The 72,089-nt window shown below is 38.9% G+C and overlaps 3 protein-coding genes and 2 long non-coding RNA genes across 5 annotated transcripts in view; 4 read left to right on the forward strand and 1 right to left on the reverse strand.

Annotated features, from left to right (window-relative positions):
- Positions 1-471: 471 nt before the first annotated feature.
- On the reverse strand, positions 472-7,763 carry LOC140228308 (E3 ubiquitin-protein ligase RNF181-like). Its single transcript, XM_072308536.1, has 6 exons — positions 7,648-7,763; positions 5,409-5,450; positions 4,882-4,976; positions 3,549-3,655; positions 1,899-1,973; positions 472-853 (listed from the first exon to the last, which is right to left on the reverse strand). Exons 1-6 carry the CDS (start codon positions 7,728-7,730, stop codon positions 794-796), a joined length of 462 nt encoding a protein of 153 aa, XP_072164637.1. The 5' UTR covers positions 7,731-7,763; the 3' UTR covers positions 472-793.
- A 3,365-nt stretch (positions 7,764-11,128) lies between these two features.
- On the forward strand, positions 11,129-12,775 carry LOC140228309 (uncharacterized). The gene is made up of 3 exons (XR_011901228.1): positions 11,129-11,169; positions 11,880-11,941; positions 12,272-12,775. It is a non-coding gene; the product is annotated as an uncharacterized lncRNA (long non-coding RNA).
- A 6,010-nt stretch (positions 12,776-18,785) lies between these two features.
- LOC140228310 (uncharacterized) lies at positions 18,786-20,432 on the forward strand. Its single transcript, XR_011901229.1, has 3 exons — positions 18,786-18,826; positions 19,537-19,598; positions 19,929-20,432. It is a non-coding gene; the product is annotated as an uncharacterized lncRNA (long non-coding RNA).
- A 456-nt stretch (positions 20,433-20,888) lies between these two features.
- On the forward strand, positions 20,889-33,987 carry LOC140228311 (biogenesis of lysosome-related organelles complex 1 subunit 2-like). The gene is made up of 5 exons (XM_072308537.1): positions 20,889-21,043; positions 27,860-27,982; positions 28,445-28,564; positions 29,632-29,736; positions 31,714-33,987. The coding sequence occupies exons 1-5, from the start codon at positions 20,950-20,952 to the stop codon at positions 31,743-31,745; spliced, it is 474 nt and encodes a 157-aa protein (XP_072164638.1). The 5' UTR covers positions 20,889-20,949; the 3' UTR covers positions 31,746-33,987.
- Positions 33,988-49,525: 15,538 nt separating this feature from the next.
- LOC140228723 (stearoyl-CoA desaturase 5-like) overlaps positions 49,526-72,089 on the forward strand; it is a 27,943-nt gene continuing 5,379 nt past the window's right edge. Inside the window, exons 1-4 of the mRNA XM_072309003.1 lie at positions 49,526-49,835; positions 66,879-67,122; positions 70,148-70,278; positions 71,040-71,245. Coding sequence (XP_072165104.1) covers positions 66,897-67,122; positions 70,148-70,278; positions 71,040-71,245 — 563 coding nt within the window. The 5' untranslated portion in view covers positions 49,526-49,835; positions 66,879-66,896. The remainder of the gene's footprint in view (positions 49,836-66,878; positions 67,123-70,147; positions 70,279-71,039; positions 71,246-72,089) is intronic.

Consider the following 72,089-nt stretch of genomic DNA (forward strand, 5'->3'; position numbering starts at 1 on the left):
ATAACTGTACTTATCAATGTACCATAAGTTAAAGAATAATAGACAAATTCAGGAACAGGTTAAAGAGCGCTCCAACAATTGAGCTGTTTCATGACTTACACCAGCCATGTCTCATAGCAACTAAGTCTGTCTATGAGTGCGTGCTCTACGTGTTCAATTGTTGGTTTGCTTTGTTTTGATACCGTCATTGTCAAGACTCCTGAAGAGGGCGTAAGACGCCGAAAATTTGAGTCCAATAAACTCATGCTTTATTGGCCAAAAATGCATTACCAGTATGTTTCTTCATTTATGTACATATATATATATATATATATATATAGAGAGAGAGAGAGAGAGAGAGAGAGAGAGTGCAAGAAGGGGTCCTATATATATGTGTATATCATACTGAAAGAACACCTGTAAGTAGAAAGTGTCACCCCAGTGGTGCCCAAGCCCCCCCCCCCCCTCCCCCCCCCCAAAAAAAAAGCCTATGTGTGTGGCCTTTGATGCAAAGCAATGGATACTAGTAGCTACAGACTCGGCTGCCCATCCATTCTTGCAATCATCAACTTTCATGTACTCAAGTGGTTCAACCACTGACATGAAACATGCCTTGTGAAAGGAAATTGTAAAAAAGTACATCAACCACACTTGGGGGGAAAAATACCCAACTTGATCATTTTCAATACATTTGCTATTGCAATTGACATAATACCACATTAAATACAGGTATGATAAATATAAGCAATGTTAATACAGTAATGTGCACACATTATGGACACATTGACTATCTACATTACACCATTAGCACCGGTCAAGTGTACATCGAGTTGTGCAGGCTTTCAGTCTCAAATTCCCGCTGCTTGGCTCGTGCCTGTAAGTTTGAAAGAGTACATGATACAAAACTAGAGTAAGCAAATGCTTAAATCACTTGAAATTTGGCAGACTGATATTTGACAACAAAAATCTTGACTGCATGAATCACTGTTGGAATAAAAATTCAAAGTGAGTTTTTCCTACGCTTACAATAGAGATACTCCACCACAACAGAGTCAAATTGTGCATATGCCAATGTCGTCTCCATAGTTCAAATGAGTTTTATTGATTAAACTTGTACAACGTTAATATGGCCATGCCCTACACCTAAAGAACAATTCACGTTATGACCACCTTCTTTTCAGTTTGCTGTACCTCTACTTATTGCTTCACAGAAAGCGCAGGGCCCATGAAAAAGTCTACGAACAGGGGCTTTACTGCCCTTATAATCCCTTTTTCTTCCTTTCCTTTGAAAAGGAAATCAAAGCCCAAACATAAATGTGGATAGAGTGAAAGCAGCAATACTAATAGAACACATCAGTGAAATTTGGGGGAATATCAGACAAATTCAAATATTATGAATTTTAAAAGTTTTGGTGCCATCATTGCATGCTAAGACTACTACACATCATGACATTATAAGACAACAATATAAAGAAAAAAAATCAATATATTTCCACTTTTCTAGCTTTATAATGAAAGAGCTCTAGACTTACCCCTTTCAGAAAGTAGGTGTAATAACACTTGTGTTACCCTTAATGTCAGAAACAAGTCAATGGAATGTGTACTTTTCATGATAAGACTGTGTGGAATTCTCCTTTTCAAATTTTCTTCAAATCATTGTCCAAAATGATGTCATGAAGTGTAATACAGTCACCTTATCAGCAATGACGGCACCAAAGCTTTCAAAATTCAAAACTTTTCAATAGATCGTCTGATTTTTCTCAAACTTTCACTGATGTGTTCAACTAATATTGTTGCTTTCACTCAATCCACATCCATTTGGGCATTGCTTTCCTTTCATTCTGCCTAAATTGTTCAGAGCTTGAAAGACATAATAAACAGGTCAAGGCCTTCTCCATAAAAAAAAAGACTCGACTCACCTTTCGCTTCCTGTATGCTTCGTAATCCTCGTCATCTGTGGGCAGCTCATGTCTGCACAGCGGGCAAGAGTTGGTCTGCATGGGGAGAGTAATGATGAAACAACATTAAAGGGATTGTATAATATTGGTGGAGATGAGGAATGGGCTTTCAACCTTTCGCAAGATACCAAGAAACCACTTGTGAAACAATACAGAGCATACCATTCTAAGAGGAATTCAAAGTTTATTAGATGAAAATCTGTTTTGGAATGGCTGAGACATCCAAAAACAAAGTAAAACAAAACGATCCTCATAAAAGGTGGGTTCCACCTTTCATTAGGATGCTCTTCTTTGGATATCTCAGCTACATCAAAACCAATTTTCATCAAATAAACATTGAATCCCTCTTGGAATTACATGCTCTTTCATATTTCATAAAAGGTTTCTCATTATCTCACCCAACAAATGTTTGAAACTTCAAGTTAGGTCTCAACCAAAACTATATGATCCCTTTAAAGTAACAATTCCCTTTTGAATTAGATTTTTTTTTTCTAATTCAAGCAGGATTTGTTACTTGAAATAATAAAAAAAAAAAAATCCATATGCTGCCTCTCTACGATCTACCCACCACCCACCTTGCTTTCAATTAAGTTTTGCCAAACACTTTGTTGCTATTAGAAATTACTTTTACATAGATCTGGATAAAATCAGAGTGGAGACTGCAACAACTTTGACATGACAATGTTGCCATTCTTCCACTCATGCTGATAGAGAGAGTCACCAGCTTCAAGCTAAATTGAGTATGACATGGTGGTAGCAACTCTTTTTTTTCCAACAGATAAAAAAGAAGAAGAAGAGGTATAGTAGAAATTTGATTGGTTATGATGAGCACCTACACACAATACTGCTGAGTTGTAAAGGTAGTAATAATTTGTGCCACATTAATAAAATCCACCTCAGTTTCCCTTCAATGAATTCCAAAAGGACTGATCTTGTACAGAACTAATTATTTTGTGTGAAACGAACAGTCACAAAATTAATCACACTTAATCTTACCATGTGGGATTGATTCCGATATATGATTTTGATAACAAACAACAACTAGGATTTACACAGCTAAAATCCACTGAAACATGCAATGGCTGAAATGGCATCATTATCACTATTCATATAATGCCTAAATAGATTCTTGTCATTTGATTGGTTGTTTGACATTGATCATTCGTCCCATTTCACTATGACGTCATCATCCGTGCAATTGTGGCTCCATTTACCGTGCAATTTTGGATCCAAACAATTTGCTCCATTGCATGCACGCTGAGAGCCAGGCACACTTCATGTGTAGAATGCTTGCGATTGCATGCAGTGCATGTATGCGACAGTGCGCTAGCGTAAAGCGTTCAGTGAGCACTCTCTCGATCTCAGATCCTCTCTTGTTTCTAAATTAATAAAACATCACATGACAAGGATCTATTTTAGGCGTTACATAAAACAAATAAGAAATGTTTTTATTCATGCAATGAACAGAATATTTCATTCGCTGAAAGATGGAATGATCCATTCAACTCGGCTGCACCTCGTTGAACGGAGCATTTCATCTTTCATCTCATGAAATATTCTGTCATTGCACTCATAAACATTCATTATTTGTACAGTATGTAACTGACTCACCTTGGAGAGCCATGGCAAAATGCATCGCCGATGGAATTCATGGGAGCAGGGCAGAGTGCTTGTGACATCACCCTCCATGTACGGCACAAGACATATAGGACACTTTCCTGTAGGCGTTTGTAGGCAATGAAAGAAGAATTTGGAGTGAGACAGACAGACAGACAGACAGACAAGGATGTACAGTTAGGGTGATTGTTGGAACAAAAAGATGCAAAGAGGAATAAAGCAAAATCACGATGAACGTAACATTCCAACAAAGAGTGGTTGAATTCTCAGTTTGTAAATGAAGATGCATCAAAGGTTTGATTATCAAATTATTATTTTCCATTTCTGTTTAGTACAGATCCTCTACTCTTGATAGTGGCTTTGACCCAGAAATGCAAGAACTCAGATGCAAGAACTCAGAAGTAATGAACTTGGTCTTAAGTTTAAAATTAAATGTAAAGAGGTGATATTTCATTCCTTACTGTGCCTTTAGGAGAATGAAAAAAAAAAATCAAACTGCCGGTAATTTCACATCTAGATTATTAAAGACGTTATATGCAACAGAAGTGAACATCAGCTCCTCAAGTGGGCCTAGGGAGTCTGATAGTTTCTTCCTATGACCCAAGCCTACAAGTACAAACCTTAGAAGCTCACATCACTCTAGAATTCATATTCACAGATGCCCATGGACTACATGACGGTCTTGCAGCATTTGAATTAAAAGAACTTTGAGCCTTCTGATTCTCATACCAACATTCAGTGGTCACTTGGCTCCCCTCTTAAAGGGTGTGTACAGTTCTGGTTGAGGTGAGGATTTAGCTTTTATCATTTTGCGAGATATTCAGAAACCACTCTATGAGATGTCAAAGAGCATGCAATTCTAAGGAATATCAAAAGTTTATCTGTTGAAAATCGGTTTTGAAATGGCTGAGATATCTAAAAACAAGGCGAAACAAAGAGGTCCGAATAAAAGGCGTGGCCTGTCGCCTTTTATTTTTATTACTTTTTGGATAGCTAAGCCATTTGAAAACCAATTTTCATCAAATAAATGTTGAATCCTTCTGAAAATTACATGCTCTTTCATATTTCATAAGAGGTTTCTCACTATCTCACTCAGGAATGTTAAAAACATGAATCTCCACCTCAACCAGTATCTTCTGTGTTTCCCCTTAACATAAACCCATCTGATAGTGACTCTACTTCTGCTCATAATGTCCATGTAAGGTCCATCTCCCTTGCCATTTACCATGCTTGTTTGAAATTCTGAGTGCAGTCATGCCAAATCTGGCTAGTTGAAAGGTACCTTGTAGTGTGTATGTCACACTTTTACCATTCTTTAAGAACCTACCCAATCTGTCAGATGTTTTCCTTGTTAGCTTCAAATTGGCAACCACTTCTTTGGAGGCTGGAGGAGCCTTGCGGATATCTTCAGGAAGGGCCAAACTAGAGAAAATGAAGAGTAAGATCAAATTACAAACCAGTAATTGGTATAACATGCCAAACACAACATTAACTAAAACCATATGTAGCACAACTGAAAAGGGGGGGGGGGGGATCAAGTTGATATGTGTACGATTCCTCAAGAAACCATTTCTGTCAGAACATTCAAATTCTATGCTGGCTTTGTTCACAAAAAGTTGCCTTTTTAACTACCACAAAGCCTGACGGAGGCTTCCCTACCTCGCAACAATTGATGAATGCAAAAATGAATTCATGCCTAGAAAACTTTGGGGGGGGGGGGGGGGGGGATTCCGGGGAGTAGGTGAATAGAATGGCTTGTTACTATTTTACATAGTTGCAAGAAAAGAAACATTCATGAGCTTAATACTTTCATACAGAAACAATCTATTGGGTCAAAGCTTATATGACACTTACCCTTCTCTCTCTGCATAATCCCTGATATCATTGATGAGTATCCTACAGACAGTGATAAACACAGAGAAAAACAGAGATACCTCTGTTATTAAAAAGGTGCAGAGACCCGGTAGTTGCAGGGGGGCGCCGTTTAGCAGTGATACGAAGATTGCCGAAGTTCAGCTGTCATCAAGAGTATTATTAAAGCGCATAGGTGTCGCTTGGTAATGTTTGCCTTCATTGTCTTCTCTGCTTATCACGCAGTCTGTAGTCACTAGTGATGCCAGGGTACATGCTTCTTAGTATGACGTCACAGAAGAAGTTTGCTAAAGCTGTCATTATCAGCCAAATCATGAGCCAAACTGTTATCAGACCACTGACTACAGCGGATTGGGCTTAGAACTTCAGACTCCTGGAAATAGGTCAAAGCATCTATAAGCTAGTTCAGATTCTGAACTAAGCACTTCAAACGCTAAAGAGAAGTCGATAGCATAGGTGTCTGTAGGAAACTTGCGCCGTTTGCACGCGTACGCATTCGACTAAACCACTGGGTCTATGTGCCTTTAAATGCTGGCAAATGTAGTTTATGTGGCAATATGTGTGAACAATAGTATCGGTACAGTAGCTATTCAGGCAAATCTGACAGAAGCAACCATTCTATTACTAAAATATACTGTAAAACCATAAACATTTGCAGCATAAAACATTCATGCATTGGATATGATGGCCTTCTTTGCAGCATGAAACTTCTGGTTACTTTGGTGCATGGTGGCTGACATTCAATGCACTGGTAGAGAGGATCTAACGTTAGAAGTATAGAACACATTTAGATTCATAAGTGGGAAAAAGCACCAGGTGTGGTTGAAATTACAGTCACAGTTCCACAGACAGTCCTTCATGAATTTATAAATTCTCTTTATCTCAGGCTGCGGCTGTGAGTCAACAGAGAATGACCATCTAACAATCTAGGGTCTAGGCATCCATTCACTATGTTTTTTGATAACACTCAATGTTGCCATATCCAGTCCAGTAACCAGTATACAAATAATGACTGCTATGAGGGGCACAGTTAAAATTATGGTTTTCACACCACAGAGAGCCTACATAATTTTAACTGTGCCCCGAATATCAAGCTGTCATTATTTGTTTTATATACCGAAAATGTAGATTCCGAAATATAGATACACGCGTACCGAAAATATAGATTCTAGTCTCTTTTACAGCACTCGTAATCAAGGCTGATCGACAGCGCGGCGGTTGTATCATTGGTGCGTACATCAGAGTGATCTATGTGTACGGGGTTGCGACTGTCTCCAAACCTATTCACAGGGCACAGTTGATTCTATGCCCCGGGCACAGTAAATCACGATGTCATTTTGATCAAAAATGGGGCACAGTTATTTTCATGACTCCACTTTTAACCAATCAGATGAGAGGAATCTATATATGAGGTAGGCCTATATAATATTGAACAACATGTTAACCACAGTTGATAGAATAAGACAGTCTAACAGTTTGAGTTAGTTATTCTACTATTCTACATTGTTATTTTTTACTCACATTCTACGAATCGTTGTGCTAACGCAATGAAAGTAAGTTCTTTTAACATGCCAGTAGTCTATCTAGTAGGTGACAGATCTCACAAGATTATCTCTGGACTCTATCTTTTTTCTTTCTTTTTTCTTCTTCCAGTCTGATGTAAAATCTAGTGGTAGTCCATTGCTGGCATATTATCATACCTTATGCTTGTCATACACCACAGCCGTGCACCCTCCTTTATACTTTTGTTAAAAAACAAAAGAAATAAAAAGAGAAAAATGGGTAGGGGGAGTGCGCCCCCCTTTAATGAAAAGGCGCCCCTACCTCGATCTACCACACCAAACCATATTTTACGGAATTCCTGGATGGCTCCGCCCCTGTCAATTAATATCTAACGTTATAGGGCCTAGATACTCTATGTGCAGTTTTAAAAAAAAAAAGAAAAAAAGAAGTTCTTTCTGTAAGAGATTGACGTGAAAGAGGTGTGTGTAATCTATTATCAAGGAGCTTGTCACCCTCCGTCCTTGACCCATGCATGATCGTTGCTGGTGTAAAGTTACAGTCGACTGTCGACATACGAGTCCGGACTGCTCTTTCAACTGCACCCCGCAACTCTGGCGGAGAGTTGTATGGAGAAGCCGATTGAAATCGTGTGAAGCACTCAATACAGTTTAATATACCACAAACTCGCAAAAAGCAAACTAAGGACATTAAACAATACCTTGCCCATCTCAGCAATGTATTCAACTCAGGACCCTCTTCGCCAGTAGGTTCACAATTATGTTCGTCAAAGTACGAGGCCATTTTCAGCTCATAATGGTTTGGTGGTTCCTTCTTTTTCTGCACACCGAGTCCAGTACGTGTGTAACGTGTTTATGCGTGCGTGCAGCAGAAAAACGATAACACAGATTTAGCAAGTCATTACAGACATAAAGGTGAGTAGGTAGCGTACCTACGTCATACAGGGTGATGTAGTGAATATTCATGAGGGTCGCTTTCCAAGCAGCGTGTTGTATGCAGAAAAAAAAACACACACACACACACAAACAAACAAACAAACAAACATGTTGCCCCGTACACATAATACATCCATTAGCCTGAGCAAATTAATTAACATCTGAAAAGTTATGCAAATGAGATGTACAAATATGTAGGCCTAATTCAAATGTTATCTAAAAGCCGACCAAAAACTTTTTTTTTTTAAATTTTCTCTTGAATATAGCAAGACTTGGTGCATCTTTTAAATCATCACTTGGCTTCAAAAGCTTGGTCCTGTATATATAACAAACAGTATTTTGGGCAAGGATGGTGCAGAGTAAGGAACTAAAGGTAAATGAAATTCATCTTTACAAACACAAATCCATCGTAAAGCTTATCACTAAGTCCTCGAAGAAATTTATTTGTGAATTTAGTCCAATAGCACACCCTTTTATCTGAAGAATTATTGTTTGTATCCATTCACTTATTTCGACCAAAAGATCAGTCTGTCACACTGTATTTGATCGTCAGCGGCGACTATACATCTGGCTTTCCGGACCTGAGACGGATGTTTCTGTCTAAACTGGTTGTCCTTTAATGAGGTTTATAGATATTAATTTGTTTAGCACTTTGTTTATCTTCTCGTTATTTTTTTTCTTAACATTTGATGAAACTGATCTATTAAGGTCATGTTTGTCTTTTTTATTTTGTATGGGTAATATTCATTGGTGCGACCAAACGTTGTTGTTGTTGTTTGTTTTTGTATACGTATTGTGTGTGATTCTTTTTTTTTTCTTTGTTTGACTTTGTGCCATCGAATGCATCCATTGGATTTGAAAATTGGAAAAAAAAAAACCCACATGATCGGAACAAAGCCAGCATAAATGCCTAAATGAATTTTACACCAACGACTATCATTGAAAGCAATGATGGTGCTTATGTTATCCCGATGACCATGATAAATAGCAATGATAATTCCTGATGATCATGATCATAATACATGGTATTATTCTGTAAATTGGTTAATGATGTGTTTTAGGTTGATATATATGTAATTTTCTTCTTTTGTTTTTGTGTGTTCTTACACATGTATCTGTCTTTTCTCATTTCTAAAAGTGTTTAGAGACTTGAATGTAATTTGCGCTCTAAAAAATGGTGTATTATTATTATTATTATTATTATTATTGTTATTATTATTATTATCATTATTATTATGATTATGATTATGTGGTCTAGATAAATTTGGTACATGTGTTCAGAATAAATTTGAGTGATAATGTTCACAATAATAACACTTTCATGACGATGAGGGCAACAATACTTAATGCTAAGAGAACCTTAAACGAAAGCCATCTCAATATGTATCATGCTCTATTCAGTAAATTGCTTCTTCTTCCTTTTCTTATTCTTAATCTTCTTCTTCTTCTTCTTCTTCTTCTTCTTCTTCGACGTCGTCGTCGTCCTCGTCATCTTCCTCCTTCAATATCAGCTGCAAATTCTTGTCATGACAGGAGATATTATGCTGTGTATATCTATTTTGTATATATATGAATATCTGTACATTTCTTTTTTAATCTGAACATTCAAATAAGGCAATAAGAATATGTACCAACTCACATTATCTAGAACATACTGATCCATTATTCCTTAGACTAAAAGTTCTTAAAGTTGACGATATACACAAATTTCAAACAGCAATATTTATGTTCAAATACACGCAAAATCTACTCCCACTCTTCCACAACGCATTTTCCCTTAACAGGGATGTCCATGCTTACCCCACGCGCCATCGTAATGATTTCCATTTGAATAACCCTAAACTCCTATTAGCTCAAAAATCAATTCGGCATAACGGGCCTGATATTTGGAATTCACTCCCTCTCCACATAAAACAGTGCACTTCTCTCTATTCCTTTAAGGAAAATACAAAGAAATATTTCTTGGCACAATATCATACGGTACAGTAATCATTAAACATGTACCTCTTATACTCAACAACAAGGCAATATTTGGTCCACCCCCTTTTCCTTTTCTTTTACTTTGCTGCTTGACCCTTCGCCCATATTATAACATATCCAATCATTTTCTTAGAAGTGCTGACCATCAACACTTTCGCGCTTCATCACCTGCACACGCACTCACAGGCACCACTCCTGTTTAGCAAGTAATTGTATAAAACTGGATTTACGCGCACTTTAACATGGCCCATCTGTATTAGTGTTCAAGTACTACAATAAAAAATGGTAATTTAACTCCGGCTGTCCGTCTGTTCAAGCACGGCTTATAACGGCGGCCCTCTGCATCATATGTATATATTATATATTGTACTGTGAATTAAGTCATTATTGGCCATATAAACATTTTGAATGTTATTTAACGTTTCATTTGTCTTTACATACAAAATATGACTTACTATGTAATATGTCAATAATTTTCAGAATTGTATTTGTGTAATTGAACCTGCCTTTGTTATTTTTGTTATTCTGAAAGAAAATATGAAATGCAGAAAATAAAATCTTTTCAAACAAAATAGACTCAATTAAGTGTACTAAATTGACAGAGTATTGTTTTGTATATATATTCAATATGTATACTCAAACATTCAAGGAGAATGTATGGCAATGAATGAAATCGAAATGAAGCAAAAATTTGGAGGAAAAACGTTTGTGTTAACCTAATGTGGTAATGTGAATGTTTTTCACAAATCTTAACAAGATGATTTAATGAGTGGTTGATTGATTCTGTCATCCAGGAGCTCAAATAAAGACAGAATGACAAATTTGTTTTATCTCTCATTAAGGAGAAATGATGGTTATATCCTGGGGAAGATATAATTGTGAGTTGTATTCATGTTAGTGGAAGCATAGTGTGCTCTTCATTTCTACACCAATATCAGTTGATTACTGAATTTGTGTGATAATATGAAATGCATGAATATTCATCATCCTCATGAATATGCATGACTCCCAGGGTAGTAATTCAAGTGTGCACCTAAATGTTCATACATCACAAAAATTAAGTTCTTTGGTTGTGTGTTCATAAGTTTGTAGAATCATTGTTTTGTAAACAATGATTCATCTATATATAATAGTTGATTTATATTACAGAGTTTATATGAAGCAGTGGAGTTTTAGAGTACAATGCAAAGAAGTTTAATTGTACAAGATGAACTGTTCACTCTGTGGAGTAATATGGAACACTGGGAGAGCTTCAGGAGTAGCCAAGTACTGAGAGGTGGAACCTCCCAGGAGCTCAGGAGAGCTGAGTAAGTTTTGTAAATATTTCTTTTATTACTTCCACTACATGTGTGACTTGTATAAGAAATTAAGCACAGACACATCCTGTGTGTAGTAGCCACATACCCAGAGAAAGGTACCTAGGCATGTAGCAATTTGTTTTTGTTGTTTACAGTAGGTTCAGCTCCGTTGTGTGTGTAAGCGTAAAATGTGCATAGTGTATACACACGCACACACAGGAATGTTGGTTCACTGCACAGCAGTCAGAGTGCATTGGCATAAATGTATCAATTTGAAATGTATCATTTTTAGATCTAGGCATTCTTGCAGCATGTGTGTATGAAGTTTGCAATACACTATACACTATATTCATAATCACAGATAGTATGTGAAGTTATGAATGAACAGTGCAATGACAGTGTGGGAAAGAATTTGTGGCAATGTTTATGTTGACAAAAAGGGGGAAAGACCTATTGCAATGTTTATAGTATCATAGTGCATTGTTGTTACTGAGTATGTTAGGATGTATACACATTATGCATAATGGTCATACAACTTGCACGTTGCTAGATATACGCTTGTCAAAGAATGTGTGATATGTGAATAATTTCTCAATAATTACTTTCTGTATAGATGAGGAATTAAAGGTAAAAAAATGTAAACACAAGAAATATGTGTTTTGTAACAATGCATAGATTTTACATATAGGCTTATATGTAAATTGTTATCTTTTTTGTAGATAAAGGACTTGGGTTACTCACTCAGCTGGTTGGAAAACCAGAGCAATGAGGAGACAGTTGGGTGAGTCAGGATGGCTCAATGTTCATATGTATACAGAAATTACTTTCTTGACAGAATACAATTTACGCTATTGTGTTTTGCGGAATGAATATGACAGAATGCAGAATATCAAAGCATGTTATTGTGAAATATTGTACAGTATTGATCACATTCAGAAATTAACAATTCAAAGGAAGCAATGTTGATTGTTGATGCATTGAATATCTAATTGAGAAAAAAGGATAAGTTTCATATTGTTTCACTGAAATTGTATGTACAAAGAAATCAATACTATTAGCATATTGTCATGCTGTTTCTTTGCCCTGTTTCTGATTTCTTTAAATCTCACAGGGGTCGTCTATTGTAAGGACAAGGTCTCTTCTCTTGTTTAGAGGTCATCTCTTTTACGAGTGAACAAGATCTCTTTTAGATGATCATCTCCTTTAGTGGACGTGGTCTCTTCTAGTGATCGTTGTCTTATATTCGTCTTTTAGTGGACGAGAACTTTGGATGTCAACTTTTAAAGGACGTAGTCTTTAAATGAACGTCGTCTTCAGGTCGTCTCTTGTGTAAAGGAACATCTCTTTTAGAGGATCATCTCCTTTAGTGGACGTGGTCTCTTTTAGAGGTCAACGTGTTTACCATAGTGTTCAAGCGATCCATTGCAGTCTTCGAAACAGACTTTACCACAGCGTTTACCAGTTCATATGTTTGACAGTCGTCAATACAGTCTTAGGTCTTTGTATTACAAGTTTTGATCCAGAGTTTGTTATCAAATTGTAAATAAATTCAGCTATTTCAGTTATATCCTACATTAGAGTGAAAGTGTAGTGGTTTTACCGTCCCACGTGAAAGCCGGACTACGACATTGGTGTCAGGAGTGGGATATACTGAATAGACTGGATTGGTTGATAAGACACAAGACAATGCTAACAAAGAGTTTGAACAAAGTGATGAACAGCGACCCTCAACTGTTGGAAATCTTCGTCGGTGTTGACGATAGACGATAAGGAATCGTCAGGTTAGTCGTCGAGGAAGAGACTTTGTAAACATTGTACAATTGTGACTAGTAGATACCTAAGTCATTAATTGTGTATTTGATACTCTGTGTATACAATTGTATATTGTTATTTCTCTCCACGTAAATCAGCAGCATGCCTCGCGATACTGATACTGGAGGAGTAGGAGCTGGAGATGCTAACGGCTCTGGTATTTCTGAAATGATAGCTGCTCTCACTGGAGCATTTCAGAGTCTTTCTGCCACTAGAGTAGTTCCTGCAATCAAACTGTCCAAGTTCAAAGGTATTTCAGTGAAACCTGGAGACACAACGATCACTGAATGGCTTGATGAGTTCGAGGAATACTGCTCATTCTATAAGTTGCAAGGTAGAGAGAAGGTACAGGCATTGCTATCTCATTTGGCTGGATCAGCAAAAGATGAAGTTCTCTGTCTGGAGCAAAATGAGAGAGAGAACTATGAATGTCTGAAATCGGCCTTGAAGACTAGATTCGCTCTTCGGGAAACGGTGCAGTCTCTTACGAGTCAGTTACACAGCCGTGTGCAACAGGAAGGAGAATCTCTTGCTGCATATAGTAGTGCACTGATCAAGATATACGATCGAATGGAATCGGTTGCATCCACTGATGAGCGGGCAGCTTTGTGTCAACTGCGAGACAGTACACTACGAGAAAGATTCATCCAAGGTGTACGAGACAAACAAGTAAAGAGGGAAATGAGACGCGCCGCACTAGATACTGCAGGGAAATCATTTCTGGTCATGAGAAAAGAGGTGCTTGAACTGTTCCAGGACGACAGCATTCCACCATCTAAAGTTAAGATCAGGGAATGTGAGGTAGAAGCGGCAAGGATCACATCACCTGATAATGTGTGCATGCAACACCTACAAGAAGAAATCTCGGGACTAAAGGAGACACTACAGGAAGTGGTGAAAGTAGTTGCCGAGATGAAGCAGAACTCGGGTGTTCAGCAGCGTCAGAAGAAACAGGAGAAATGGTGCTCCAACTGTGGACAGAAAGGGCATGTCAAGAGTGATTGCAAGTCACCTACAGTTTGTTTCGGATGCAAAGAAACTGGGCATATCCGTCGTGATTGTCCACATGAAGCTAAATATGAGAAAAAGGAGAAAAAGAAGAAAACAGAAGCAGAGGTGAAGGCAGTACATGACACAGGAACAGATGATGTCATCTCTGACCTGATTGTTGAAAGTCCAACGACGGAAGCAACAATTGCTGGTATCGCTACTGGGTGCATACTAGACACTGGAGCAGAGGCCAGTCTAATTCCAGTCAGCTATTATGAGGAAAACTTGAAGTCCTCCTTAGGTCCACTCGATGGTACAGGTAGTGGAGTGAAAGTGGTTGGAGTTACCGGTAATATCATTCCCATAGTGGGTTATGTAAAAGCTCCAGTTGTCATTGACGAGAAAGTTGCACAAGTAGGATTCCTGGTAGTTAGTGATCAGGTTTGCACCAAACGGAGAAGTGAATTTCCAGTCATTTTAGGATGTAACGCCCTAAGAGCACTTATGGAGGAAAGAGGGGTGCAGGACATGCCTGGTTGGAATCTGGTTGGAAAAACCCTTGAGGCAGGGAAGAAATCTCGGAAGAAAGGAGGAACCTCACTGCTGCGAACAAAGAAAGATGAAGTGGTTCCACCATTCACAGTGCGCCGTGTACTCTGCCATGTAGATGACACTTCACTTAGAGGTAGTGATGTTGTCATTGGTGCTGGTCCTACATCAAAGGTCAAAAGTGAAAAGAAAAATCCTGATGTGTATGACAGCTGTGTAACGATCACAGAGAGTGATGTGCAAGTAACAATCGCTAATAGATCCGACAGTAGGATTAGTATCAAACAAGGTACTGTTATTGCATCGGCAGTGGAGATTGAAGAGAGAGAAGAAGTCATTGTGAATGATAGAGAAGGAATGGTGGAGATAATGGTGGAGAAAGTTACAGTAGAGGCTGATGCTGACATGGAAACAAGCCTTCAGTCGCAAGGAGTAGGCCTAGATGTAGCAGCAGATGCACAGATGTATATGTGTCAGGATGGACACAGTTTCCAGTTACCTACTGGTGTCAAGCTGGAACACGCCAACACTGAGGAGAGAGATACTCTTGCTCAGGTTATTCACAAGAATCAGGAGGTATTCTGTAAATCGAACATGGATCTTGGATACTGTAATGTCATCCCACACGCTATCCATACCGCTGATGGTCCACCAATTCGACTCCCGTATCGTCGGATAGCACCCGCACAGATACCTGAAATGAAGACTTTGCTCCAAGAGATGTTGGACAAGAAGATAATCAGACGATCAGACAGTCCATACGCTAGCCCGGTGGTACCTGTTCTGAAGAAAGACGGCACACTACGGTTTTGTGTGGATTATCGACAAGTTAACGCAAGAACCATTCGTGATTCCTTCCCATTACCACGAATAGAAGAGACGCTAGAAGCGTTAGGTGGCGCAAAGTATTTTTCATCTTTGGATCTGGCAAACGGATACTTCCAGATAGCCATGGACGAGGCATCTATCGACAAGACTGCCTTTCGCGTACCATGGGGATTATTCGAATTTCTGCGTATGCCACAAGGATTGGTAAATAGTCCCAGTACGTTTCAACGAGTCATGGAACTGATCTTTGGTGATATGAACCAATCTCAACTCATCATCTATTTAGATGATATTCTTGTCTTCTCTTCTACCTTCGATGAACATGTCACTAGACTACAGGAAGTGTTCAGACGCTTGAAGGAGTTTGGTCTCAAATTGAAAGGGAAGAAGTGTCACTTCCTTCAGGAGGAGGTCAAACACCTTGGACATGTCGTCACCTCACAGGGGATATCTGTGGATCCAGAGAAAGTGGAGAAGATAGTCAAATGGCCTGTCCCGACAACCGTGGAGGAAATACGGTCATTCCTCGGTTTAGCATCTTACTATCGCCGCTTTGTTCCTGGGTTTGCTAACATGGCAGCACCTTTGCATGAGATAGTAGGTGGGGCACAGAAATCTACGTCAAAGAAGGTCAAACGGCACAACACAAAAGGAACAGGGATATTCAGATGGACAGATGAAGCAGAAATCTCCTTCGATGGACTGAAGAGAGCGTTGTCATCTGCACCAGTGTTGAGTTATCCTCAGTTCGGCAAGGACTTTGTGGTTGAAGTTGATGCTTCTTTGAGAGGCCTTGGTGCTTGCTTGGCACAGTACGATGAAAATGGACTTCTACACCCAATTGCCTATGCGAGCAGGGGACTGCGGAAAGCCGAACGCAACTATCCAGACTACTCTAGTTTCAAGCTAGAATTGCTTGGACTTAAGTGGGCCATAGCGGATAAATTCAAGGAGTACTTGATGGGTAGTCATGTAATTGTACTGACTGATCACAATCCACTTGCCCACTTACAGACAGCCAATCTGGGGGCTACTGAGCAACGTTGGATGGCCCAACTTGCACCATTTGACTTGGACATCAGATACCGGCCTGGAAAGACTAACCATTGTGCAGATGCACTGAGTCGACATCCTGCTAATGAGGTGGATGATACGTCGGGTATCAGCATACAAGCAGCGATGGTGGGAAGTGCAGTACCAGTGGAGGTAGCAGCACATACAAATGAAGGGCACGAGGATCACAAGAGCGACTTTGTTCCTGGCATTTTTCCTTCACTTAGTTTGGATGAGTTAGCCAAACTTCAGGAGAAAGATGATGTCCTTCAAGTGGTGAAACAATGTGTTGAAATTCATTGGCAACCTGGAGATGAGTTGCCAAAAGAGTCACCAGAAGTGAAAAGCTGGTTGAGAGAATGGAGCAAACTTGTACTCATCGATGGAGTGCTATATCGACAGATACAGGCTAGTGATGGTGACACACTGACTCAACTGTTGGTTCCAAAAGACATGCGAAGCATCATTCTGGAGACAGTTCACAATAAATGGGGCCACCAAGGAGTTAGTAGGACAATTGCACTACTCAGAACAAGATGTTTTTGGCCTGGAATGCACACAGATGTTCGTCAATACATCCGGGAGTGCTTCACCTGCACGATGTCAAAACGTACCCCAACAGTGAAGGCACCACTGAGGCATATCCTAGCCTTCAGACCCCTGGAAATCTTGGCGATAGATTTCTTGAAGGTGGATCGGGGTAGAGGTGGATATGAGGATGTATTAGTAATGACGGACGTGTACACGAAGTACTCTCAAGCCGTCCCTTGCAAGGATCAAACCTCTCACACAGTGGCAAAAGTGCTGAGAGACTGTTGGTTTTCTCATTATGGAATACCAACTCGCATTCACTCGGATCAAGGCCGACACTTTGAAAATAGTGTGATCCAGGAACTCTGTCAGCTTTATGGCATCAAGAAATCAAGGACTACGCCATATCATCCAGAGGGGAATGGACAAGTGGAGAGGTTTAATAGCACTCTCTGTACGATGATCAGATCACTAGAACCTCAAGAGCGTAAGAACTGGCCGGAAATGTTGACACATCTTTTGTACGTGTACAACAGTACGCCACATCGAGTGACGGGATACTCGCCTTATCGACTCATGTTCGGAAGGAACCCTTCAATCCCACTAGATCAACTTCTGTCGCGAGTGAAACATGATTGGGATCATGAATACATTCAGGAACAGGCAGACGCACTTCAACGAACAGATGATGTAGTCAAGCGCAAAATGGAAGCGGCAACAGCGACCAGTGAAAAGCTTCATGATCGTCACCCGAAGGATGTACCATTTCATGTTGGACAACATGTACTTCTGAAGAAGGTTGCCTTTGATGGTCGGCATAAGTTGTGTGATAGATTTCACCGAGAGAGTTATGTCGTCATCAGTATCAACTCAGAGGGAGACGTATGTCAAATCAAACCAATTCATGGGGGTACAACAAAGACAGTGAACAGAAAGTTGTTATGCTCTGATCCAAGGAAAGAGGAGATAACACTCGAACCCCCTCTGTTTATGTCAGATGAGACCCTTCAGACAAGTGACATGGCTACATCGTCAAGTGAAAGTAGTGAGGACGAACAAGACAATGAGTGTCCTTTCATGGTCTATCCTCTGCCAGAATGGCAAGACGTTAGTACTTCGGATGAAGTAATTACGAATTCTCTCAGGAGATCTAACCGAGCAACTAAAGGAAAGCATAGTAATCCGGCAAGATTACCAAAGTCAGCTGTGAAATAAGCATGTCAGTTATGTGTGTTATACATACATTTCATAATTCATTTGATATTGTACATAGTTATACTGACATTCGCGGACGAATGCTATTTGTCAGGATGGATTGTGGTAATGTGAATGTTTTTCACAAATCTTAACAAGATGATTTAATGAGTGGTTGATTGATTCTGTCATCCAGGAGCTCAAATAAAGACAGAATGACAAATTTGTTTTATCTCTCATTAAGGAGAAATGATGGTTATATCCTGGGGAAGATATAATTGTGAGTTGTATTCATGTTAGTGGAAGCATAGTGTGCTCTTCATTTCTACACCAATATCAGTTGATTACTGAATTTGTGTGATAATATGAAATGCATGAATATTCATCATCCTCATGAATATGCATGACTCCCAGGGTAGTAATTCAAGTGTGCACCTAAATGTTCATACATCACAAAAATTAAGTTCTTTGGTTGTGTGTTCATAAGTTTGTAGAATCATTGTTTTGTAAACAATGATTCATCTATATATAATAGTTGATTTATATTACAGAGTTTATATGAAGCAGTGGAGTTTTAGAGTACAATGCAAAGAAGTTTAATTGTACAAGATGAACTGTTCACTCTGTGGAGTAATATGGAACACTGGGAGAGCTTCAGGAGTAGCCAAGTACTGAGAGGTGGAACCTCCCAGGAGCTCAGGAGAGCTGAGTAAGTTTTGTAAATATTTCTTTTATTACTTCCACTACATGTGTGACTTGTATAAGAAATTAAGCACAGACACATCCTGTGTGTAGTAGCCACATACCCAGAGAAAGGTACCTAGGCATGTAGCAATTTGTTTTTGTTGTTTACAGTAGGTTCAGCTCCGTTGTGTGTGTAAGCGTAAAATGTGCATAGTGTATACACACGCACACACAGGAATGTTGGTTCACTGCACAGCAGTCAGAGTGCATTGGCATAAATGTATCAATTTGAAATGTATCATTTTTAGATCTAGGCATTCTTGCAGCATGTGTGTATGAAGTTTGCAATACACTATACACTATATTCATAATCACAGATAGTATGTGAAGTTATGAATGAACAGTGCAATGACAGTGTGGGAAAGAATTTGTGGCAATGTTTATGTTGACAAAAAGGGGGAAAGACCTATTGCAATGTTTATAGTATCATAGTGCATTGTTGTTACTGAGTATGTTAGGATGTATACACATTATGCATAATGGTCATACAACTTGCACGTTGCTAGATATACGCTTGTCAAAGAATGTGTGATATGTGAATAATTTCTCAATAATTACTTTCTGTATAGATGAGGAATTAAAGGTAAAAAAATGTAAACACAAGAAATATGTGTTTTGTAACAATGCATAGATTTTACATATAGGCTTATATGTAAATTGTTATCTTTTTTGTAGATAAAGGACTTGGGTTACTCACTCAGCTGGTTGGAAAACCAGAGCAATGAGGAGACAGTTGGGTGAGTCAGGATGGCTCAATGTTCATATGTATACAGAAATTACTTTCTTGACAGAATACAATTTACGCTATTGTGTTTTGCGGAATGAATATGACAGAATGCAGAATATCAAAGCATGTTATTGTGAAATATTGTACAGTATTGATCACATTCAGAAATTAACAATTCAAAGGAAGCAATGTTGATTGTTGATGCATTGAATATCTAATTGAGAAAAAAGGATAAGTTTCATATTGTTTCACTGAAATTGTATGTACAAAGAAATCAATACTATTAGCATATTGTCATGCTGTTTCTTTGCCCTGTTTCTGATTTCTTTAAATCTCACAGGGGTCGTCTATTGTAAGGACAAGGTCTCTTCTCTTGTTTAGAGGTCATCTCTTTTACGAGTGAACAAGATCTCTTTTAGATGATCATCTCCTTTAGTGGACGTGGTCTCTTCTAGTGATCGTTGTCTTATATTCGTCTTTTAGTGGACGAGAACTTTGGATGTCAACTTTTAAAGGACGTAGTCTTTAAATGAACGTCGTCTTCAGGTCGTCTCTTGTGTAAAGGAACATCTCTTTTAGAGGATCATCTCCTTTAGTGGACGTGGTCTCTTTTAGAGGTCAACGTGTTTACCATAGTGTTCAAGCGATCCATTGCAGTCTTCGAAACAGACTTTACCACAGCGTTTACCAGTTCATATGTTTGACAGTCGTCAATACAGTCTTAGGTCTTTGTATTACAAGTTTTGATCCAGAGTTTGTTATCAAATTGTAAATAAATTCAGCTATTTCAGTTATATCCTACATTAGAGTGAAAGTGTAGTGGTTTTACCGTCCCACGTGAAAGCCGGACTACGACACTAACTTTATATCAATTCGATTAATTCACAAATACTTACGAGCCTATGCATTGAACGGACTAAATCTAGCCACTGTTCCCATCATCACACGGTTGTGAAATAATCAAATTGATAATTTCAAAGTCACTGATATTACAAAATGATTTAGCAAAAATCAATCACTTGAATACTAACTTAATCTTCTTCCTCTGGTTTGGCAGAACAACCTTGAGCAGATCAAATCAATGAATTAAAAGCTAATTATATAGTAGGCCTCACATCACACTATACACCTTTGATGACAAACTTTTGATGAAATTTAGAAACAGTGCAGAGGACCAAAGTGAAGGGATGTCATGAATATTTATGATAACAGTCATGACGTAAGGACCCTATTCTCCACCCACTATAAGTCGAAGAGTTCAGCTGTCGTATCACCACCTTGAACCCACTTCTTCGTAAACTGAAGTCATAGACGATAGACATATTGAACTCATATTGAACTCACAACTTTGACCTACGGAAATGTCTCATCCTGAACCAACGAGTGATAAGGCTGCTCCGACCTCGTCTACTGATAAAGTTAAGACTAATGAATCAGATCAGTCAACGAGAAGAGGTAATATTCCGTAGTTTTACACATTGCCTGGGGATTTCGTAGATTTGACCCAACAGTCCCTTTCGTAGTCTTTTATGTTATTGTATGTACGGCCATAGGCCACCACCGCCACCCACCATGCACTGCTGCACACAGGCCAGCTCCATATCTCCAGCCAGGGCCGGGCCAGGACAGGTTAACATTTCGTGATTTGCGATGATAGAGCTACGTATACATGGTGCATTAAAATTTGAAGAAATTCAAGGATGTATTAGGGTGCCTACCACTAGATAGTGCACTATCACAGTACTAATATAATGCAGTAGAAGATTATAATTTAATCATTAATTTATATTGATACATAGAAATGGTAGATCAAATCGAAATGTAGCACTGACAATTACACAATATTATTAAAGTGTCAGTCACGGTCATGCCCTCATAGAATGATTTTTGTAATCCAATATCTTTTATTACTGCGAACATGATGAATAAATTGAATTAAAATTTAGTCTTAGAATACCTACTTAGATTTAATCAAATCAAATCAAATCAAATCAAATTCACTACATCATGAATGTAGACCCGTCTATGCATTAAAGAACGAAAAATGAACAGAGGAGTAGGGACACAATCTGCCTAGGAATGTTATTAATGCAGCTGTCATTTGTATGACGCACCTCTTGACCCCCGGGATAGGTGCGTCAAAGTACCAATGTGCGTCATACCTTTTAGGTACCATGACGTACCCTCCGTCACAAAAAGTGACCCACCTCTATGAGACATTGACGCATTAACCAGTCAAAATGGTGACGCACCTCTTCGTGAAAATGACTGACCCTTGACGCACATGTTATTCGCAGTACGTGCCAGACTGGAATGCTGCAGAGCTCTGTGTGCGCTCACGCAATTCGCTGCCTGCGAACTGTGTACACCGAACGGAACTTCGCCCGCGTGAATCCCTGTCGCCTACGGACCCTGGATGTTTACTTCGATCGCTGTGGTACTGTATCCCCATGTTGTGGGCGGCTGGGGAGCGTTAGTATAGTAGCTTAGCTGCACACTGTAGCGAGCTGCCACTACACTCCAGTACCCTGTTTCGATTCGAATCGGGGTAGAAGCATTCCGTTGTGCAATGTCTGCTTCTTTTTCTCTTCTTCTTCATCCACTTGTCCCTTGCCTCCCAAGTATGAAATGATTTTTAGAGTGTTGTGTGTGTTTTTTGTAACGTTATTGCATCATTTTTCTGCAAGGAAGAGGTGAGTTTCTGTTCGTGTATTGATGTGCACTGCAGTATGTGCAGGTGAAAAGCGTTCGAACTGTCTTTCCCGAGTATCGTGGAAGCTCGATGTATTTCTCGGCCTATCAAAGGAGATCTCATACAATAGAATACTTATAACAAACTATTTTCCGGTCAAAATGAATTGATTTCCTTTGTTTTGTATCGTTTATTGACTTGATCCTAAGGATCTTGTCGCAATACCGAGTTTCCAATGTGTATTTATTTTCACCTTATTTTCGCGTAGCTTTCGGTGCTGTAAACTGTTGCTAGGGCCTAAGCCTACTACTAAACTTGCCGTTCTCCACTGTCGTTTCTCACACATCGTTTGGTACGATTTCTTCCATTTTATATCACTTTATCCGTTCCCTTTATACTTTGAAGTATTTGACGTAATTCTTTCAAGTGTCTCGCACTGCTATTTTCGTAACGGCGATTTCTCCGCTTTGCTGCAATACTTTTTCGAATCGAAGCGACGAAGTTTGATACCAGCCGCTGTAGTGTGCCGTGTGTTGTCTTTTCTAAATATTTGTGTTGTTGGGAGGTGTTGATACTTTGTATTTGTTATTTATTTTTTTTAATGTTGATAGGAAAAGGCTAAAATGGTCTGAGTGATGTCTGATGGTGATGATGATAACTATGCTGGTGTAAAAAGACGGCTTACTGTGAATGCTGAGCGTACGTGCCGTTCGTTCCATTTTACTTTCCCTCTTCTTCTTTCCCCCTTACTCTTCTTTTCCTTTCCAAGAATGATAAAAAAAAAAGAAATTACATACACCTCACAACAAAATAGAACCACGTGCTACCAACCTTCGTAAAGTTAAATCTAAATGTTCAATATCAGCAAAGAATAAGGGGAAAGCACGAATGACAATAAATTAGAGCGAAGAGATTGTTTTACATGCAGTCTCTTCGGCTCGAAGAAACTTGACACCCCACCCCTCTCCCCTTGTGGAAATTTCCACAAAAGCATGTGCCACACCCAGGTGCGTGCCAGACGGAAGAATGCGCGCACTGGAATAAACAGCGTGTAAATATCATGGAAATATCGATCGAAGAACCAGCAGCTCATTAGTTGAATTAAAGGAATCATTGCAAAGATATCGTGATTCTATAGCCTTTCTTTTGGCGCATAGTAGGAAACATCAAACAGTCGAATATAATGTACTTGATCGAATATCTTATGTTCCCTGAACAATAAAAAAAAAAGATCGATTAATCAGTCAATTAAAAATGCAACTGAGCCAGAAATACTTAAAAGGTCTCGTATGCCCAGAGAAATTCACTACGAGTAGGTTCAATGAGATGCAGTCATCACCTGGTTAGACAACAAAATCATGACAATTAATTTCAGTTCACGCTCATGATAACTGCTTATTACTTATCAAAGTTTTGGCTATCAACATTCGTTCGTAGGTGTTTTTTGTTTGTTTTGTATGTTTTTCCTCGTGAAAGACGTAATGATTTCTTCGTATCGAACGTAGACTGCATGTTTACCGTTTATCCAAACAGTAGGCGCCTCTAGGCGTACTTTCTGAATATATTCAGAAATTTCTATCAACATTTTAAATATATTACAAGACTCCCAAATACCAGTTGAAAAAAATTAAGAAATCGAATTTTTTTTTTAGATATGAACAACAACAACAACAACAAAAATGCGTAGGAAAAAACCACTTCAACCTCGAATGACTGCGAATTTCTCTAAACCGTTCCCTAGTTCATGGACATCCCATAGAAACGCGTGTTTTGATATACACGTTGCTATGGCAAACTATCTAGTTTCGCGAAACTACGGCCTGGCCACAGTAATTTTTTTCCGTAACCTCCCGCCTCCCCTTCCCCGATTCGAAAACAGCTTGATTGAAGCCCCTGCCTATTTAAACACGAACCTTATTAAACCCAAGTTAGGTACATGGTTTATATGGCTAGTGTTTAAATAGAATTTACTATTTTAAGTTAATGCAGGTTTTAATAGACTCTCAGTAATGTTAGTTCCATAATCGTTTGTGCATGTGTTTTGGGGCCTGGCCTCTGCCATGCCTCGCCTTCTGTATAGACCGATTCAAGTGACTGTTCATGGAAGTGCGCCCTCTTAAGGCGACGCCATTACTGGGGGCCAACCAGGCCGGGTCGGCAAGCGCCCTGCGTGCGTGGCAAGGGTGCCAGCCGCGGCAGCCAGTGCTTTTGCCACCCGGCGCCAGCCGGCCAGCTAGCTATCTCTGGCGCTGGCAGCGATCGACGCATCTGGATTTGTGACAACTCTAACGTCTACTTTTTTTTTCGTTAGCTAATTAATAAAATTAAACAATTTATACCGGCTATGAGCGAATGGGTAGATGGCATATACGGCTGTAGCCAAAACTTGAACTTCAAGGTAAATATCGGTACGATCCGTGAGTGGAATTGTAACACGTTAGACTCTATTTCTTTTGCGATGACCTGGGTACTCGCGTGTAAGCCCCTTGATCTATTCACATTTGTGTAAGAGGATAAGACACTATGACGTCTAGATAGTAAGCCTAGACTGTTGAGCAGTTAACTGATATAATTAAATACAAATAATGAATCAGTTTTGAGCTAGATAGTAGATATGGCGCTATCAAAGCAACTAATAAGATCAGTTAACTTAAACCTTTTTAGGCTTTTGCCTTTTCTCGGACCAGTGGGGTAAAGTCTGTCTAACGTTTTTTAGATCTTGTCTAGAATTCTAGGCAACAGTCCAGACTAGATCTAGACCCGTCTAGACCTATTGACTTCTAACAAGAACCCTCTAACGTTAGCTACATCCTATATCATTTTCGGTTGTCACTAACTTCCGGCAAGTCTAAGTAAACCAAACTGAAGGCAAATCTAGGCGTTTCTAAGCCGTACAAACTTAAGAAGTTAATTTACGTCGCCTGATGTCAACAACCAAACATTCTGTTTAAGGTCTAAGTAACCTTGCATTTAACATCGCGCTATTAAACGCCTAAAATTATAATCTACAGAAGTGATTTTCAAATCAAACTTTCTTAATATGAATTATGCTTATGAAACGGATGTTTGCCATGCACCATTCATGGCAGTTTAATACATAAGTATCACTTTATCAAAAATTAATTCAAATTCAGAGTTCCAGGCCCAAATTGAGTATGGTCAATTTAATGCTGAACGCTTAGTGAAGAAGTAAAAATTTACAATATAAGATTTTTTTTTACACATCTTGAAACATACATTTGGCTGCAGTGATAGGCTTTAAAATGTTTGTCATATACAATGTAGTATACTAGTAGCCAGGAAATGTATTCTAACTTTTGTAAGTATTGCACCAAGCATTTAAAAATATATATATATATTTAATTAATTCTCAAAATCTTTGATCTGAACCTGTCTTCTAAAATGAACAACTTTATTTCACGAATATGAATATGCAGTGATTTAGCCTAATCAAATAGAGAATCTATTAGGCATAGGCCAAAGTTTGTTTCAAAAATCTGTGCATTTTTTATACCGCTGTGTTTCACTTAAGTGTATATTATATTCATCATGCGTCAGTATATTAGTGTCTGAATTTCACACACTGACGTGCAGCTTCCATTACCGTTTTTTCGCCTGTTATTTTATTTTGTGCACCCAAACAACTGCACAATACAGTGGCGGATCCAGAGGGGGGCGCAACCGGCGCACGCCCCCTCCCCCCCTTTAATTTTCGTTAAAAACAAAGAAAATAAAAAGAAAATACTGCAATGAAAGCCGGAAGTGGCACCAGAAATATTAGTCACGCCCCCCCCCCCCCTTCACAGAATTCCTGGATCCGCCCCTGCAATATGTGTTTTTTTTTTTCTGATCCTTTGAAGCTTTCATTAATTTTAGATCGATATGTCTGAATTACTCAATTTGTCCAAAAGAAAGGCATTAAATGCCGCTGAATGACTTTTCCACAGTGAGTAAAACAATCACAATTTTAGCGCGGCGGTCGCCGACCCAGCGGCCGCCGGCGGCGCATGCGGCCGCGCCCGGCTAACTATGCGCGATGGGTACGCTGGGCTGCTAGCTGCAAGTGCAACTCGCTGGGTAGCTAGCTCGCTGGAAGCCCCCGTTGGCCCCCAGTTATGGCGGCCGTTGTAGCGCCGCTAGCGGCGGTAGGTGAATAGGCCATCGAAATTGAAACGGTCTATACGTATGTACGCGTGTACTGTATGTATACAATACCGTCATGTACCACATGGTCGACATCACGCACGTGGTTTTGCTCGCTGCAGGTTCCACGCACGGTCGACGGTCGATGCTACACTACGGTGAATGCGATTGAAGGATAGCGAGCTTCGCGATGCCGCGGGCTGTATGTGATGATTTTAATCACAAATCGTGTTTGGTAGTGTGGTTTTGGAGCAAATTTGTACTCAAACTTTCTGAAAAGACCTTTAGTCTGACATCAGATAGAAAAAGAAGACATACGAGAATGAAGTGAGTATCAGTATGTTATAATAAAACTGATTGAAAATTGTGTCATTTTCGCGTTTCCAGGAGCCGGTGAATTCGGCCGACTCGCGATCGCGAGTTTGTTTTATTCTGTTACGGAGGGATACCATGCCCCATGCAAGAAGCCTCGCAAAATTACATGACGGTCCCATTAACGAACCTTTTGACACACTCTGGTTAAATGACCGACTATGACGCACATAATGGGTCAGTATTGTGACGGACATTTTGCTCCCGTGACGGCACCACGCGTCATCAAATTGGTGGTACTTGACGCGACCATGACGCACATTTCCCGGGGGTCAAGAGGTGCGTCATACAAATGACAGCTGCATAATGCCTTGTCAGTACTTATCAGTGTAACTGTAAATATTGTCTTTGTTGGATGCATAGTTTTGATGGCCAAAAGTTTAAGTTGTGGTACAGCTTGATGTGTAAAGGAATTGGTAGACTAATGATAAATGAGTTGAAAAGTGACATCATAACAATATAAATCATTAAACATACTTTCTTTCATAGCACTCGGTGAGTTTGAGCATGACATTTTAAGGATTATACATTACAACAAATACACAGAAACAGACTGCTCTGCTGTGGAAATGTGCAGGTGTCATCACAGAGCTCAGAGAGCCTTGATTTGAAATGAGAGGGATGAAAAAAGCCACCACTACAGAAGATAAACATGTAACTTTGCTTTCCCCCAGTTTCCTCTGAAATGCTAATGACCGACATAAATAATCGTTTGAGAGTTTTCCAATTAATAGTAACTCTTTATGATTTGTCGCAGCTACATTGCTAGTGAGGAAATAAGCAGATTCCCAGTTTATTCATTTTATGGAAATCTCAGGAGAGTACCTTTGTTCAGGAATTGCTTGCTTACAATGTTGTATTATACATGTACCATCACTCTCAAAAAAGAAATGTAAACTGCATAAAATTTAAAGACTTCTTTGGATCCTGAATATGAGCACCTGAATAAAAAGGATTAATGTTTTTGTGTGGTGGTTAGACAGATTGTAGGAAAAAAAAGAAATAACAAAGACAAAGCATATGCTTGCTCAGACAGTAAATGCCATGTTTGCTTGACCCAACAGTAAGCACTGATGCTGCAGTGGAAACAGCAACAGAAGTCACGGCTGATGAAAATCCAGATATTGCAGAACTGACCAGGGACATGTTTCAGAAGATGGTAGAATATCTTCAGGGAGACTTAGCATGTAAGTTTGCTTGCTTTCTTGATTGTATTCATGTCATATTTAATTTCATCTGTGTTCTGAATTCAGACAGGGCTGAAAAAGTTGTCAATGGCAAAAGAAAGTAAAAAAAAAAAAAGCTTGATGATTTGGTGAAGTAACTGATTTAAGAGCAATGAAACAAAACTGTCTCTGATTATATGCTTTCAATCAATTCTTTTTTGAGGGAATGAAATTTTGGATGAATGATATGACTATTTAAAAATCATTGTTATTTGATATAGATATAACTGTGAGCACTTGATACTTTAAGTTTTCAGATTGCTTTACATGCCATGTTACTTGTCTTCAAAGGTCGTCTTACAGCATATAGAACAGTAACAATTCAAGTATGGTAATGTAATAATGTAATGATGTGCTGCGGTGGTCAATCGTTTTGTAAAGATGTTGCTCCACTGGTGATACATGTATACATGTATTTTGCAGCAACGGCAGATGATTACAAGCTGCTGGAGCAGATGAACCATGTGACGGCCAAGAAGTATGCAGACATGAGAAACATTGCCCTGCAGATTGGCGACTCCATGAGTGACCTCCAGGAAAAGTGTGAGTCCTTTCAGATGTTATGGCCGATAGCATATATTTGGGGATTTGCGATCATCATAATGAAGAGATCTTTTTAAACAGTCACATCGCTCCTAGTTTAAGCAATTACAAATGAAAAAGGAATGCATGATGAGAAGGTGAATGTAATGACCTTTGACCTTGTAGAGAATCAGGCTCACTTCCTAAGTTGAGCTGGGATGACATCAGCTTCTTGTGGTGTCCGTAAAATTTGTGTTGTGACTTCAAGAAAATGCTTTAGAGAGACACAATAAACATTCATGTAACTCTGACAGTGATGCTGCAAAAATTATCTGATCCTTGATTCAGTTGATATACCTTTAGAGAAAAAAATAGCCAGTGGTATCACTAGTCAATGATTCAGGAAAAAATTATAAAAGTAGAAACTAATAGTCCATTCAAGCTGCTCATTACATTTATATTTGTGTTCTTGCAATTGAAGAAGAAAAAGAAAACTCACCTAAATACAGCAGTCTGAAGTCTACAAAATGCATTGTATATCCCTGATATGGTGAGTAGGATAGCATTGAAGTTGGATGGGAATTGAGAGTTGCGTGAGTAGGGTTCATTCCCATATTTGTACAGTACACTGTAGTAGGTTCATTCATCGTTAAGAGCAGGGTGCTATCCCAGTGAAGTGGTACACCTACCAACATGCAAAAAAATGATGTGGACCCCTCATAGTTCATCCCAGGTGATATGATATAGTCAGCTAATGGTATCAACCAGGCAAAATGTGCCATATTAAAGAAGTGGGTTACAAGGAATATATGAATGAATCTATTGTTCATCCCTCTTTGTTAGTCGAGTGTTTTAAGACATTGCATCTAAAGTGTTGATATTGCATTTTGAATTTTTACAATTGTTAGTTTCTGATGTCGGCAGGACATAGTGTAACACCTGAAGTGTGATTGTGAAATAGGTAAGAGATCAATGTTTTGTCCGTTTGAAACTAGAAGTGCATACATCTTAGTTTGGTGCTGAAAAGTGTCATCACAATCACATATTTGTTTGCTCTAAGTTTGTCCGTTATTCCATGTCTACCACAGATCAAAGCCTTCAACCATACCTGGATCAGATTGACCAAGTTGAAGAGAGCGTCGCTAGTCTGGAGCAAGCTGCTTTCAGGCTCGATGCGTACTCCAAGAGATTAGGTTTGTATGCCTTCCTTCCACTGAATTCTTTTTTTTTATGGTAGAGGGAGGAATGGATGGATGAACTATCTTTGTCGTAAGATGCGACAAGAAAAGTCAATACATTGATACTTTTTAACCATTGCTGTAAAATTACATTTGCATAAGTATTTCTACAATCCCAGTTTTGGTGCAACCATTGCTGGGTGAGAAGACTACTACAGTTAGTGATTTCACACGTAAAGAACTATAAAAAGAAAATGTATAGGAGAGAGAATAAATTGATTTTTCATGAAAAGTGCACTTTCCCTTGACTTGAGGTAATATTGTTCCCCCTATTTTCTGAAAGAGGAAAGTCAAGTGCTTTTTTACTGAAAAAAAAGTTTGCAAAAAAAAAAAATTCTGTATATTTCTTAATATCATTCTTCATATGTGTCATCACAAATTATAATATATAATTCTGAAGTCTTCTCTTCCAGTGATGACTTTAAAAATTCGTAACGTGAACAGATCTTCCAATTTTCCTCAAACTTCACTGATGTGTTCTACTAATGTTGCTGCATTCAGCAATCCACATTAATATTTGAGTTTCTAAACGATAGACAATACAGATGACAGATAAATCCTTTAAATGATGTTTTGCCTGTGTTCTGGTTTCAACACTTGTCTTCTTTTATACCTGTTATTTATTAGTATTAGATTGCACAAAAACAATATACAGTGTATTACACACTTACAAAAGCTTTTAGAATTCATCAAATTCATTGGAACAGTCAGTCCGCAGCACGTATGCTAATGAGCCGATCCAGCAAGATTTATTCAGCACACTCGTTGACGATCTTTGCGTTCGAAAGGTGTCTCGTCGTGCGAGATTTTGCGAGAGTTTGACAGGGCTATGGTTTTCACAGTGTAGCGACTTGTACATACATTCATCATGGCTACAAGTCACACTTGATTGTTCTCCAGACTTTGATCTTTATTTTGATACTAAATTTGCGTATAATATTGGTTCTTATCATGACGATATAATCAGTTGAATTTGCGTAAATTATACCTGCTTTTCACGGAAGATTTTGTCGTCTAAAGTTCGTTTTTGGTTCCTGACCGGATTAAGAAACTATTGTTTCTGATTTTGGCTTTTTCGTAGAGAGGAAACTTAGATGCTCATCATATATTGGAGTCAAGGAGACGCAAGCATGATTTATACTAGTTTTTCCGTTTTGAAATGTCTGTAAAATTCACTCCTAAGCCGGAAGTATGCTCCATACAAAGTGTACAGCTGCGCGAAAGAGCTCTATCATTGGACAGTGCTTGCATTCAGCGCGCGCTGTACCACTGCTTCTAGCTTCTAGCTTCTGTCCAAAGCACAGAAATCTACACACGTGCCTATGCAAGCATGCGCTATGCACGCACGTGACATGAAACCGTAGCAGCGTAATGACGTAATGCAAGCGCTGAATGCAAGCGCTGTCCAATGAGAGAGCTTACTCTTGAGATTGCACGGTTTCAAGCTGACCAGCCCTGACATCGATGTATATTTTACTGGTTCCTGGCCGGATTAAGCAACAAATTGTCAAGATATTTACATGGATACAAATATTAAGAGATGGACTACCAAATAATGCATTTTCATTGAGACGCAAGGTGAATTTGGTATTCTTTTGACGTCTTGAACATGTACTGCAAGAATTACGTTTTTCATCATTTTCAAGCTGAAATTGCGCTATGACATTTTTCATTTACAATAATTTGAGTAACATGTGAGGATAGCTTACATATTTTCCTTGAATTTGATACCAAATTTGTAAATATAAGGTGTATTTTTGTTGCCGAAAGCCCAAGGACAAAATCCCCTTACGCAGCTCATTACATATGCAAGCCTCGAGTAGGCTTGCATACGAGTTGAATAAATGCGAGTGAATTATCGGGTGCTGCGGTCTGACTGGGAAGGTCTGTGTAATAATGGTTTTTGCTTTTTCTTTCTACTACATTCTACAGAAGCAAAGTTCAAGCAACTGGAGAAAAGATGAAAATATGGCAAAGACTTCGATTCTGGAATGCAATATAAGCCCACCTGGCAACCAAGGGAAATGGAATGATTTGTTGGAGAAATTTGGATACATTCCTGTGGTGTTTTAGCTAGGGTTTGTAAATGGACTGTGTTCTTACTGATTTCAGTAATTTCACCATGCGCAGCCAATTCTCTTTGACTGCTAGCTATTCAGTGTCATGTGGATTTCTAACTCAAAGAAATGAGTTCTGTAATACATTGAAAACTGTCTTGTGATGAATACATTTGCACTAGACCAATAACAGTGAATTTGCTTTTCCATAATTTTGTGGATAAGAGTATCTTTGAAGACATTATAATGATATGTCACAACACTATTTAGGATTTATCATTTCCAGCATTTATAGTTGTACTTCCTGCTGTTTGAAATTTTGTCGGGAGGAGCTATGCTTTCTGCCTCAGATTCCATGACTTGTTTTGATGTGCCTTTCATGCATTTACAACACAAGGCTTTATTCAGGTTTTGTGATATCAGAAGCCAAGACTTCTGTCATTGGAGTCATGACATTCTTTTGCAGGTCCTGTAGACGTAGATTTCAATTGGTGATTGCATTTATTACGGACTCACATGGTGAATAGGTGTTGCATTGATCAATCAAAGTTGTTTCTGAATTCTTACAGGGAGCCATGTTTACTGCATGACTATTGATAGCAAATATTGATAGAAGTATGTTAAAAGGGAAGTTTGTCAGTGAATTTAAACTGCACCAATTTAGTATGCTGTGTTTCTCAGAAAAATATCCCCTGATCATTACTGTATAAGTTTATATGCACATCGATCCAACATTCTTGGTACAATTTTCACTCGACAATGTGCAGAATGTTGTATTTCTTCTCTCTCACCAGTTAGTGAAAAAATGAAAAATTAGGGAGATGTTTTGCTGGAAATTTAGTTATTCATATGACTGCAAAAGTGTGATCTGTTTAACTTCTAGAACTAGAAGGAACTTTTATGACAATGCCAGGGATTCTATAGAGGATTCTTGAATGTGATGTCATATCTGTCTGTAAATTAAGTGCATAGTGTGCCTCAGTGGCATTTAAATTGGCTTCATGGTTATTCAGACTAGTGTCATCGCATCTTGAATCAGAAAGAGGAAAAATATGCGCACAAAATGGGAGAATATCATGAGAAGCAAGACATTAAAAGAAAATTTAAAAAGTTAGATTTGGAAGCTGATTGTTTCATTTTTCTCATGTAACCCTTTAGTCTCAAACACATTTTAACAGTGAAGTTTAAATCACCATTCAGCTCTTGGTGGGTTTATACAAAAAAGGAAACAAAATGTACAAATCGTGTCTATGGTTGATGATTGAGACACCACAGTTTGTACAGTCCCTACCCCCCCCCCCCCCCCCTTAGGAGTCATGATCATGACGTCACTGTAGCATACAGGATAATCCCATTTATTTCACTTAATAATGTTTCCTGAAGATCTGCATGCAGGTGAATGGGTTACATGCAAAATGATGACATCATCACATTATCTTGTTGCATATGTTCCCCAAAATTACTCTTTACTCTGAAATCGTGAAACCTAATCGTTTTTTATCAATATTTTTAATTTTGAAACTTAATCAATTCTGGCACTCAACTTGAATACAGAGTTCCGTTTGACTCTAAAGCCTTACCAAACTTGCAGAGATGATGAAGAGAAGTTAGGACTTTGCCATTTTGTTCAAATTTTCAAATAGTGGTGGGTACACAGTGTAGTTGTTTTTGTTTTTGTTTTTTTGTTTTTATCCTCAAATTTCCCGGAGCTGTGCCAATACCTATTATGTAATGTATGTATTGAAATTACTGTAAGTAAAATCTATGAAATATCAGTACGATGTACACATATCATTTAATATTGATGTATAGAATGTGCGTACATTGTATAATTATGTTTAATAGGTAATTTCTTTCATCTGTTCACATGCAGTCTGTCTCACATGTTAAAAATGTTTGAACATTCCAAATACTGGACCTGCTGTGTATTTTAGAGGTTATATAAGTTGCAATAAACTTTAGTCACAGTGGTAAGCAGTCAGTTGAGAGTGCTTGATGTTTGCTGTGTTCACATGACTTGTTGCAATTTACAGCAACATCTGTTTGAAAAAGGTAGTCCCAGTTTGTGAAATGCATGAAGAAATACATGGACTGTGTTGTTCTACTTCACTTGAACACATAATATGTAATAAATACATTGCATAAAATACGAGATGATATGCATCACAGTGAATCTCATTCAATGAAAAGATTGCAAGAGACTACATGCATGGTGCTGCTTAAAACGGTGCTTGGTTGTGAGGGGAACCATTTTTAAGATTACTTTGTTGTCACAGCAGTTTGAAACAACATCAAGTTTACTTGTCCAATAAGATTGACAAACATTGAAATATGTATTAGGAAAAGTGAAAGACCATGTGCTTGCCAGGTAATCATGCAGTGTATGGCATGTTAACACAGTGTACACTTAAAAATTGATATTTCAGCTATCTGACCATTGCGTGATTTTTTTTTTCTTTGGTTCTAGTTTCCAAAATTTAGTTTTCTTGCATATTGTGAAAGATAGACTTAACCTGTTACTGAGGACAGGTAAGGTCGAAGTTTGCACATCTATGTACTATAGCAGTCACATGTTTCACAAATTTCAAGCCAAGTGGTCAAAGACTGAGGGAGTTAGCTGAATCCACAGTATTTTTTGATGATTTTCATTCAAAATATGCAGTTACCATGGCAACGCATTGTTCAACAATGACGAAAGATTAAGTTTGCACATCTACGTACTGTAGCAGTCACATGTGCCAAATTTCAAGCTAAAAGCTTAAAGACTATTTAAAGGGAGTAAGCTGAATCCAAAATATTTTTGTATGCATTTTAGTAAGAAAAAAAAATGCTGTTACCATGACAATGTATTGTTCAATATCGACAGAAAATGTGTTTTGCACCTCTACATAATAACACTGTAGCGGTCACATGTGCCAAAATTCAAGTCAAATGCTCAAAAACTCAGGGAGTAAGGTCAATCCACATATTTTTGTATGATTGGTGTAAAAAAAAAACCACAACTGCTGTTGCCATGGCAACAGATTTATTCACACACACACACACACACACACACACACACACACACAAAAGGTGTCTGGCACAACTTCACATTAATTTGATCGTATATGTCAAATTTCAACTGAATTGCTATATGAAATTGAGAGTCATTTGATCCACAACATTTTGCAAGATTTTTATTAAAATTTGCCGTTGTCATGCCAACGCATTATGCAATACTAATGAAAAAGGTGTCTTGCACATCTACCTTGATAGCGGTCACACATGCCAAATTTTGGTTTAATTGCTCAAAGAATGAGAATAGTTCGATCCTTATTTTCTATGAAAATCTGCTGTTGCCATGACAACGTACTATGTGATACTAAGGAAAAAGGTGTCTTGCACGCTCAAAAAATGAGAGTGATTTGATCCACAAGATCTTGCAACGGACCGACCGCCCGACCGCCCGAACCGCCCGACCGCCCGACCGCCCGACCGCCCAACCGACGACCAACCGCCCGCTCGGCCGCCCGACCTCAGAGTGATTCCTATATACCACCATACACACTGTGTGTGGGTGGGAGTGTAAAAAACAAAACACAATAAACCATGATAACTACATTGTATGTGAATATTAACAGGTGTGACAAATTGCAAGAAATAGACCACGCACTGTGACTAAGAATCAAGGAAGAAAAAAATAGAAAATGAAATTATTTAATAAAACAAAATGATTATCTCTCTAGATAGATTGGAAATCAATTTATAAGATCGTGGTTAGAGATAAAAACTTTGATTATTATAAACCTTGATAATTATTTGAAATTTGGCAGATAATATCTGCCAATATCATATTATGATAAGGGATTCAAATGCCACTTACTATAAGTTCAGTACATATTTGATGAGTTTAGGCCGACATAATCAATTTCCATTGACACCAGCTAGGTTGGTACGTATTCGGGCCATTCTCCGAAAAGTGGCGCCAAAGGGCATTTTTGTGTCTCCACCCTTCTCTAGGCCATAAAGCACGATTTTTTCATCAGGAAACCATTTTTTTAACTTGTATTTATACTAGGGAATATAATGAGTAAAATTAAAATCAATTCAGGTCACAGCACCTCATGAAAAAATTATATTCGACAGCATGACATATGTATATGTTGATTTTACCCATGTCTCCAGCGAACTTTGTGATTATATTTCACGCTCCCGCTCTTTACTGTAATATCAGAACTTTATGTTTTGCTCACTAATTTATAGTGCCTTCAGTGCCTAAATAAAAAAGCATAATGCTTAGCGAAAAAAGATTGGTATATTTTTTTTTTCTGCGTTCTTAGCGATGTTGTCTCCAAATCTCCGTAAGATACGTTACTTTTTGTATGACGCCCTAAAAAATATGAAGACAATATAGCAGTGGTATGTATTTCGGTGTAGTGAATGAAGTCCATTTCAAGATTATATAAATACAAACAGTGTATTCTGAAACTCTATAATAATAAATATATTCAGACACAAAGTTTGCAATTGTGTATGTTACGATAAGCGAAAATAAGATACGTTACTGAAACTTTGCTCTATTACAAAGTTATAATGGATTTTTCTTTAAAGCACCATACATTGCTTGTATTCATACATGGGAGTTATGAAAGAAAAGGTTGTTATTTCGTGAAAACATAAGGTTGACCATTAAGGCCGTCAAATACGTTACCGTCAAATACGTTACCGTCATACGTTACCGCATAAAGTCACAGATATGTACATATAAATATATCTGTGCAAAGTGCATCAACTACGCGCAACGCTCTTTGCACTCATTCTTTAATTTTGTAAATGGTTCTCCGCTCTTCAAAGCATGGCGGTCACTTTGAGCGTGATGTTGCATTACATTTAGTACGGAGAGTCTGAGGGAGATGTATATTTAATCGTCCCAGCTACGTGGTTGGTAAGAATTTTCATTTTTGAATATTTATCTATATGACTACTCACAAAGACACATTTACGAGTTATTTAATGTTGATGGAACAGTTATACATATTGCGTATGCATGATATTGTTTCATGTGTTGTGATAGCTCGCATGTACGTTAGAATATTACCCAGCATTGGCACGGTAACGTATCTTACCCGACTCGTAACGAATCTTATTGGATGATAATGTCCTGTTCTTACGTACACGACGGCTATATAATGTATATATATATATATATATATTATTTATTATTTAACAATGTATATACATTGATTACAAAACTCCCATGCTAATATTTTCCCTCTCTGTCTGTCTCTCGTGTATTTTAGAAAGAAAAAGACATGGGTAAAACGCTTGCTGAGGTATACAGAAGGCCTACAGAGAGAGAAAGAAAAAGATTGACCCCACGTTTCTAGCAAAGGAGCGGAAAAGACAAATCCAATATCGCGTTCCTGTTTCTGATCACATGTCGACTCAGGAAAAAGGAAAATAATGACGTGTTTAAATTTCATTTTTTTTTTTCGGAAAACATTTCTTTTTTGAAATGAACAAATTAATGACGTAATCTCCTCACATTTTTCTACACATTTTATTTTCAGACATCCTCAAAATGTCATATATCAGATATCATACAGGATAAAGCTTTCCTTCTATTAATCCAGAATGTATGACATATCTTAATATAAGCGTATGGTTTTTGCCTGTATTCTGCAAAAAAAGTAAGAATTTCCGAAATATGTATAACATAACATAATGACAAATTATGAGCGGATGACATCAACGACTTGCTCATTAGAATATTCATAAAGACTGGTCAAGAAATGTTTTCTGAAAATGTGAAATTTAGAAATATAATATATTATCTTCTGTACTTGTTACTTGGTATGTATTTTTCGTTCCTCTTCGTTCTTTAATCATTATTAATTTCTGACCCGGATTTTTCCTTAAATACTTGCCACATTATTGTACAGGGACAACGTAATTTTAATTGTCAACTGATACGTGGAAGGAGAATATTTACGATTCCTTAATCTAGTTGTTTTGTCTTGGCTCTCTATGAATGTACAAAAATATGAAACTGTGGAATACGTCAATATAGTGTAAACTTTAAATATACCAAAATATTTGAGTGGATGATGAATCACATGTGTTAATGCAAAGAAGTTTTACTTAAGAGTTGTGTCGGTTACGTTATTACCACCATTACCTAAAGTATTGCTCCGTTCTTTTTAAAACAAATTTCATGACAGGACATGTGGAAATACATTAATACATTATACAAAGCTTCTGACACCTATATGCAACATGACTACTTGCTGGGAATGAAATCTTTTATACTATTTTAGAAAGTTCTTTTGGCTCTTTTTGTTAGGAGCAGAGCCGAAACACAAGTGGCCCAAGTGAAATAACATTGTATTTATAAGATTAAACTGTCAGCAGTCAAATACGTTACCTTTATACGTTGGAAGTTTTATATTTGTCAGTACACTCGGAGCTAATCAATTTCATCATGTTGTTCCAAAATGAATGATGTTGCATATCTAATTATGAGTTAACAGAGGGACAGAGCTACATAATAGGCTGTACATTGTCTGTTAGAAATCAAAAGTTTCGGTCATTATATTTGAAACAGAATTATTTATAATTACGTTTCGAGATAACTTTGTTTGTGTATGTTATCAATTAATAATTTTACTAACAGAACTATGTCAAATAGATTATCCGGGGTTATATGTTCTAGGTGGCTATAACATTTTGATGTAAGACAATATGCAAGGGTGAGTTTATCATCATGTTACTTTATAAGTCACAGTTAACAAAATTTCGTATGGTATAGATGTCTGTCAGATACGTTACCATATCGACATTACCGTATATATCTTCTTTGCACTCGTATAGGCATGCATGAATTTGATGATATTTTCCCCCTTAATAATGTCAGATATCTAATCAATGAGTTAATAGAGGGGAATGGACTATTATACATTTTAAATCAAATTTCAGTCATACATTTCAAACAGAACATGATTATGTTATTGCGTTGATTTTGTCTAATGCATGCACATAATGCTATTGATGAATATACTCTAGTATGACTTTGTATTACTGAGCAGTGTTAAGACTATATTAACTAGGGTTACAAATATGAATGTTCAAGGTTGAAAATTCATTTGGGTGTAAGATATAATGCAAGATTGAGTTTATCGTCATCTTGAGATAGAAATCACAGTAACGAAATTTTGTGGAATCGAAGTATGTCAGATACGTTACCATTTTTCTCTTTCCTTGTGATTCAAAATGTATGAAATCTGCTGTAAAGTTTGCTTGCAATTAGCTTTCTTTGATAATTTCAGTACTTATGTATGATTTTTATTACTGTTTCAAAGCAATATAAGATCAAAGTGTATTAAAGATATTAATTGCAATTTATGGTTGTGTATTTTCTACGAAAAAATATATAAATATTTGAGCTGATTTTGACTTACAGGCTTCAAACGTCAATTGTTTTTTACATCTGGACCGATCAAAGTTCAAGAATTACTTTTTAATCATGTGCGCATATTAGTTACGTTTACATCGAAATAGATCTTTACATTAATGGTCCACAGATGATACTTCCACAGCCATTTTCTTGTCTAAATCCTAATGGTAACGTATCTGACGGGTGGTAAAAACTATGAAAAAATGTGTTCAAGTTCAATACTATTTCTTGAAAAATGTGTTGGTGTCAAAAATCACCCGTTGGTTGTTATGTGTTCTCAAAGTATTAAAGTTTCTGAATTCAAATGAGTTTCACGACTTTTTTAATGTCGAAATTTTGTAGTTTGTCCAACCCTGTTGGTGCCCTTTTGTGGAGAACGGCCCATTCATGGTGAAAACTTATTCTATTATTTGTAAATAGACTTAGTTTAGACGCGAAGACATATTACAACCCTGGCGGGCATTTCATCAAGCATTTTGACAAATATAGGTATATATATATACATATATATATATATATATATATATATATATTAGATGGCTTAGACAGTTTCTGGTATGTGATTGGTCAAGAGCGCGTCACATAATACTGTTTGCGAGGATCGCAAATGTTATATTTTCCCAGCTCGTTATATTTCACCAACTGGTCAAATGAATATATTTTTTCCATGGGTGTCGCCCTCTTACGGTTGAAATAAGAACAATTACACCAATATAAGGGTGTGGGACCACATCGGTAACTGGGACCACATCGGTAACTGGGACGAGCAAACGATTACTATCGATAACTGCAGTCTGGATCGATATAATCTGTTCCCACCCCCCCCCCCCACACACACACACACACACGATGTACGTGAGAGAGTTACTGTAGACGGCATGCACGCCGCGACGCGGAGTAGCGTCATGCGCTATTATACAGATATTGACTTACCAGAGGTGGAATATAACATTTGAGATCCTCGCGGGAAGTTATATTTTTGTCGAGGATTATTATATTTTTCCGAAGCGCGTAGCGCTGAGGAAAAATATAGTATTCCGAGACAAAAATATAACTTCCCAAGGGAAATTAAATGTTATATTCCTACCGAAGGAAAAAGTCAATATCTGTTATATTATATGACCTACAGTACAAGAAACAAACTGCTGTATAGGCCCCAAAGCAAAACGACTAGGTCTAGAAACACTACTCCTTTGCATGAACGCGCGTACCGCATGACAACAGTGCGCTAGTGCCAGTACGATACGTAGATCTAACTCCGATGGCTTTCACGTAGGCCTACCGGGAATTCGTTCTTCCGTGGAGTACGACCGTTGCCTGTTTATCACAAAGTAATTTCTAGAACAGTCGTTAATCAATCGTACGTAGGGCCTAGTTTCGTAGCAGTAGAGCCAGATTTTGTAATGAGAGATGTAAAAATTGTAGAAGACTAGACCAAATGCCGCTTTTGGTCTGGGTAAAGCAAGCTTGTTGACATTTTGTTTGTGGTGATGTATGAGAATGTGATCTCTTCTGCCTGCGGTCACTGGTACAAGAGCTGTTTAGACTACGGACCTGGCCCTGGTCCAGGTCCTGCGCTAGTACAAGTAGCATAAAAACTTACAGTTCAGGCTCTGGTAATGTAATGGGAAATCCTTTGGCTTTCCTGTCACGACTGTCTAACATTGATTGGAGTAGGAGCTATCAGGACAACAATTCTTTCTCTCTCACAAGCGAAGGGCAGCTGCTCATCAAAGCTGCCATGCCAGTTTTACGAAAACAAATCAGTTGCAATTTCGTAATTCGCGCTTGCAGTGTTCTAGCGTGTGTCAGTGTGATGCTCATTTAATACCGCTAGCGCATTCTGTAAACGTATGTGGTATGGTGCGTGTGGTCGGTCGACCGGTCACGATTACATTCGTAAGTATGTGTGTGTGTGTGCAAAGCGTCTCTGTGTATGTTGCGCGCATCATAACAATTGATTTTTGATTACGTCACCCCTCCAGATATAACGCCATTTGTTTAACGTAGTCGCTGTTATATTCCATGATTGTACGTAATTTACGTCATGTTATGAAATATAACGCTTCTCATCCTTGGGAACATGGTCACGTGACAGCATTTTGACCAATCACGCATTGGTATCTATATAGGTCATATAATATATAGGCTTGCCTGGTTGGGGTAGGTACCGTACCGATGTACCGTAAACCACATGCACGTATCGTATCACTCGGCCCGCGAAGTTTGGATTCACACTTCCAAATGGAACCCCGTTTTGTCTATAAAAGACGACGAGCTCGATAAGAATTTGGAGGATAAGGATTCTAACTCCACTAAACATCTCCTAAAACAAGCGAGTTAATAGTCTGTGAGACATTTTGTTCAGTTCAGTTCTTAGAACTAGGACAATTTATTCATCTTTATTGACGTATGTAACTTATTTAAACTAGGGTCTAGTCTAGGTCTAGATCTTACTGTTAATGTTGGCCTAACGTTACAACGAACAAGTGGAGGACTACGACACCGAATAGACTGGTTTGCAAATCACTGTGTTTCTACAGTGTTCATCTCTGCAACAGAGGAAAAAGGAGACTGATTTTGAAATTGCTGCAGATTCCTGATGACAGAAGGTAGGCCTAATGTTGTAATGTCTATACCGGTCCTGGCACAAGACAAATTTACTAAAAATCACGGGGTAGAAAAAGATGATGCACTGGGCATGGGGAGCCAATTTGATTTTAACGTTAGATCTAAATTAGGCCTAACATTTAACAAACATTAGAATCTAACTGTTAGGCCACCTTTACTACGAAACAAATGTCAAATGATAAAAATTGCCCAGTAAGCCATAACGTTAGGCCTAAGAGTAAAGTTAGAATTGTTTTGTGAGTAGACCCTAGAACATCTGCTGATATCTTTTGGACCTGAGCCTAACTAACTATAAAGCGTCGTTACTGGACTTGAGCCTAACGTTAGTAGGGCCTAGGCCTACTGTCGTTAGAGGACATGAGCCTAGTCGCCGGTGTACAAAATCGCGACAGCGCACACACAGCGTCTGGTCGGGCTAACATGAGCGTATAAACGGTTAGGCTATGCGTCGTCAGTGTAGGCTCTTCTGTAAAGCATAATCAAGGGCAAGGCCATCTAATATAACAGATATCGACTGGTAGGGGGTGGAATGTAACAATCTTTGGAACGCCAGGGAGTTATATTTTCCCTCGTGCTCATATTTTCCCTCAGCGCTGCGCGCTTCGGGAAAATATAATCCCTTGGGAAAATATAACTCCCTGGCGGTCCAAAGAATGTTATATTCCACCCCGTACAGTCAATATCTGTATAATATATATATATATATATATATATATATATATATATGATGGTATTATTATCCGCGTGTTGGAATAAGAGCATGAAGACGATGAAGACAAACAAGTTGACATAATGCATTAGAATCCAACTTCATTTATTTGTAAACCAAATTTTCGACCCTTGCACGGATCTTCCTCAAGGTAACAGTGATATTTGTATTTGAAGCTCAGCACAGAAAAATAATAATAATAACAAAGAAACGCGCCTGGTTGTCAGCTTAGAGTTTGAGCTAGGTTAGCAACCAACACGCACGGTTGTTAGCTTAAAATTTGCGCTATCTTCATGAGTGCAAAATCCTTAAACTCAATTATGACGTAACAATGCATCATAAAATGCATAAGAAGTAAGACATAGACATTTTAAAATCAAACTGATCGTTTACCAGCCGCGCAAAATACATACCAACACGCACGGTTGTTAGCTCATAATTTGCGCTATCTTCATAAGTGCAAAATCCTTAAACTCAATTATGACGTAACAATGTATCATAAAATGCATAAGAAGTAAGACATAGACATTTTCAAATCAAACTGATCGTTTACCAGCCGCGCAAAATACATACCAACACGCACGGTTGTTAGCTCAAAATTTGCGCTATCTTCATGAGTGCAAAATCCTTAAACTCAATTATGACGTAACAATGTATCATAAAATGCATAAGAAGTAAGACATAGACATTTTAAATTCAAACTGATCGTTTACCATGACGCAGCCGCGCAAAATACATACCAACACGCACGGTTGTTAGCTCAAAATTTGCGCTTTCTTCATGAGTGCAAAATCTTTAAATTCAATTATGACGTAACAATGTATCATAAAATGCATAAGAAGTATAGTAAGACATAGACATTTTCAAATCAAACTGATCGTTTACCAGCCGCGCAAAACATATAGCAACCCGAAGAGAGCATAACGATTAAAATATGCAGATAAAACATTCTAAAGGCATGTTTGAGTAATAGCCGGTAAACTTTATCGAATTGGGCCTAAATTGAGGCGCAGAGACAAAGAGATATACTACTTATAGAAACTATATTTGCCTAGCCATGACAGGTCTCAAACATGCCTTTAGAATGTTTTATCTGCATATTTTAATCGTTATGCTCTCTTCGGGTTGCTATATGTTTTGCGCGGCTGGTAAACGATCAGTTTGATTTGAAAATGTCTATGTCTTACTATACTGCTTATGCATTTTATGATACATTGTTACGTCATAATTGAATTTAAAGATTTTGCACTCATGAAGAAAGCGCAAATTTTGAGCTAACAACCGTGCGTGTTGGTATGTATTTTGCGCGGCTGCGTCATGGTAAACGATCAGTTTGAATTTAAAATGTCTATGTCTTACTTCTTATGCATTTTATGATACATTGTTACGTCATAATTGAGTTTAAGGATTTTGCACTCATATATATATATATATATATATATATAAAGACATATATATATATCCGCTGACAAACTGTTTTAAGCTACTGAAATCCTTGCATCTGAGTGGCCGAGAGCAGATCTGTGAGAAAAAAAAATATATATATATATCTGACAAAACGCCCCAAGCTGGTCGCGACACTGTTGAAACGTGTGGAGTTATGAAACACTGAGCAGTGAGTTTAATATTCTCCCCTGTTCTGAGTGAGAGGATCACACAAAAACATTCTTTTTTTTTAATGCCTCCGCCACGAAGTGTCGCCGGAGGCATTATGCTTTTGTCCGTCCGCCGTCCGTCCTTCCGTCCATTTTGTGGATAGCGTAACTAAAAAACCGTTTGAGGTATTCTGAAGAAACTTGGCATGTATATAGTGAGCGAAGTTGTGCCTACCAACTTTATTTTGGGTGCACATGCTCAAAGTCAAAAGGCCAAGGTCAAATGCTCAAAATTTTACTATTTCTCCCATATCTATGCAATGCCGGAAGGTATTTTCTTGAAACTTAGTGTATACGTGTACTACAGTTCGACCTCGATTATCCGACCATGTCGGGACCACAGAACTCTTAAAAGAGTTCTGTGGTCGGGACCGGCGCTCATCCGGATAAGCGAATTGGCCGGATATGGGAGACACAATGTTAATGTTGATAGCTGCCGTCCAAACTGCCGTCCCAGAGCACTATGGCAGCTAGGCAGGTAGCGTACCCCGCAACGGTGGTGTAATCTATGCTAGCCTGCGCAAAATTGTAGTCCCTTCTTCACAAATATAAAGTATATCTTTATGTGAAAATCATACATGTTTTACCTCATTAGATATTGAGAATCCTATCATGCACATCTTATGAAATTAGTGAAATAGATCCATGAAAAGATGTTAAAGTCACTGTTTTTTCTCAATTTTTTGGATGAAAAAAAAAGTCCTTCACTGCGTGAACGCGTCCGGATAACAGAGATTTCCGGATAAAAGGAGGCCGGATAATCGAGGTCGAACTGTTCTAAATAAAGATTCTCCAGAGAGAGTTTCAGGTCGTGAGGTCAAGGTCAAAGGTCAAGTGAATAAATCTATTATGTTAAAATTTCACTTTTTTCTCCATATCTCGCAAATGGTTCAAGGTATCTTCATGGAACTTAGTACATATGCATGTACTGACTGGCAGTGATTATGTAGGGAATTTGGGGTCGTGGGTCAAAGGTCACGGGTCAAAGGTCAAGGTCAACTCTTCAAAATTTCAAAATTTTCATATTTATGCAATGCCTGCAGGATTTTTCTTGAAACTGAATATGTTGCATGTATTACCCAATAGAGATTCTCTGGGAAGTTTCTTGCCAAAAGGTCAAAGGTCACATGAAAGTGTTAAATTGCACTTCTTCCTCCATATCTCGAAAATGACTCAAGGTATCATCATGAAGTGTATCACATATAATGCATGTTCTACCTGACAGTGATTTTAGGGTCACAGGGTCAAAGGTCAAGGGTTAAAAGCCAGGTTAAATGTTAAAATTTTTGTATTTAATACTGAAATACTGACACTTTTTCTCCATACCTTGACAATTACTCAATGCATAAACTTATCATAGGGTCAAAAGTCAAGTAAAAATCCTCAAATCCCCACTATGCCTGCATATAGCCATTCATCCAGCTAGGTAGTTCAAGGAAAGAGGAAAGTGAACATTCAACACAAAATTTGTGACAAACCTGTAATTTCGATATTTTGTCAATTATGTGAAACTGTCATCACACATTGCAAGACATTAGACTATATATAGACCTATTAGGAGAACCATGCATTATGGCGGAGGCATACCAGTCGCCATAGCGACATTTCTAGGTTTCTTTCTTTTTTTTTTCTCTTTTTTTTTTTTTCGTGGCTCGATCGGACCACCATAACACATTTTTCTTAAAAAGTACGAAGTCCTGTGGTACTCCTGTGGTAATTACCACAGGACGGTACCACAGGACAGTACCACAGAAAAGTACCACAGGACAGTACTACAGGAATTGTCCTGTGGTATTTTGGGACGTACCACAGGACAGTACCACAGGAATTCCTGTGGTATTTTGGGACGTACCACAGGGCAGTACCACAGGAAAGTACCACAGGACCGCTACCACAGAACAGTACCACAGGACAGTACCACAGGACTTCCTGTGGTATTTTGGGACGTACCACAGGGCAGTACCACAGGGCAGTACCACAGGACTAGTACCACAGAACAGTGCCACAGGAACTGTCCTGTGGTATTTTGGGACACTACCACAGGACAGTACCACAGGTCGATCATTACCACACAGCATTACCACAGGGCAGCACCACACAGCATTACCATGGTACCACAGGAGACTACCACACAGGATAGATCGAAAAAAAAAATCTGGGAGAATTTTAGCCAAATATCAAGGCATATTCCTGATAGGTGAGTGATGGGTTTCAGAACAAACATGGCCCTACTTAATAACCTGTCCTACTCCTAAACCTCAAACGAGAGTCTAATGGCCAAGTGCCATTCTAGTCCTATAATAGATCTATATAGTCATATCCTATTCCTAGGTAGCCATCGACCGTATCAGTACATATATATTAACATAACATAATTAGACAATCTTTCATAAAGTTCAAAGTAAGTCCCATCATTAATACTTTGACTTTTTAAGTCATTTATGTATTTTCTAAAATCTATAGTGCTTTTTATGAATATTCATGAGCTATGTAAAAATTTGTACCACAGAAGTACCACAGGAGTACCACAGGAGTACCACAGAAGTCCTTATGAAATTTCTCATGCTTTACATCAGCACTTTCACTAAATAGGTAATACTGTAGGAGTATAGGACAGGTTAAGTAATGGCAAATCAATTGCTATAATTCACAGCATAACTCATCTATCAATTAATTGAGGAATATTAATATGTACTTTTTTGTTTATATTTTTGTTATTTCAGTTGGTTCTGCCTTACAATTTTCCTGTGTGGTACTCCTGTGTGGTACTGCTGTTTGATATCCTCCTGATGTGATAGTCCTCTGGTATAAAATGTTAAGAAAAAAAAAAAGAATATCCTGTGGTATTTTTCTGTGGTACTTCCTATTGTATACATGTGGTATTGTTGTGTGGTATTGCTATGGGGCACGACTGTGTGATATTACGCATTTGATTTACTGTGTGGTACTTCTGTGTGGAACAGTACCATGATCTTCCTGTGGGATTTTGGGACACATACCACAGGAATATCACAGGATTAGTTCCTGTGATACTGTCCTGTGGTAATGTCCCAAAATACCACAGGACAGTTCCTGTGGTAATGTCCTGTGTTAATGTCCTGTGGTACTGTCCTGTGGTACGTCCCAAAATACCACAGGACAGTTCCTGTGGTACCGGTACTCTCCTGTGGTATACGTCGAAAATTACCACAGGAATTCCTGTCGTACTGTCCTGTGGTACGTCCCAAAATTCCACAGGACAATTCGTGTGGTACTGTCCTGTGGTACGTCCCAAAATACCACAGGACAAGTCGTGTGGTGCTGTCCTGTGGTACTGCCCTGTGGTACTGTCCTGTGGTACGTCCCAAAATACCACAGGACAATTCCTGTGGTACTGTCCTGTGGTATATGTCCCAAAATACCACAGGACAAGTCGTATGATACTGTTCTGTGGTACTATCCTGTGGTACTTTCCTGTGGTACTCTCCTGTGGTACTGCCCTGTGGTACGTCCCAAAATACCACAGGACAAGTCGTGTGGTACTGTCCTGTGGTACTATCCTGTGGTACTTTCCTGTGGTACTGTCCTGTGGTAGTGCCCTGTGGTACTGTCCTGTTGTATGTCCCAAATTACCACGACAAGTCGTGTGGTACTGTTCTGTGGTATTATCCTGTGGTACTGACCTGTGGTACTGTCTGTGGTACTGTCCTATGGTACGTCCCAAAATACCACAGGACAATTGCTGTGGTACTGTCCTGTGGTATACGTCCCAAAATACCACAGGACAGCTCCTGTGTTACTGTCCAATGGTACGTCCCAAAATACCACAGGACAATTCGTGTGGTACTGTCTTGTACTGTCCTGTGGTACTTTCCTGTGGTAATGTCCTGTGGTACTGCCCTGTGGTACATCCCAGAGTACCACACGAGCCTGTGACACAGTACCACACAGTTCCTGTGTTAACATATATTTGTGTATGTGTGGTACATTGTGTGGTACCGACCAGTACCACAGGGAGTACCACATGAGCCTGTAAAACAGTACCACACAGTTCCTGTGGTAACATTTATTTATGTGGTACATTGTGTGGTACTGACAAGTACTACAGGGAGTACCCTACAAGCCTGTGGTACAGTACCACACAGTTCCTGTGGTAACATTACAAGTGTGTGGTACATTGTGTGGTACCGACAAGTACCACAGGGAGTACCACAGGACTTTTTTGTTAGGGCGTGGTAGTCCGATATCTATTTCTGGTGGCCCCGGGCCACCGGGCCACCAGTAATGTCGAGCCCATGGTGATACATATAGCCTACATAGGCATACATAATTATGGGACCTACAATGATGTAATGTATAATTTATGTAAACGGAAATTAATTCGAGCTTCTATAACCGTCGGGCTTTCATGCAATCCGCCTTATAGGCCTATATACTAGAGCAAATTAAATGTAAACGGGGGGAGGGGAGCTCTTGAATCTCGTTAAACTGAGCCTATTGAGTACAGGTTACGTCATGAAATAAAATGAAAATTATGCAAGTTGATATGCGTCTTTTAGTAGGCCTACACGACAAAAAAAAAAAAAAAAGTAGCAGGCCTAATATACATGTTCCATGAGGCATAAGTACGTAGAAAATGTGTTGGGGGGGGGGGGGGGGGGGGATTCACGACGAGATTGATGTGTCCAGTGTTACTAGGGTCTACGGAGCAATGTAAATCGAGTATTTCCCTTTGTACAATGTATTAAAGAGAGTCATTATATATGCCATGGGAATTCAGCGATTCCAACATTGACATCCAGGCCCCGTGACTGTTGTTAAAAAATGGTTCTTTCATTCCTCGCTAGATCAACGTGAAAATTTGCATTATAGACAGCAATGTATAACGAGATGATGCACCCCTCCCCCCCCCCCCCCCCCCCCCATTTTATGGAGCTTGGCATACCATAACCTGTGCATTATATTGCCATTGGTTCTCAGTTTCAGACGAAAAGCTGGGAATTGTTATTGAATGAGGGGAAAAAATACCAACACTGAAAAGGCGCACGCTGAAGGTGAACCTGTGTGAGGTCGTCTGCTGAAACTCATTGTGTACCATTGGCGTTCCATAAAAGGCAGTGGCACCATATGATGGCGTGATTGCGGCATGTCACATGTACCGTCTATTGCAACAGTCTAAACAGCGAGCTTGTGTGTGCGTCTGCTACGAGTAAATCAGCTGACTCCGATATCACCTACCCTGTGCGCGTGCATGGATGGATGCAGGCGATGCAGCGAGGGGAGAGTGCCGGTAATTGGATGCACGCGCTCTTTTCCCATGTGCGCCTATGTAAGCTGTCGCTGTCCGTCTGTACATTCGATTGATCTGAGGGTAAACGCACACGGCTAGCGATAAGGAAGGCGAAGACATCTAGGAACATAACGCATGAAGTAAACATTCTCCATCTGAAAAGCTGAAGCCGAGAGTGCGCCCAGGAGCTGCGCATATTTCGTCACTAAATCTGCGGATTCAAATTTGACGCAAGCATCCTCGTCTTGTGTTAGAAGAGGGCTGGAACAATATCATACCGTCTGATTCATAGCATCGATTGGTGAGCATAAGCAATGTATCATAGAAATATATCGTAGACTGGTGAATTTTTCGTTGTCTGTGTAGCTTGCTTATGTATTTGTTGCCTCATTCTTCATCTTGATAATGTCGCCTCAGTTGACCCCATCCCATAATGAACGTCGGTGCACCTCGGATCAAATCTAAATTACACAACGTGGATTAAAAAGGAAATGAAAATCCCGATTGCATGAAGCCTATATCCAACATTTTTCCCCATTCATTTTATAGTCCATTTATTATGGTGAAATCTAATATTCAGACCTCGAACCAGGAATTGAGTCGGACATGATTTCAGGATGATGCCAAGTTCACTGTAGGTCCATGGTAGTACGTAGAACCCTACTCGTGCTACTGCGGTCTGTGGGAATGTAATCTGAGCTGAGGAGGGTAGTGTTCAACTTCCTGTAAATCAAGTGCTCCTGCAATTAAGTCGTGCGATTTTTCTTCCAAAATTTGTCAGAAAGTTAGTTTGTCAATTTGTCTTCCAAATTTTTACATGGAAGTAATTGCTTTTACGCTTTACAGGAATCCTTTTAACGATATGTATATATATATATATATATATATATATATATATTCGATTCCCGGCGGAGACCAATTTTTCAACTCTTGCGCTTTTCCAAAAAGGAGGAACAGTAAGAGGAATAACGATGTCAAAGCTACGCACCGATTTCTCCTCCCTTTCTCATATCTCATATATACATATATATATATATACTATTTTTTTTTTTCCCGGGGGGGGGGGGGGAGGTAACTTTACTGGTTTGTCGAGTTTTTCAGGCCATAGTGCATCTCTGAGGTAAGGATCTGCTGCCAGAAAATGTATTCATGTACGTTAACACATTTAGCATAGGCCTACAGTCATGTGTTAGGTATCACACAGGCCACAGCCCTGTCGCTGTGCTATGGTCGCGCTATCAATGTGTAGGCCCCATAGGCCTACAGATATACAGATATGTTGAGATTTCACATATTGGATCCACGAAGAAATGAGAAACAAACTGGTAATGCATTATTGGCCAAAAATGCATTACCAGTTTGTTTCTTCATATATATATATATATATATATATATATCTTTTTGTAATAAATATCGAATTGTGAGTGCTGGTAAAAAGGATGTGCTTTCCGTAGGCTTTCCTTGATTATAGCAAACGACTTTCACCAACTGAAGCTCCGGAACACCAGTGGCGGATCCAGAGGGGGGCGCAACCGGCGCACGCCCCCTCCCCCTTTATTTTTCGTAAAAAACAAAAGAAATATTAGTCACGCCACCCCACCCCCCCCCCTTTACAGAATTCCTGGATCCGCCCCTGAACACGTCTAAAAAACGAAAGCAAAGAGAACATACAGCTCATTACTTGCCACTTTTTCGCAAACGTCTGTGAATTAGATACATACACCATAAAACCTATAGATTCAACTTTCATTTTTACCCCTACATAATGTAGCTCACTTAGCTCAAACGAAATTAATTCGATGTTGCATGATAGTATACAACTATCAAATCTACTGCAGTCCAATACAGTCCGAATGTATCGTGGCATTGTTGTGAGTTATTTTAGTTGGTTACTTAGATTAATACCTCTCCGATAATTGCGTCGCCATTTCAGATAATTTATGATGCGCAACTGCTTAGTGATCCATTTTACTCTCTCCCCCTCTTTATCTTCTTTTTCTTAGGTATGTAGAAAATCGGGTTTTACTAGAAGCGTTTTGTCAATCAACGTGATCAAGACCAGTTCGTCTAAGCTGCTTAGGCCTAAGGTCTTTGACTATAAAGTGCTCCTAATCACGCGTAGTCTGTCCCATAACCTATAGATTCTCCTATACGTTTTTTGTAATCGTCATTATTTTTTGTTCGGGGGGGGGGGGGGGTCCAGCATGTGAATAAAGAAAGCCAATAACAGTATACTAGGGGGGTCCAAGCAAGATCCGCCATTTGGAGTAAAAAGAGGACACTTTCTGGGATTTCGTCCTGTTATTCCTCTCCTCTTTGTGATGTGGGTTTCTTGATGTTCCGTTTACCGCCACAATTTTCTTCAAAATGACTAATGGCCCATGCCCTATGATTCGTGGTGGAGGAAGAACAACGGGAGTTCCGTGCGTATAGGCCTATTGATACCACCTGGAAATATACAGATCAAGATAGGCCTGGTTCCGAGATGAGAGAACGGTCTTCATTATAATATCAGTGAATTTAGAGCCTAAAAGTGCATGGTTGGCAAAACTCACCAGCATTGTTCATGATACATGCCTTGCTTGCTCTTGGTATTGTCGATTGTGGCATGATTATTAAATAAACACGACATATCTAGGGATTCTTTTATGAATGTCTATCATTTAAAGTGAAATATCATCCATGTTCATTTATTCAATAGATAGAGCAAAATCAGAATAGGAAAGGTTTGATCAAAATTCAAAGTTGTTTCAAAGATTTATATATATATTTTTTTTTTCAATTCAAAGTTTATTTCATTTTTCGACAAAACATATGTTACACTTCTTTTGACAACAGAGAATAAGGTAAACAGAACATTATGTATTGAAGAAAATGTATAACAATTGAGGAGGACCTTACAGTAATTATACATTGTAGTTAAAAAAAAAACAACAAAAAACAGAAGTGACCGAAATAAAGTACATGTATAACTTTGCTTTAAGTGCGAAAAATGGAGAGACCCATATATATATATATATATATATATATATATATGGAGAGACCCATATATATTTTTTTTTTCAGTTCAAAGATTATTTCATTTCTCGACAAAACATATAAGTTACACTTCTTTTGACAACAGAGAATAAGGTAAACAGAACATTATGTATTGAAGAAAATGTATAACAATTGAGGAGGACCTTATAGTAATTATACATTGTAGTTAAAAAAAAAAAACAGAAGTGACCGAAATAAAGTACATGTATAGCGAAAAATGGAGAGACCCACTAAAAAGACAGAGCTTGTAGAATGTGGGCCCCTCTGGAATAATAACATCAATGGAAAGAATATATAATATAGATCTACATTAAACAAACAAACAAACAAAACTAAGCATGTATCGTTTGCAACGATATGGGCACCGTACCGTGTGCAGGTCAGTATCTGTACCTGACTGTAGTATTTTATGACATGTATAGAGCTGGTGTAGGGTTCAAGCTTCTTGCTCTCGTGAGCTCCAAAAGCCAAACAAGACACAATGAACCAAGATTTTTTTGCCTAATTCAATATTTGCTCCAATAAAAAAAAAAAAGCTTTCTATAGTCTGTCTATGAGCTATGGATGGGTGATCAGAGAGAACAAAGTCACCTAGAGCTCCGCTAGCAGCCGTGAGAGTGTGCTCACACAATGCTTTATTTCATTGTACGGCAGATTGTCGGTACAAGGTCATGTGCGGATGCTATTCATGTTATACAGTGCACATGAATAGGTTGTGCAATAATGCATGGCGACATTAATACATTGTTTACGTGGATATGGGAAAGAAATAAAAGCGTGATCATGGTCCGTGATCATTGTCATCAGATGAACTTGCAACTTTGAACCCGCATCGTTGACTGGCGGCATCTTATTTACCAAATTATAATCTATACTCTCTAAAATCTCTCTTCGATCGCTTAGTGATGCATTCATTGAGATATAAACTTAAGTTCTTAGTGGAAGAGTTACTTTTGTGTTTATGGAGTTAATTTTTTGCATCCTTGCTCGAATATATACGGATTGGATGAATGAAAGACCATGCACGTATTTAGAAATTTGCTGTTAAGTCCAAATTAAGTGAATGACTGGTTCTTCGTCAAGCATGATATTTCTCATCAGCGATTAAGCCTATATTTACATCCCAAACACAGCATTATTTTTGGCAAGAAGAACACCGCAATTTGCCAGTGTCTTGCAATATAAACCGCCGCTGGGTAACGGTAAGCAAGTTTTCGCTGTTGACAAAATAGCGATTTTATTATGTATACTGAATAGTGTCGATAACTGAAATAGACCCTAATGCTGCTTTTATTGCGAGAAACATAATTATCATTCTGCCGATTTTTAACGAATATGAATACTTCACTTTTAGACACTAAAATAATTGATGCAAACGTCGTGGTATACACCTTATCACTTGTTTTGACCAGTTATAGGAATAAAAAGATGAAAATGCAACATGAATTGTGATGTGTATTCTATCCATTTTATTAAACAAGCTTCCATTTTAATCTGAACCAGTGTCAATACAGATGTGCAGATTCCAGTCACTTGAGTGTTTTTTTTTTTCTTCTTTTCAACTACACGTCGTTTATGAGCCAGGTTTAACGGATCGTGTTTTGTGGAAGAATCATGAGCTAAAATGTCGAATTCACAACGCTATTAACTAATTGAAGGAGATCTGTCCCAGATGAGCAGTGCTAGTTGTGTACGTGTAGATGCGTCACACATAGCTGTGTCCTCGTATGACCTCGGCACCCCTCGAGTGTACACACTAAACCAATCGAACGAGGTGGTATATTCGCTGACACACAGTTTTGCGGTCCAGACGCCAGCTTTTATTGCACTGACTTCATTGTGCAAACAACCTTGCTATATATAGACCAGTGTTGCATGCGTAATATATGTATTTTATTATCAAAGTGTTATCTTTGCATATGAATAAAAAACCCTCAGCCAAAAACAGTTTTCACAAATTAGAGGCAACTCTCTATCACCAATTTCAATGAAACCCAATCTAAAAGATACGATAACGCTAGCAAAACGAGACCCCCGCCCCATAACTCTTACGCAATTTCAGCATTATTCACATTTCAGCCATCTTCTTGCGAAGTGGCGGCTTCACGCAGCTGAATAGTTAAATCGATATTTGAAACGGACATTCATACAATACAGTTACAGAGCTAATTGTTATAAATAATATAAAGTTCTGCCGTACTTAAATCCGGATAAATGCGCAAATTGCCAGTGATGTCAAACATTCTATTCAGGCTTTTGCTTTTAGCTTTTTTCCTTGCCTTCTGAAAGAGGAGGTCAGTCGCTTGGAATTGAAATGTTGTTGTCTGTTGATATCTGTTTAAGATTCCTTGCAGTTTTGGAAGACTCTCTAGTCTCTTGCGAAAAATAAAATGGAACAAATCATTGGGGCATACATTCACTTGAGGGATCTCTGTGGAATAACGCTGACCAAACACAAGTACGAAGTTCAAAGATCATTAAAGGTCACTCGGTTAAGTGATCCTTTGTCTCTCGTTTCAGTCTTGTCTACAACTTTGTTTGTCTCTGTGTGGATGTCACACTTTGGTGTCCATCTCACGTTTTGTCCATTTGTCTTCATTGCACCTAATACCAATTAAAACCCAGTTATTTCTCCTCTTCAAGTACTGCACATGCCTAGATGATCATGCATGTGTCATGTGAAATATAACTTTCTCAGGTTTAATCAGAATTTGCTGAAGCTGTATTCGTCCTGTTCTTTAAGGTTCTTTTCACACAATTGTTTTTCCATGGTGGACTTCCTATTAAAGTATTTATACACTACATAGCAGCATTTTAGACGAGTTAAAAACTGTGTATGCGGCAGCGTCAGGGCATGAAGACAGTGAATATTATTTCCCCGACGACGGTTATGATTACCAATGACAACCATGGTGCTACTCGAATGGGCTGACAGTTTGGGGTCATCCCACAAGACCGACACCCATGACGAGTCATAGATACGGCCCACGAGTTCGACAATAAAAAAAGGTCCAAGAGTCATACAGCCCATAAGCTCGATACAAGGCAAATAAGGCCTGTGAATCCGACAGTAGCCAAACACGGCCCACGTGTTCGAACTAGGTAAATATAAGGCCCTTGAGTCCGACACTATAGAAAAACAAGGCCCAAGAGTCCGACACTAGAAAAAAAAAAAGCCCACGAGACCGACACAAGCCGAGTGATAAGTGTAATTGGCCTCAATTGTTTGCCTACTGTCGGACTCGTGTACCTTGTCTGCGCAATGTCGAACTCGTGGGCCTTTTTGCCTATAGCGTCGAACTCGTGCATGGGCTGTATGATTCGTGGGTGTCGAACTCGTGACGTGCAAACGACAGTTCAGACTTCAGTGGCGAGGCCGGGCTCGTAAGAGCATGAAGAGATTGGTAGACAGTGCTTGCAGAAAGAAAAAAAAAAACACACGAATTCCCAATATCTGTTAGCTTTGTTTACGCTTGCCGGCACCTCAATAACCTCTACAGAGTGCAGTTGCACGCAAGAATTCATTATTTTCCGTTTTGATTTTATTCTATTAAACTGATGAAAATCTCATAAGTCATATGAGAAAAACAAATAAATAAAGAAACCAAAACGATAAACAAAACTGAACAAAACAAAAGCAATCCAATCCCCAATCCCATAAAAATATCAAAACAAGCAAGCAAATAAAAGTACAATAGACAGGACTAGACAAACAGGTTATAACACGACCGTGCTGCTGTCCCAGGTTTAGGCTCTCATCTTCAACTGGATTTTTTTTTGCAGTGCAACCTTCATGATGCTATTACATCTATTAGACTGCGAGATTACTATTCTCAAACTAACGTATTAATGTGTTTTGAAACACAGGATTTATTAAAATGAAAACACAGGATTTATTAAAATGAAAAAGTCTGTTATCACCCATTCTATATTCAAAGTATTCGTCAGGGTGTATACAGAATTCCAGAAAGCAATTTTGTTTTCATGATCTAGTTGCATTACGTTAGATGGTTGTGTAGCAAATCCCATTGCCCTCTCCGTTTAATTTTTTTTTTTTTTTTTCACAGTCCGACCGTGTCCAACGCGCTTGTGGCCCATAGGGAGAGAGAGATAGCGGGGGTGATGTTGTGTCCTCCGTGCAAGATACGGGTTTAGACATTAGAATGTTTTTTGTTTTTGTTTTTGTTTTTGTTTTTGTTTTGTTTTTTGTTTTTATTTCTTGCTTTCGGGAACAAGAATCATGATAGCATCACCCCGTGACACTGACTGTACCCGGAGTACTTAGTATACGGGCGTGTCACGATGTAATGACAGCATTCACGAGAAGGACCACTTCGGCGTTAACCCCTTCCCTGCACTGCAAAAAGTCCGGTGTTAAATATGAAACACCGAGCTGGTGTAAAATTTTCGGTGCTCATTTTTGGTCTTAAATTAACACCTCCTGGTGTCACTTCAATGTATGAAAATGTTTTTTGACTAGTTACTTGGTTACTGTTTTTCTTGTTGATTTTGAACTTTAACAAAACGATCAAGAACTGTCCGATAAAGTACTTGATTTTGGAAAAAAAGGTGTGAAAACATTTACACCACAGTAACACCAGTTGGTGTGGTCCCTTATTGAAGCTGGGCGGGTGTTATACCCTTGAAATTAACACCAGCAATATCAACTCAACACCATGTGGTGTCAATGTTGAATTAACACCAACGCAGTGTCAGAATATCACCAGCTACAGTGTCAAATTAACACCACGAAGTGCCAGGTGAACACTTTTCAACACCGTCACAAAATACTTTCAACACCAGTCTGTCGGTGTGGTCCTCCATAGACACTTGATCGGTGTTAGAGGGTTAGATTTAACACCCATGGTGTTAAATCTAACACCGATGTTTTTACAGTGTGTCATGCCACCATTCATGATGAACATTGGCTTATTTATTTTCACTAGATAAATAAATAAATAAATAAAAATGAGAATTCATGGAAAGAAATATCTATAAAACGTCAATCTAGATTCCGGTCTTTCAACAACCTTGTTCAATCCCCATCCCTTTGCATGTGCACAATCAAGTAATATGTATTGATAATAATAATAATAATAATAATAATAATAATAATAATAATAATAATAATAATAATAATAATAATGTATAAATATATATATATATATATATATATATACACACATATATATTAGGTAGGGACAATTAACGATTCACGCTCTTTATTTAAGAAAAAGGAAATTCCTACACTGCATGAATTACGACATATCGCCATTATAGTCAAATACTTACAATACGATTTCGTCAGTTTGCTTTTGATATACCCTTCGCGTGGCTTGCTGAAACATGTAAGTTTGTTTTGTTGCTGTTGTTTGTCAATACGTAGGAGTAAAGTGACAATGTATCACGATGTTTTACTTCATGATATGAGCATGATGATGAAGAATATATTATATTCTTCATGCTCATCTGCTCAAATGGCTCCATCATAGTCTAGGCTTAGACGACCTGGATCGTTGTATCGTCCGAGTCTCTGTGAGAGAGAAGACCATTGTTACGCAGCATATAATTATGTGTAATGAAATATTTCACGCTTCGTAGCATGATAGAGTCCCTTAAAGTGAACATCAATTTTACGAGCATATAATAAAAACGTTGCCTTTCTCCCCTTGTACTTCTAATGAGTATGCCGTCTGTGCCTAGGTGTGAATTGAGATGCAGATTCGATTAACTAGCAGCGACGCGTCGTTTGCTTTGCGTTTCTTCATTATCAACTGGCTATATTATAGGAAACGAGGGTTAAAGGGGAAACTCCGTGCAGTGTTTCAAGTCATCTGAGAGGGAAATTGATCCAACAGAACGGTAGAAAAACTGATGAATAAACTGGTATGAATGAACGAAAGCTATGGAATTTCAACGTACTTTTGACAATATCTTACAGTGATGGGGGTCTCAATCACCGTTTTATATGAATTTTGTTCATGTCGTATGATGATGTCATCGCAGGACTGGCCATCCCCGAAAATGGGGGGGGGGGGTGCCTACTAACGAACCTTCATAATTACGAACTTTCTTTCGTTTTTTAAAGTACCTCCGGGTTAACGAAACTTTTCAGGTCACCTGGAACATGTATTGGCGTTTTCCTTCCTGCGGAAAGTAGTGTGTTTGGTATTACAGATGTTTAATACATTTTGCGTATGTTTTTATGCCACGTTCAAAATGATAAGGTACGTGGAAGGTCGGCGATAGGTGACTCTTGTTTTGGATGACCTTCCTTTATCGCGCATTTCTACAACATCGCCGAATGTCACTTCTTGTATATGCCCACTAATGTGTTGTGGTATAGAGTAAACCAGGCGGTGATGTTTCATTTGTTTTTGAAAGGGCAGAACTATGTGTATGGTAATGTCAGACCAAACATCTGTTTGATTCATGAAAACGTGGAAGATCATGACATTGTGCACGTTCTGATAAGGCTCGTTATAGACTAAGCAATTCCTTGAGTACCTAAGCCATGTACATGGGTGGAAATTAAAGCTAACTGAAGAGCGTCATTCAAAGTAGTCTAGAAATTGATTACCACTAAGTATATGCCTGTCCAAAAAGCGGAAGACATAGAACCGTGACTCCTGTTGGAAGAACTAAATCATGTAGGCCTACTCCAAGTCGGCGCCATGGTTTTTATTGTGAAGCCGCAGGCATTGCGGCTCGTTCATAGCGAGGTCAGTGCTTGGCGTACCTGGGAATCAGAGGGGGATCCGGGTGTCGTCTGATGGAAAGAGTGCAGGGCAAGATTTCTTTAGGACTCACCTTTTTGGCTTAAAGAACAGCTTTATGCAGCCGACTGAGAAGCGCAAAATATGTTAATCGCATCACTTTTGCAACTGAACACTATACCGTATTTTGACATTTACATAAATTTCACGTAATCCTTTTTTACTGTTAATCAAATCGGATGTAATCATTGCGTCAAGTACTGTTCATGTTATTATTGCCATTAATGATTATATCGAACACTATTATGATTCATCTTTCTGTTTTTCGTTGTAGTATATTATCATCATCACTACTCGCATTGTTGTTTGACCATCGGCAAAATCATTTTCACTTACATTGTATTTCCCATCGCATTCTGAGAAGTTGTATCGTTTCTGTAATAGTATCAAATTTTACAGACACAGTTGGTTCGTCTTTTAACCATGGACATTTTCTTGTACGGGTTCATCTTGTTATATTTTCGATGTTTGTCTTTGTATCTTTATCTTGAGTCTACTGGCTACATGCTGTCTTATTTACTAGCTGGTTTAACCCATGACCATTCCATCAACCAAGACTGACATTGGACCAACGAAGGAGACGTGGCGGACACACAGCTCCAAGACCAGCTGGAAAATTGAGAACATCTCGCGTGTTCAATTCTCTCGTTACTCCCCGGAGACCAGGCTATATAGGTAGTCTTATAGGAAATATCTTGGAGACGTCTCCGCGACCAGTGAGACTCTAGTCGCCATCGGGGGCCCGTTGCATAAAACTCCAACCGGATTTTTTCCGGTTGAAATCACAAAATTCCGGTTGGAAGCTCCCAACCAGAGTTTTTATGCAACGGATTTTACATTCTTAGGTTAGCAACCTTAAAAAATTCAGGTTGGGCAAATCCCAACCTGAATTTTTTAAGGTTGTGAAAAAAGTTTTATGCAACGGGACCCAGGTCGCCACCTATAGTCTCAAAGCTAATGAGAGAGATATACCCGCATTGTAGAGAGCCGTCCGGATTTCTAAACATTGTAGGATTTGCATTATCGAATTTTTCTATCAGCGTTTGGTGGCGAAAATAACAACCAATCAGCAGAGCTCTGTTCAAAAAAAAAAAAAAAAAAGTTCACGCATACGCGCATCGCACTGAGGACCAGTGGCGAATGTTGGAAGACTAGTGACGTACTTAACTATTCAGTGTATGAATTACTCAGTAAGCGTGTTTTTTAGGCAGTGGACATTTCTCCAAGCTTATGAAAAATTAGAAGTACATTGTATCACGTTCGTAGATCTCAAAAGTTGTCACGCTGACGCACTCGGCTTCGGATCGCTTCGCTCGCTGCTTATTGTCGACGCCAACAACAGCGTCTTGGCCTTAAACAAGGCTACCAGAGAGGCGATACATCCCGGCTCCAACCCTATAACGTGAGGTGTTGGAGAGACAGCTTATTATCTCGCGTTCAAAGAGAGTGCGCCTGCTCATGCTAAAATGTAGGTGCTTAATTATTCCCTATGTGTGCACCAAGGACTATCACTAGGATGTCTCACGCCACCCTACCCGGCTCTTCCTTGAATGCGTAATGTGATTGGACTAATTGCGAGCGTGGCCTAGATTTCGTCTCCTATGCTCCTTGGAGACAACGCGAGAAGACTGGATTGGATGTGATCATCTATCTCATTTCTGAATGCTCTTGGCCATTGTGTCTTCCAACAAAGTTTGTGTAGCAAGGTCCCAATCCTCCAATTGCGTCATAACATACTGCAGAGAATGATGATGATGATGATGATGATGATGACTATGATACTACTACTACTACTACTACTACTACTACTACTACTACTACTACTACTACTTTATGATAATTATAACAATGATAATAATGCACCTGAAGAGAACATGTACCAACAAATGTATTTCATTGCACTGTTGAAAAGGAGAGAACTTCTGTTTCTTCCATCTTACAGTAGTTGACAGCTGTTGGTCGAAGGAGGTAGCTCTGGCTAGACAAATCATGATAGCAGCATAACGTTATTGTAACGATATTCCTTGCAACATGGGGCTGTCTTTTTAATTGCGTGTACCACGCTATGCGTAGATCATGATGAAGGCATTGTATGTCTTAGAATGACTAGTACGATAAGGATAATTTATCCATGCATTGCACCAATAGAAGTACGGAATATGTGCCGTCACATGTCGGTCTTGTTTGATATAGGGATGTTGCCACTGCCTCTGCAATGAAAAATGGCCAAAGTTTCCACCCGTTCACCGAAGGAAGTACTAGACTACAGTACCTCCTTGGTTCACCGATCCCAGACACCGTGATGCTCGTGCATCGCAGTGGTGTGTACCCTAATTCGCGATTTTATAGTGACCACTCTCTTGTGTTGATCTATCCTATGACTACTTTTTGTGTTCACGAAGCAAAGGTGAGGACTTAGTGTGTGATATTTGTGAAGAACGAGTCACAACGTGTTTGAGTTCAGACTGGAATTTAAGCCTTTCAGAAGTGGATGTCTCGCCAGCTTTTGCTTCATGTACCCCTCCTCCCCCTATTTCATGAATGTACTCTCCACAGTATGTAGGACACACACTGACCTGATCCCTGAGCAGTTTGTTTGCATACATGTACTTTGCTATGATACACAGTGCGCTCACCAGCAGTGCTCAAACGGGGAATTCTATTTACAGAACGTCTGAAAATTGCGCAGGTGCCCTTTTGAGCGGCCTTTGTACACAGCAGCAGCTCTACCCTCTGTAACGTCCTTTTCGTACATCGTCACATAGGGGCGCCTCAGCCGTAGGCAAGAGAATGCTGTTGAACGAATATTCCGTTCCTCTTCTCATTATTACTTACACTATAATACACACGTGCGCACACGCACGCTCCATGTTGATGTTGTTTTTTTTTTCTCTCTATCTCTCCATAGAACATGATTATGCTTTCCTTATATTCATTCTTGATTTACGTTAGGGATGAATATGGTAATCAAAGATGGCTCGAATTAAGTCGCCCGTAATTTATGATGTCACCCCTCCTCCTTTTTCCGCCCCCCCCCCCCCTTCACGCATTCCCATTTCTCTCCTCTCATGGAACCTTTGGTGCAGGCCTTGCTGTGATTCAACTTAAACCTGAGTTTCCACATAAAACCACCGTGTCATGTAACTTTAATTCTTAGTTTATTATGTATTTGGGGTCAAAATAAATCCGTATGGTGATTAGCTGAAAGAGCTTGATTATATTTACTCTCAACTATTTTAGAACGTTGGGCTGTTTGACATTCGAGGGTATACTATTTGGAAAATGACGTCACCGTTTGTGACGACATTTTCCAAACAGTGCATGAGCAATTCTGACTTTACATAGCGCGCTACTTTGTACGGTCACTGTGAAATGAAAAAAAAAAAAAAAAAAAAGAGCAACAAGGTCTATGACATCATAAAGCAATTCTGACATTGTGTGCTGCTTCGTATGGTCACTGTGAAATGTAACAAAGCATATCTTGCCTCATTTTCCCCGTCTTTTGTTTAGTTTTTGATCCCAAATTTAAACAAAAATACTCTTTCTAACTTCGAGTTTCTTAAATTAAAACTATTGGTCTAAGTGCCTCCAAAAGTACTACTCACTTCCGGGCTGCGCCCCTCAATGAACATCAGAGTACTCTTTTGGGTCACCTCTGCCCAGAGTTTTAACCAGGATGGAAGTGTTTAAAGTGTTCCCAATGTACAAAGATGCATTCTGCTGCTCACGTACTGTAAGTTATTACGTAAAGAATAGAGATAGATTGATACCTGGTATAAATAATATGATACATCGATAGAGGGAGAGAGGGAGAATGAAAGTAATCAAACCATTAAGGAAGAATGAGATAGCCGGCTATCATTGCTGGATGAGATACATAATCAGGTCACGTTGTTGAGTGTCCAATATCATAGAGGGGAAAGGATCACTTGAACTGAATGTGATATAGTTCAGTCTGGATACAGTCCCCGTGATTCCACAGGCGAAAGTATCATCCTTACTGACAAAAATAATTATGATACTCATGGCCATCCGACTGTAATACAGCGTGTCATATGAAACGCTATTACGATTAAACTGCAAGCTATAGGTTGCACGTTAATCCGTTGAACGCCCTGATAATTAATGCGAGACAGGCTTGTCAAAGTGACCAACACTTATTTTCGCCTGCAGTGATAGTATGCTTACCATGACTACCAGCATGTTTTTGTTTTTTCTAGATTATACATTCCATTTCTGTTTGTTTTTGAATAGTTTATGAAACACGTTGATATCCGTTCGATTCAGCGATACAATAATAATTGTGAATTTGAGCAATAGGTGTCTTGATAATTTTATGACTGCCAGCAAAATTTAAAGTGAACCGTACAGACTATACTTGTGTGTGTGTGTGTGTGTGTGTGTGTGTGCGTGTTTACTGACTGTTTCGTGATCTATTTTACCTGGATGAGGAGGAAAGCCCTACATTACAGTGACAATACAGTGTCTGTGACATATGGGTCCGCCTTTACAGACTATTCACATACGTATAATTACGCGTACATAATTTGTATTAAATGCTCTTAGAGTATTTCCCGCATTATATCCCGTAATTCGGGATTGCATAATAATGAAAATGAAATATGCTAAAACTTGATGAAGACCACGACAATGCATGGGGTCAGAAACAATACCACACTGTGACGCTATATTCATGGTATAGTGCACTATACCACGAATATGACCTCATGTTCATGTATGCTACATGACTATTTAGTTATTCATCGATAGCGTGTGTATAGTGCAATCGGTATCGGCCTCTGAAAGACCACAACACAGCGCATACCAAATGTATAATCAGATCCACTGCGCGCAGTTAACACTGCATGGCTGTCTGTGGTGCAATATGTAAACAAACAATTAAAATCAGAGGAAATTTTATTGTAAGTGAAACCACCTTGTATTTTTGTTTTACATGCATTTTAGAATATAAAAAAAATACATCACGCACTATTTCAAGCCTCTGTAGTGAAATTATGGATCAACCATAAAGGCTCTTGGTGCATGTGTTTCAAAATTACGTGAACAGTATGTTTACTTATCAGGAAGATTGTAGTACACAAACTTTTGTTTTGTTTTTCTTTTATACCTTTTTTTTCACTGCCATAAATGACAAATCATCATGCACTTTATGTTGTCAGGAAGTTGATTATGTTGTGGTACACCACGTCATGTTCGAACATTTTCAGGGCGTGATTCTTGCTTGTACCAGCATAGCCATCAATACGAAGTAGTTTGGGCGTATTGTATCTTATCAAAATGACGATGATATTTGGTCGTGGAATAGCAATAAAGATGTATTGTAGGGCCTACCACATATCTTACCCTTTGCTGGTGTCACTGCAGTCGATGATTGGAGAATGAGGATAATAACGGAGATATTGCAATTACAGAAGTTACCGTGCACGATATTTATTTAGCTCTTAATATGATACCTGTTGAGGAGGGAACGTGATACTGCATCATTGCCTATCAGCGGGTTTTTTGATGACTTTCAAGAAAGAAGATTTTAGCAGATTGCAAAAACTAATGAAATTGACAGGGTGATTAGTCGTGAAAAGCTGTCATTCCTGTCAAGAGAGGTGCAATATGAATGGCTTAGATTATTTGACTTCACTCCTCATATCGTTTCATTAGGATGTTTGATTTCGAATAAATTTCCCGTTTTAAGTTATCCACATTTAAGTGTACTGCACATCGTGAATACTGACTTTAGAACGAAACCACGTGTCATGACGTCACCACGTGATACATGCCATGATCGACGTGACCTTTTTCTACATTCGGTGAAAAATGGGGTAAGGGCAGGACGAATTTTATAGAAGTAAAAGGTTAAAAATTAGCTAGAGTCGCATGGACGTCATTTTCTGTAATGAAAAGTGCTCGTATCCATAAATTCGGTGTAAAATGGGATAAAGGGAAGACGAATAAGAAGGCAAAGTAAAACCTTAGCTAGTATTTTGCATTGACGTCATTTTCTGTTATACGAATGAATAGTGCATGCTCGTATCCATAAAAAAAAAAAAAAAATCAGTATATATCGCAGCGATAATGATCCATTAGACGTCACATGATAATCCTATTAATCAAATTGGTTGTAGAGCTTCAAAGTCTTCCTAATTCTGCAAGAGGCTTCCTAAAAAGTTAATTCTCCGTGTCCGGATAAGAGAATGTCATAATCATCCTGATTTCAGAAGTGTTTTTTTCTCCCACTGAGATGCATAAAACTTGTATAACACGCAAGTTGCGGTATCTCCCCGATTGCTAGTTGGTATATCTCCCTAAGTTCACTGAAGTTTGATTGGGGAATGTGGCAGACCTGCAGCTGTGATATATGCCTACCCCAGGAAATCTGGTTCATGGATTACATGCTGTATTGGAACGATGCTATCATGTTATCGACCTCATACAAAATCACATTTTGACTTCCATGAGGTCTTGAGGATTTTAGTGGAAATTTTAGAGGAAAGATGGTCACGGGTTCTTACATCTTCGAATAATCTCATAATGTGCCGAGTTGATACCTTTTGCTGCACGACTAGTGCTATAGTCACCTGGGACGAACAATGAAGGTTCGGCATTATTCGCCCGTGTTCAGGTTCTTAGAACAAATCCGCGATCAGCTTTAGACCCTATAGTATCATCTTCGCAGTTAATACAAGTCGCTGTGCAAAGCTGGATTTCACATAGAAATTGGGAGAATGACAGGGCTTGGTGGTCTACTAATGCTGCTTACATTAGGCAGGGTTAGTGCTGATCACTGGCTGTGATTAAACTCGGTAATGCGATTTCTTTCTGCGATAACTTCTTTTCTGTCAAGTACGTCTTATCCCACAAAGTTCAATCCCCCTTCAATGATACTTGCATCATCTCCCCTACCCTATACTGTCAAAGCTGTTAATTTCGCAAGGGATTACTTTTCGCGAATTTTAGCAACACGCGAAAATATCGCCACATGCTATCCATCTATAGGGTATTAGTGCACGATAGGCTTGACGTCAAAAGAACATCTCGCAAAAACGTCTGTGACTTCATCTGTACGCGAAAATTTGTATATAGCCATTGTCCCAGTGTTCGTAGTCAACTCGTCCGTATTTTCTATGCTGACAAACCTGTTTGTCGAACTGTTTGTCTCGGGCGCTCATGACGACATCAACAACAATGTTGAAGGTTTGATGCTTCGAGGAAGCCTTGGGTATATAATCAACATGATTATATGCAAGATGAACAGTTTACCTATCTAGCATCGTGATAATATTTTTGCAGTGTCCGTAGAATTTATCAGCAAAATAATGATGTTTCAACTGTTTGGTCTTCCAAACATATTTTTAAGAGCTTCGGAATGATAAGTGGAGTGGACTGAGGTTGGGAGTCAGAAAACAATCTCTGAACATTGCATTCACGTACGTACGTTTGTGTATTTACATTTAATTTTGTGAGATCCACATACTAAAATTTTTCCAACCGTATCTTATTCTCGCCTCGAACAGACGACCTTACCAACGACCATGGCGCCGAAGAATCCTGTTATGAGCGTGGAGCCCTCCCCTGACGACGCCGGTCGGGAGGGACCGGACCTCGAGCCCGCACCGTTCGCCGCCTCATACCAGCAAAAACAGCCCCCTCTACGGATTGTGTGGCGCAACGTGATTTTGATGGCACTGCTCCATCTTGTCTCGGTCTACGCGCTTCTAGTCTCCATTTGGGGCTGCAAACTCTACACTATCGCATGGAGTAAGTGACCGAAAGAGAACTAGAAGAAGTCTATGGTCCAAACTGATTACGGATTCTGTTTTATTTTCACCTTTTTAAGCATTTTTTCTTTCGTTCCTGTATTTAATAATGATAATAATGATGATAATGATAATGATAATGATAATGATGTTGATATTGATATTGATATTGATATTGACATTGACATTGATATTGATATTGATATTGATATTGATATTGATATTGATATTGATATTGATATTGATATTGATATTGATAAATGATAGTAAACACGGTGCACATTCGATCAGTCAATGATGTTCTGGACGCTGTGAAATACAGCTTTATACCAGCGTCCTAAATCTGACTGATCTCCATCTTAATACCAACATACGGTTCGATATCAACAAAGGTAATACCGCAAGTGAGTTCTAGACATAATTCCCAAGGTATATTATAATTTTAACATTCGGGGAATATATATAGGGATAAATATTGGTGAAAACAAACACATTGTGGAAGACTCTATAGTGTTTGCAGTTAGCGCGCCCCTCTGCGAAGAAAAAGGAATGGGATTTCGCGTCAGTAAACGAAGCAGCCGTTATAACACGTTTGAAATGTATCTGCACACAATAGTAAATCGCTAGAGAATCTTCTTGACAGTATTAATGATTTTACGCACACAAAACTCTCGTTTAGTCTATGTGAGTATGACTGCATGCAGACATGAAAAAAACAACAACAACAGCAAACAAACAAACCAGTAAAAATATCGTACGAAGCAATGCTCAAACCACATCCGACGTATCAATACGGGAGATTTCAGACGCGTAGAAGCGGAGTCCTAGCGTCATACAGATACGAACTTTAATAATAATAATAATAGCTGGTTTTTTATATAGCGCATTTCACACACTTCAGGGTTTCAATGCGCTTTACAGACTATTATTACCCCGGTCACTGGATACATTATCAACCAGCACTAACAGTGCTCATCCTCCACTCCCTGGGGAGCATTCCAGCCAGTCGCAGCCATTTTTACAGGCGCGCACATGCTTATCAACCAACATAAGCTTTCTCATCCTACCGGGTACCCATTTATACTCCTGGGTGGAGAGCAGCAATGTGGATAAAGTGCCTTGCTGAAGGGCAAACGTGTCGGGCTTGGCATGGGCTCGAACCCACGAACCATACCACGCTCATGTCGTTCACAGACGAGCGCTCTTATCCACTCAGCCACGACACCTCCACTTTGTAAACAGATTCATGCATATTCTGTATAGAGCAAAGATGATAAATGAGATTTTGTTGAGATACTCGTGTTTCACAGTAGGAATGAATTGCACAAAGAATTACTTATTCATCGATTTACAAAGACACCGATTGTTGTACACGACAGATAAGATGGTTTATCGCACGTAGTTGCTGTTTTTTTTTTATCGAACTTGATTATCAATATCATGTACTTTTCAAAAAGTATGAGTGAACATTCTTTTGATTTTGAACAAACTGTAACGAAGTTAATGCGGAATGTTGAAGTTAAATGATTTCGTTTATAAAAACAAAAGAGTTGTTTGAATGTTGAATGCTACTCAGGTTTGCTGAGTAGTCAATTGGTGACTTTGTATTTGCGATGTTTTTGGAGATATGAATAACGGAACATCGGTTGTAATGAAACCTGTGTCACGCGGATATCCTCGGATATCCACTCAATATGTAATTCTCCGTCAAAACAAGAGAAAACAAGGTACATCCGATCTTGTGATCTCTTGTTCCTGTAATAAGCCTTCCGAGTGTGGATGCGATAGGTGCAGTAATCTCTTAATTCCGTGTTATTCAATGAAAAGTGTCGCAATCAACGAAAGTTCATCAAACTTTCCCCATAGATATTCACTATTATAAAGTTCCTCAGTGTTCAAAGTCAGAATAAAGTCACGACTTGCTTACATAAACTGGCATGGAAGTTGGCATCGAACTTTTAGCCTCCCACCAATGACCGATACGTTTTAAAAATCTTAATAGACTGTTAATAGACATGTTTTGTTCAACAACAACAACAAAAAATCCTCATCGAAATTCAGTGACCAAGATGACAGATGAAAAGCAAAGATGAACAAAAGAATACATTGAAGAAAATCTTCGCAATACCACCATACGAGTAGAATAACTCCCATGGACGTAATAACAGATATCACTGTCTGAAATAGACTATGCTGTGACAATGACGGACCACTTGATTTCAGAAGAAGAGCGAAGTCACGTCACCCGATTTAATCTGACCAGCATCGCGGATTGACTAATGACTGCAGTTATTGACGAATCGACAGGAAACCCCTTGCATGTCCTGAGTATGGACTAATCAGTTTGATAACGCGATCAAACAATGTCAGTGATATCAAAGTGATCAGATACACATATATCTCCTGTGGTTGGTGAAATAATACTAGTAGCCCTCAGTAGGCAAAGATCAGCAAATACCTGTTGTTCCTAAACACTCATTTATCGCCCTGTCTAAGTAACAGGAAGATAATATTTGCAACTTTATCTCGTATGGTATTGGTAATTACGCACATACAGAAGAGAGAGAGAGAGAGAGAAAAAAAAAGGAAGAAAATAAATCGAATGATTAAAGTGACACACTGTATGACACGTGTACTACCACTGATACCTTATTACAATAATAGATGCAATACCTCATCATATTTAGCCACGTATACAGCAGTACATGCAAACCAAGGATAATGGAATAAAACTCTTCTGTACCTTTGGAGCGTTTACTCATTCTGATGGAAGAGGACCTGAATACTTGGTATTGGGCTCCTAAATAAGAATAATTTGTGCTCAGATGAAAAAAAAAAATAAATAAATAGCCGGAAGATAGCTATCGGGAAAGTTGACATTTTTTGAAATGGTATACTTGTTACATGTTTTCATGCGGATAATGTGCAATGCGGAGAGAGTGTGTGTAATTTTCGATGCCACTAATGAAATTCAAGGTTGTACTATTCACGTGGTTTTGATTTGGCTTTCCCCTGTGTACACTCAGCTGTACTGGTGTACCTAATGTCGGGACTCGGCATCACGGCAGGTGCCCATCGCCTCTGGGCTCACCGCTCGTACAAGGCCCGGCTTCCGCTGAGGACATTTCTGGGCATTTGTCAAACCATGGCTTTCCAGGTAAGGGCACAGGTGAAAAGATCGACAAGTCTTCGCGTTTTGTTACTGTCAATTTAGGTACTAATCAGCAGAACAGATAAATCTACGTGCTAATAAATAAAAGAAGTAAATAGCAGTGGACAAGTTAACAAATGCATAGACTCTATGACAACAAAGAGTTAATCTTGATACTGGTTATTCTTTGGATACAACAGCTGGAAATCAGAATAACAAAGGAGGCAGTCTCACCTCCCTGGAATAACCAAATGCAACTGCAGAAACGCTTGATACGCAGGCTTACGGTTGGGCTATTCATAAGTGATTAGACAATCAAGGGAAGCCCATGGAGTTCAAAGCTTTAAATTCATGTTCGTCATACACTCAAGTGAGATGCATCTCAATCAATAATCAAAGTACTACACCTCAGAAGAGGCCGTCATCAGACCCTTCTCTCTTAGCTGGGGATTCTTGATTTCTGCCCTTTTGATGATCTTGATTCACAATACAGTGGCATGGCGAACAGTACCAAGACCACGACCCCAGCAAAAGACATCTCCTTATTGTGAAGCAGATGTCAAACAATCAACTGATTTAGATTTTTATTTATTTTTTTTTTATATATATATATATATTTTTTTTTTATAACAAATTGGTAAAAACAGCCTCAACCAACATCTTAGCAGGAGATGTAGATATAGAGTATTGCTAAAGATGATAACATTTGATGACCACTTTGTGACAACCCCTCCCCCACCCCATCCTGCTTCAATCCTCACACTCAGAACGACATCTACGACTGGGCCCGTGACCACCGAGTCCACCACAAGTTCTCCGAGACCGACGCTGACCCGCACAATGCCTCCCGCGGATTCTTTTTCTCACACGTAGGATGGCTGCTGGTGAAGAAGCACCCCGACGTCTTCGAGTATGGAAAGAAGGTCGACTGCTCCGACCTTCTACGTGACCCTGTGGTCAGAATCCAAAGGAGGTCAGTGATATAAGCTGTTCTCATACTAGGGGGTGTTTCATAAAGCTGTTCTTAAAGTTACGAACGACTTAAAGAACGACTGGTGATCAGTTCTGATGTGCTATAAATTTATCAGAATTTAAATAATTCAGCACAAGAACTGATCACCAGTCGTTCTTAAGTCGTTCCTAACTTTACGAACGGCTTTATGAAACACCCCCTAGGAGTACCTGATTCTGAATTGGGATTACGATTTGGTTTACGTGGCCAAAAAGGAAGCAATTTATGCTTGTAGTGAAGCAACCACAAGACAGGCGGCATTTAAGGCTCCTCCGAAGAGCTAGGCAACGACGAAGTGCCTTGCCAAAGGGCACGACCCGCTGCTGCCATCAGGGGATTCGAACATAGACCTTGTGATTGCAATCCAGTTAATTGGTTAGTTCTTCATATATAACAAGAAAGAAAATAAGGGTATTGTTGATGAGATCAAAATGTGAATAGTGCATAGCCTTTTTAAGACCATTGCTACCAACGATTAATGATACCGATCAAGTCGAAATTTGGACCATACACCCGTTTTCCGTAGTTTGTTTTCCTTAGGTTACCATTTAGTCACTGGATAGCTGACTCTCATTAAGTATCAGCATTTAATTTCCTCGAACTCTGTCTGCTCATCTATTAAATAATGTTTAATTGTTTATATGTTTGATATTGAAATGAAAAGCTTACACTTTTGTAGTACTGCACAAGGATTTGACAAAGCCTATTCCAAAAAACAGAAATGCGAACGAAACAGCCCTAGGGTTTTCATTTCTATCAGCAATTAATATATTCCTTCAGGATTTGTAAGTCAGCTAAGGTCAAG

This window comes from Diadema setosum, chromosome 5 (genome assembly GCF_964275005.1).
Source record: "Diadema setosum chromosome 5, eeDiaSeto1, whole genome shotgun sequence".
In the NCBI taxonomy this organism is placed as follows: Eukaryota; Metazoa; Echinodermata; class Echinoidea; order Diadematoida; family Diadematidae; genus Diadema; species Diadema setosum.

Bases quoted from the DNA above. Each gene is read 5' to 3' on its own strand.
- LOC140228308 (XM_072308536.1), bottom strand. From the start codon at position 7,730: ATGGCCTCGTACTTTGACGAACATAATTGTGAACCTACTGGCGAAGAG. The intron at 5,451-7,647 runs GTATTGTTTAAT...CACTGTCTGTAG, and splicing joins ACATTGCTGAGATGGGCAAG to GATACTCATCAATGATATCA. The intron at 3,656-4,881 runs GTAGGTTCTTAA...AAACGCCTACAG, and splicing joins GAAAACATCTGACAGATTGG to GAAAGTGTCCTATATGTCTT.
- LOC140228311 (XM_072308537.1), top strand. From the start codon at position 20,950: ATGTCTCATCCTGAACCAACGAGTGATAAGGCTGCTCCGACCTCGTCT. The intron at 21,044-27,859 runs GTAATATTCCGT...TTGACCCAACAG, and splicing joins AGATCAGTCAACGAGAAGAG to TAAGCACTGATGCTGCAGTG. The intron at 28,565-29,631 runs GTGAGTCCTTTC...TGTCTACCACAG, and splicing joins GAGTGACCTCCAGGAAAAGT to ATCAAAGCCTTCAACCATAC.